The 72,089-nt window shown below is 34.7% G+C and overlaps 1 protein-coding gene across 1 annotated transcript; it reads right to left on the minus strand.

Annotated features, from left to right (window-relative positions):
- Positions 1 to 1,507: 1,507 nt before the first annotated feature.
- Positions 1,508 to 42,950, minus strand: LOC132549049 (extended synaptotagmin-1-like). Its single transcript, XM_060212948.1, has 28 exons — positions 42,664 to 42,950; positions 41,415 to 41,500; positions 40,440 to 40,680; positions 37,537 to 37,665; positions 37,257 to 37,363; positions 35,842 to 35,931; positions 35,490 to 35,555; positions 35,148 to 35,275; positions 34,512 to 34,609; positions 34,134 to 34,258; positions 33,158 to 33,264; positions 32,657 to 32,740; positions 31,907 to 31,996; positions 31,251 to 31,386; positions 28,864 to 28,940; positions 17,468 to 17,531; positions 16,187 to 16,249; positions 13,137 to 13,276; positions 11,117 to 11,203; positions 10,683 to 10,766; positions 10,358 to 10,465; positions 9,644 to 9,936; positions 9,228 to 9,274; positions 7,545 to 7,595; positions 3,901 to 4,015; positions 3,150 to 3,246; positions 1,957 to 2,068; positions 1,508 to 1,696 (listed from the first exon to the last, which is right to left on the minus strand). Exons 1-28 carry the CDS (start codon positions 42,948 to 42,950, stop codon positions 1,539 to 1,541), a joined length of 3,270 nt encoding a protein of 1,089 aa, XP_060068931.1. The 3' UTR covers positions 1,508 to 1,538.
- Between the last annotated feature and the right edge of the window lie 29,139 nt (positions 42,951 to 72,089).

Consider the following 72,089-nt stretch of genomic DNA (forward strand, 5'->3'; position numbering starts at 1 on the left):
TTGCTCTCCTTTAATTTAAATGATTCTACAAACCGTCACTTGGTAAAACCAATAACAGGAAAATTTATGTGACTTTTGATAAAAATGCAGAAATTTTCTCAGCCAGAACAAGGCTACAGCCAATATTTTTTATTGGTCCGAAAAACAACTCTAGGTTTGTAATGATCATTTGCGTCAAACGTTATCAAGCCAAATTAGGTCCAAATTCTTTTACCCATATTTAAATTCAGCTTGGTCTCCAAGGAAGTCAAATCAGTTATATCCAACCAAGTTGCTAATTGATACAACACAACTCAGTCCTGATTTGGCAAAATTGTTTTGCCCCTATTTAGTCTTATATCCTTACCTTTAAGGTCTCAACCTTTCAGAACATCAACGTTCTTCTGTGAGCCAATTTTCTGGTTACAGAAGGGGCATGTTCTTCATTTATCAAACATTGATTATTTCCTTTTGTCAGGAAAAGTTCATGTAAGATGTAAGCTGTTCAGAGTTAGTCTACAATATCAGATATCAATAAAATTTTTCTCAATGATAGCCCCTTTACTAACCCCACTTAGCCAAGATCTACAATAATCCTAGACCTCTTGGAGAACCTGGAATGTTGAAAGGATGTAAAACAAATAAATAAAACTGAAGTATCAAGAAAAACATAAAAGTACAGAAATAAAATACTCTAAAACTCAACGCTAACTTTTTTCTGTGAAATATTTCCATACAAAAAAAAAAAAAAAGGAAAAAAAAAGAACTTGAGAAAATTGTGGCAAGAAAGATTATAGAAATTTTATAAATATAATGAATTTTGAAGAAATTCCAACTATGAAATAATTGTCTTTTGCAAATTTACTGTTATAGGTAATACATGTAATATATCAGTACAATATCTTTGATAGGACAATGAAATCAACTTAAAATAATATAAAGATCTTCTCAGATGCTTACTTACCCAGTAAATACCTAACTAATCTATGATAATTGTAGGCAAAATCTTAAATAAGTTTGAAATGACATTTTCATTAATTCACATACATATAAAAAATAATTCCTAGCATATTGAGCAATATCAAACATAACCATCACACAGGACAAAAATTACACATATTAAATGTAATAACAATAGTACACTGGTTTAAGCATTAACTTTACAAATACTGTAAAAAATCAAACAGATAATGTATTAGTGTCATTGAAATATAAAAAGTTTATGAGTAAACATAATATAGACTATAAATGATCACACAGGTAGAAAAATTATGATGCTTTACTAAGTAATATATTACAATATTAATATATTAAGTAACTATATGATATACTCTTTTCTATATAACAGTATCTAGGGTATCAGTTTATGACAGACAAAGTTTCCGTTGCCAGCACCTAATAGTACAAAATTAGCATATCTTTCAACATAATTCAAGCAGTCTTAACCTGTAGATTCTTACTAATCCTTCAGTTTCATACATCAAGTGACTATAGATAACAAAAATAATTGTAAACATGTTTTCTCCCATATCCATCCTGGCTCTGAATCAAAAACAAAACTAATGCATTTTTTCTTTCCTAAATGACCATGATTTGTTAAACCGAGCAGCCTTCCTGTTGACTAGACGAGGGTTAGGTTTGCCCTTGGTCAAAAATACTTCCACAGACACACCTTTGGACAGGGGCAGCCATTTCTGGACCCCTCCCTCCTCATAATCTGTAACATTATGCAAATCAAGTAACATTAACAAGAAGTTGACATTAGTCTACATGTACAAAATCTATTAATTGTTTAATGATATTGAAATGAACAAACTAGACAACCCTTCATCCCAGAATGCTTTCAGCAATCAAGCAAAAACATTCATTTTGAAATAATATCAAGTTATAATATTGATACAACTGAAATATATTACTATATGAGGAAACACTGAATTTGAGAAAGTGTTCCAGTTTATAGGCACATTAAACTCTTACCTCTGAAAAGGTATTCCAATGTAAATGATTGCTGAGCTACATGTTCCTTGTGGTCCAGTTTGATATCCAATATGACAACAGTGTCTACATTCACACCTGCTCCACGGTCAATCTGTCACAAATACAGCATCAAGTATTACAGTGTTACAGCCTGCCCCAAGGTCAATCTGTCATAAATACAGCATCAAGTATTACAGTGTTATAAACTGCCCCACAGTCAATCTGTCACAAATACAGCATCAAGTATTACCACAACAGTCAATCTGTCACAAATACAGCATCAAGTATAACAGTGTTATAGACTGCCCAACAGTCAATCTGTCACAAATACAGCATCAAGTATTACAGTGTTATCGACTGCCCAACAGTCAATCTGTCACAAATACAGCATCAAGTATAACAGTGTTATAGACTGCCCAACAGTCAATCTGTCACAAATACAGCATCAACAGTCAATCTGTCACAAATACAGCATCAAGTATTACAGTGTTATCGACTGCCCAACAGTCAATCTGTCACAAATACAGCATCAAGTATAGACTGCCCAACAGTGTCACAAATACAGCATCAAGACTGCCCAACAGTCAATCTGTCACAAATACAGCATCAAGTATTACAGTGTTATCGACTGCCCAACAGTCAATCTGTCACAAATACAGCATCAAGTATTACAGTGTTATCGACTGCCCAACAGTCAATCTGTCACAAATACAGCATCAAGTATAACAGTGTTATAGACTGCCCAACAGTCAATCTGTCACAAATACAGCATCAAGTATTACAGTGTTATCGACTGCCCAACAGTCAATCTGTCACAAATACAGCATCAAGTATTACAGTGTTATCGACTGCCCAACAGTCAATCTGTCACAAATACAGCATCAAGTATTACAGTGTTATCGACTGCCCAACAGTCAATCTGTCACAAATACAGCATCAAGTATAACAGTGTTATAGACTGCCCAACAGTCAATCTGTCACAAATACAGCATCAAGTATTACAGTGTTATCGACTGCCCAACAGTCAATCTGTCACAAATACAGCATCAAGTATTACAGTGTTATCGACTGCCCAACAGTCAATCTGTCACAAATACAGCATCAAGTATTACAGTGTTATCGACTGCCCAACAGTCAATCTGTCACAAATACAGCATCAAGTATAACAGTGCACTGTTGTTTTATTCGCTTACCTCAAATGTGATGTTTAGAAGGGGATCTGTGACCTTGACCATTGATGACTTGGCAATGACCCTGCTACCGGACAGCAATCGAAGACGTTGACTAGGACTGGAAAAAAAGGACTTCACACCTCAGAGCACCTCAATACACGTCAAGTAAGATTGAGACTTTAGGTGATTTTACAGTATTGGAAACTATTACAGGAAATCACCTCTTCATCTGTACAAGAGTAAAGTTGGGTCTCGGAGATTTTTCAATGTATCAGTGATTGTAATTATAATACTTTCAACAGTTGTATATTGCCTCATCAGTCAACCATAAAACTTTCTCCAAGGTGTTGGACCAACGGATTGTTGCTCTTCATTAGTTTCCCCACATATCAATAAAAACAATAATCATGCTATACAACATAAAAATAACAATAAATTATCAACATTAACAAATACAATTCTCAAATTTTCTTAATTTTCATTAAGCTACAGTAGTACAGTATTATTCAGTTCCTGTTATTTACCAAATGTGTTCACTGTACACATTTGCTGTTCAGCCAACTCTGTACTGGTTGCAAAAATGTAAAAAGTATTAATGACCAGACAGCAAATTTGTCTGGTGCTCAATCAAGTGCTCAATCAAGTCATCATCATTTTTTTTCTTGTGAAAAAAGCCAAAATCATCATATCTACAGAGAGACAATAAATATAGACATGAGAAAGTGTGACTGTGTACCTCAGTACAGTAACCTACATAAACTAATTTTCTTACTTGTGAACTCGCACTTTACAGTAGATACTGGCAGTGTCAGGGAGTGACAGTCCTCTGACACGGAGGAGACGTCCAGACACGCTGTAAATACGTTCCACACCAGCGACACTGCTGTCTGTAACAAACAGGCCAAAACAGTTGTAAGATTTGTGATTTTTCTTGTCAATTCATTATCAATTGTTAATCTCAGAATTGGGAACTACTGCCTAGAATAACTCTATTTACCTTTTGGTGTTCCCACAAAGAGAAGTTTATAAAGCATGATTAGAAACCAATTACACTTACATCAAAACTTCAAAAATGATATCTTTTCAAGACATTGCCTGTTGTTTGAAAGAATTATCTCAAAACTTTCATATCATTATATGCTACTGGCCAAAGATTCAATTAATGGTTAAATAGTGGCTCCTGCAAGTTTGAACACACATGACAGTGATAGAACCCAGCATGCTCCTGGCCATTAGCATCTACTCATATCAAAGTTTTAAGAAAAGTATTTCAAAAACATGATAAGTTTTGACGTAAATATCATATTAGGCCTAATGGATATGCATGACATTAAATCTCATTTTCCTTTCACTCAGGTGACCTTAAACTCTTACCATAAGTCACATACAATATATAATCTGTATCTCAATGGCTTATCTATAATAAGCACCTGGACAAAGTTACAATACTGGAGACATACCACAGATACGGCCCTGCTGCTGAAATCAATTACTATGGTCAATGTACAGCTTTGTTACTTTATATAACGACAATCTTTCTGATTATCATTGATCTGTCCAAAGACATATCTACTAGAATTTTATTGGTGATTTGTACATAGAAAAAGATTGAAAAATGTAATGGAGTGCATGCAAACCATGATCATTCTGAATGATACAAAATTAAAAAAAAAAATGCACAATTTCCTCTCTAAAGGACAATAAAATAAAAAAGTGAAATATAAGTATTTACATATCAATTGTACTGGCTTTCAATGAAACCAAACCCTAAACTATCCCCCCTTTTTTTGGAGTGGGGGGGGGGGCTGGGTGTGGGTGTGGGTGTTGGGGGTATATGTTGAACATAAGGATCAATATTATGATATTGCTCATCAAGGCGTACAAATAAATCCATATAAATGTTCTATCACTATGACCTGCATTACATATGGATTTCAAATCAATTGTCTTTATAGACAAGTATTTGACATTCAGAGGTGACCTTTACAGAGAGGTATTTGATATGCAGATGTATTTGTTAAATAGAGGTGACCTTTACAGACAGGTCACACATAGTTCACTTTCATTTACAATATGGGGGAGTCTTTTTGAAGAAAACTGCAAACAAATTGTTGGGAAATGCTACATGCATGCTTATGTCTGTTATCTTCCCTTAATGATATATTGTTACCCTGTAAACAAACATACTCTGTATTATAAAAGTTCAACTGATAGCTGTACAGAAAGTTATCAAACAAATGATATTAGATATGAGATTCTGACTGTAATTTATCAATGAGGCCATGCAACACTAGAAATAAACTACTGAACATTAAATAAAACTATTTTGTACATTTAATTATAGAATATTCACAAAATTAACATGTTTCTCAATGGCTGATCCACCAGCTACTGGTACTTAAAATATAAACATCTTGTTATTTTGAAATGAACAACATTTTCTATTGAATGATATCCTTCCAGACATGTTGAACATTTCATCGTAATATATGGTCTCTACAGTGTAAAGGTTGTTGAATAACATGACAAAAAATACACCAATATAATACCAATGTAATGTGAATAATGCCTACTCCTACACAACACTGTTCAGTAACATTACAATGTTATTTTATTGTCCTCTAATAAGCCCAACCCCTGACTTTGAGAGTCAAAAGACACATGCCGGTCACAGCCCACCCCCTGACTTTGAGTCAAAAGACACATGCCGGTCACAGCTCACCCCCTGACTTTGAGTCAAAAGACACATGCCGGTCACAGCCCACCCCCTGACTTTGAGTCAAAAGACACATGCTGGTCACCTCAGCTTACAACAGGGTAAATAGTAAAGCAACTTTCACTGAAACAACTTTATTGACATCATGTAAACATTATTTTCTGTTGATATATTCCTGACATATCAATACATGTGACCTTAACATGGTACGATAATGAACAGCGAGAGAAAGAGCTATTTATACCGTTGGCATCACCTGCGTGATAGGGTATCTATAGTGGGATTTTCTTAAAAAGCAAGGAATGACTTGTAAACTCCATTTTCAAAAGGAATAACTACACACTGTATTTAAAACAAAATTAATATTCATGCAGATCTGCATTACCTAAATCTTCCTGCAGTTAAATGCTTGTGAAATCCTGTAACATTGAATTAATCTGACATGCAACCTTAATCAATTTACTTGTAACACTGTACTTTACAGATGGAATTTTCATATACATAACATATAACATATTATCTTGTATACAGTAAAGGAAGATATATCAACATATCACAGAATTCATTTACTGCATCATAATGTCCTTCTTATCTACTGATGGTTTACTGTTTTGTACCTTAATGTCCTCGTTGTCTACTGGTTTAACAACTGAGATTTTCCTGTGAAGGTTGATCTCAATATAATGGCATGCACTTATAACTGATATTAGACTATGAAATAAGCAGTCATGAAGGCACACCTTTTATTTTGAAGAATTCTCCACTTAAAAACTTTCAAGTGACCAATGACGTATAGGTTTCTCATATGAATCTGTTTAAATACAATTGCAGTCCATATTGTTGACTGTCTATGCAGGATGCAGAGTGACAAATTCTTTCTTTTGATACTTACGGATCATTCACAGTGGCGCAAATTTTAAATGTCAAAACAATATCATATTTAGCACTATTATACTCTGGTTTTAATATAAGTCCACGTAAGTGGTAAATTGTACATACAAAAATTCTGCATGCAAAAATGTTTCTAGCAAAAAGTACAGTAAAATATCTGGTATCAATATTTTCCCGACATTTAAGAAACATATAGACCTTAAAACTGCTTGCCTGGTTTTATTTTCAGCTATTGATTTGTTGGAGTCCCCACCCCAGCAAGACATACAGAATTTTTGATAAATTTGTAAAACAAATGAGACAGTTATATACCTCTGGAAGCAATTAAGGTTAAATTATGACATGGCTGTATGCTTTAGATCTGAAGAAAAAAAATCACATTTACCAGGTATTCTGTGATCATGAAATTTGGTCTATGCCATTCATTTGAAAGCTAAAGTTTCTTACTTCTTTGACCTTAACAAACAGCCCTTCATCTTTGTAAGCTAGAGGACAAAAAGATTTAGGGAAAACACAGCTGACAGACGGATGATGCACCAATAGACAAGTTGACAGCCATTTCGTAACCAGGTGATTTGAAAAATTAAAATGACATGCGTCTACAAATAATTGAGAACCACAACAGATTTATATATCAGATTCGCAAGTCATGTAACATGAACCTGTCTGTATATACCCTAAAGACCTCAACCAATAAAGATTGGTGCGACAAAACAGAAGACAACTCCATGCTTTATGTGATCTCTAGCAGTTTACATCGCCATGATCATATGAAAATACTACATTGAATGCCGAGCATCATGATTTACCTGTCGTACATTTCTCCTTTTTGTCACGGTTTGTGATTTTGCAGCTGTTACCTAGTAAGTAATCATGTTTAAAGTCAATAATACTAATATACAACATTGTGAGACAACATGATTGCTCATTTGATTGACATTTTAGGCAAACAAGTAAATAAACTGTAAACTTGTTCACTAACTTTTTATTGTAAAAACTGTCAAATGTGACTCTTTAACCTATACTAATAACATCTGATCTAATCAAATTTAAAACTTGGTTTTATGATACTACTTGAAAATCAGGAACTACATCTGTTAAGGATTTAAAAACATATCTTGTTAACAAGAATTTTCCTGCAGAAGATGTTTAGTGTTTTAGTATTTGTTAATCCAGATTGATGTAAAAGGTGTAGAACTTGATGAAATTGATGTTATGATACTATGGAGTAAATATGAACCAAATTAGATTGTTAAACTAAAACATTGCTTTGGAATGAAACAGGACAGATGGACAACACTATATGACAATCTATAAAATGGTCAGGATATTTGTAAAACCATAGCCTTCATTGACTTAAATCAAAATCTTCCCTTACATCAAAAGCAATTCAGTAACAAAGTGTTTTCAAATAAGTGCAGGAGGGGAATCAAAATTATGTCCCATATGCTTTAACCTTTGACTTACAGAATACTCATATACTACCAACTAGAGTCTCCCAATCAAGCAACAATGTTTATTCAGATAGTGTTCAACAAAGGATAATTACATTGAAATTGTAGTACTAATGATTGAGATGTACACATCACTCTCCACCAGACATAAGAAACAGTACCTGACAGGAAATGTGACAGCATATTTGGAGGATATCCATGTACACTGTATTGTCATTCAATAATAATCTCATTGGTTAAGGAATGGAAAGAGAAGGCAATCTTATAACTAAAATTAGTAAATGCCTGGCAATGATATATTGGCACATGCAATTTGAAGTGTGACATGACAATACTGTTTATATACCACATAACAACAGATGATCTGTAGAATCACCACCACCAACAGGCCAGTACAGGTTTGTACACAATAGCAGAACATTACATTGACAATACATTGGTATATAGATAGGAGCTGACTGACGAGTGCAATGAAGTAGGAAGTACTTGCCAAGAATCAAGGATTCTTCAGTTTCGGCAGCTGTAGAGGCTGTGTTAGGTATACACAATTTAGTATCAAAATAATGTTTACAGTCCTGATTCTATAATCAACTATAAATTTTCTCTATCATATCTGATATATTGAGAATCATATCTGATTTCAGTAGCACATTTCTATTCAAATAAATTCTTTAAAATGTAAACGAGGAGCTGGTCATGGCAATTCTGAAGATTAATTATTTTTTTGAGAATGAACATGAATTAGCAATAGAAATGCCAGTGAGTTCACAGGAAACACTAAAGCATCACAAGCCATGAAAGCAACAACCACTTTTGTCTTAGTTTTTGTTTCTAGCCCCGACAAAGGTTAGTAAATATCTTAACATGTTACTGTAAAGTACCAACATCAACAATGAAGCATTATGTTAATTAAGACACATTTTGAACAGATTATAGCGCATCACATTTTGTATACCAATAGTGTTTAACACATCTGCTTAGTCAAACTTCTCAAGGCACATCAAATTCTTGTAGTAATACGTCTAACTTTGTACTTACCCATAGATATATTATCCCCATGGTGCAGGGCGGCAAAAGAATTTGTCCTGTAATATGAAAACAGAGTAAACAGGGGCTCACAAACATGATGGATATGACCATCACAAATGCAATATTATAGTCGTACAATAAGTAAGACCTGCATGACGAGGTGAAGTCTTTGCTTTATTGGATAGATATAATATCAGATGTGTATAGCATTTAATTTTTAATGAGACAAATATGACAGGGTATGTAGGAAATAATTAATGGTAAAATAACTGACTTTAATGTACTGAAAATTTAAAGTTTACAGTAATTTAATGACTAGAGTGATATTTCGTTGAACATATATCAGATGTTTCACATTGTTACATTATGCTATCTTGTAATAAAGGATTGAATTAAATAACCAACAAAATTTACAAAATACTTACGAGTCTGAGTGCCTCAATCCTGAGCCAGCTGAAAGAGTATGACCATGGGATGACCTTCGTTTATTCATGTTGACATCAGAAACAGATCTGTGTAGTCCACCATTCCCAGAGTTCTGTTCCGATGCCTTTCGTCCTGTCCGTGGAAGTGTAGCAATGCTGGAGTTCTGAGTGGGTTGTGATGGCCTGGCTGCCTGGAGCTTCTCCATCTTCCCTGGGATAACTTGTTCTGATACAGCTGTCATGTCAGGGGTACCATTGGGAGGGGTTACTGTCACAACAGCTGGAGGGTTAGACTATACAGACAAAAAAAGCACAATATCATCTCTATCCTTCTGCCTTTAGATAGATCTTCCTATGAATTATCCTAGTTGACACTCCATAGAGTGTTATACATTTGATACAACATATTTTTATGTGATTCAATCTATAGAAATTAATTAGAAAACCATAATTTATTTATTTATTCATTTGAGACCTGACCCAGAGGTCACAGTGTTCCTTAACCAATCACATATAATGTCTCTTTTCAAGACATTATTTGTTATTGGCTTAGTCAACACTAGACATTTATATTATAAACTTAAATTGTTTAATTTTTTTGAACAAATAATGATGTAAATCTATTGGAAATATTTGAAAACTATCATAAATCATAATATCAGTACCTAAACATGTGACTGCAACTATAATATCAAATATTTCTTTCATACAAACCATGGTAGGTAAATCTGGCTTCTCAAAGACCTCATCGTCAGTAGGGGGCGTGGTAGGTACACTTGATTTCTTTGGGTTTTCTCCCTTCTCACTCTTCTTCTGTGCTTCCTTCTTAATCAAAAGATTGACATTAAGTGGCAAATTGCAGCATCAGTTATCTTGTTTACAAATATAATGGTTTCAAACAATTTAATAGAGTCGCAAAATCTGTATTGCCCCATTCAAAAACATCAAGAGGAATACTAGACCTATAAGGTCACATGATATTTTAATCAATACACCTTTCTCGTTGTACTAGAATATATCGAAAACTTTCTAAACTTACGATTGTCTCTTTGCTAGTCACAGTACACTTGATCTGGATACGGCCATGTTTAGCTCTCCCCAAAGTCAGCCATTCTGGTTTAGCCTAAGACATCAACATGATCATGTTTCACATATATATGATATACAAATCATTTTAATCAGATTTATATTAACTGAAATAAACAATTGTTAATTAAAAATGTAAGTTATACAAACTACAGGCCTCAATGTTACCCATTTGACCTCCAAAGTTTAATTCACTACATTTTCTCCAGAAGGTACATTCTAACCGTCAAGGATTTTCATCTTTAAAAAATGCACAGTACTTGGAATAAAGTGTAATAAATCGCTGTAAACAAAGTATGGAGAGAAAAGCATTTTTCAATACAAAATTTGAATTCAAACAAAATGAGAAACAGAATTTCCGATTCCTGGTATTTGTCAGATTATTACCTTGTAGGAGATTTCTTTGAGTTTATCCATAGTCAACATCACTTTCCCCAGGAAGTCTCTGGAAAACACATCCTTGTCATACAAATTCTGGAAATCAGAAACAAATCACAGAAAAATATATCAATTTGTACTTATTACAATGTTATACTATCATGATGTTCTGTGTGGAAGCTGCACTTAATTATTATTACAATGTTATACTATCATGATGTTCTGTGTGGAAGCTGCACTTAATTATTATTACAATGTTATACTATCATGATGTTCTGTGTGGAAGCTGCACATAGCTATTATTACAATGTTATACTATCATTATATTCTGTGTGGAAGCTGCACATAGCTATTATTACAATGTTATACTATCATTATATTCTGTGTGGAAGCTGCACTTAATTATTATTACAATGTTATACTATCATGATGTTCTGTGTGGAAGCTGCACTTAATTATTATTACAATGTTATACTATCATGATGTTCTGTGTGGAAGCTGCACTTAATTATTATTACAATGTTATACTATCATGATGTTCTGTGTGGAAGCTGCACTTAATTATTATTACAATGTTATACTATCATGATGTTCTGTGTGGAAGCTGCATATAGCTATTATTACAATGTTATACTATCATGATGTTCTGTGTGGAAGCTGCACATAGCTATTATTACAATGTTATACTATCATTATATTCTGTGTGGAAGCTGCACTTAATTATTATTACAATGTTATACTATCATGATGTTCTGTGTGGAAGCTGCATATAGCTATTATTACAATGTTATACTATCATGATGTTCTGTGTGGAAGCTGCACATAGCTATTATTACAATGTTATACTATCATGATGTTCTGTGTGGAAGCTGCACATAACTATTATTACAATGTTATACTATCATGATGTTCTGTGTGGAAGCTGCACATAGCTATTATTACAATGTTATACTATCATTATATTCTGTGTGGAAGCTGCACTTACTTATTATTACAATGTTATACTATCATGATGTTCTGTGTGGAAGCTGCACATAGCTATTATTACAATGTTATACTATCATTATATTCTGTGTGGAAGCTGCACTTACTTATTATTACAATGTTATACTATCATGATGTTCTGTGTGGAAGCTGCACTTACTTATTATTACAATGTTATACTATCATGATGTTCTGTGTGGAAGCTGCACATAGCTATTATTACAATGTTATACTATCATGATGTTCTGTGTGGAAGCTGCACATAACTATTATTACAATGTTATACTATCATGATGTTCTGTGTGGAAGCTGCACATAGCTATTATTACAATGTTATACTATCATTATATTCTGTGTGGAAGCTGCACTTACTTATTATTACAATGTTATACTATCATGATGTTCTGTGTGGAAGCTGCACATAGCTATTATTACAATGTTATACTATCATTATATTCTGTGTGGAAGCTGCACTTACTTATTATTACAATGTTATACTATCATGATGTTCTGTGTGGAAGCTGCACATAGCTATTATTACAATGTTATACTATCATTATATTCTGTGTGGAAGCTGCACTTACTTATTATTACAATGTTATACTATCATGATGTTCTGTGTGGAAGCTGCACATAACTATTATTACAATGTTATACTATCATGATGTTCTGTGTGGAAGCTGCACATAGCTATTATTACAATGTTATACTATCATTATATTCTGTGTGGAAGCTGCACTTACTTATTATTACAATGTTATACTATCATGATGTTCTGTGTGGAAGCTGCACTAAATTGTAAATTTGTTATTAAATGAAATTGTTTTTTGCTGATAATTTAAGTGAGTTCACTCACATTTTCAACTATATCAAAAATTGTTATGTATATATACTACCATAGAAATTTGTGAAATACTTCAAAGAGATTTTTTTGATGTAGTGAAATTTTGTTCAGAAAATATGAATTTCCAGGAAAATTTCTACCAATGCAATCTTAGTAATAATGAAAACCACATAGATGAGATAAAAATGTTTGTACACTTACAATTTCAATGTTCTGAGTATCATCTGCCACCTCAAAGGTTGTGCTCTCATTCCATTTAGGAAACAAAATGTTCTTTTTGACTGAGGTCCTAAATATTTTCTTGTTGGCAAGCAACACTTCACAGAATGGATCACTCGAACCTATAAAATAAGTCTAGGTTATAAAACCTATAACAATAAGTCTAGGTTATAAAACCTATAACAATAAACCTATGTTATAAAACTTATAACAATAAGTCTAGGTTATAAAACCTATAACAATAAGTCTAGGTTATAAAACCTATAACAATAAGTATAGGTTATAAAACCTATAACAATAAGTCTAGGTTATAAAACCTATAACAATAAGTATAGGTTATAAAACCTATAACAATAAGTCTAGGTTATAAAACCTATAACAATAAGTCTAGGTTATAAAACCTATAACAATAAGTCTAGGTTATAAAACCTATAAAATAAGTCTAGGTTATAAAACCTATAACAATAAACCTATGTTATAAAACTTATAACAATAAGTCTAGGTTATAAAACCTATAACAATAAGTATAGGTTATAAAACCTATAACAATAAGTCTAGGTTATAAAACCTATAACAATAAGTCTAGGTTATAAAACCTATAACAATAAGTCTACGTTATAAAACCTATAACAATAAGTCTAGGTTATAAAACCTATAACAATAAGTCTACGTTATAAAACCTATAACAATAAGTCTACGTTATAAAACCTATAACAATAAGTCTAGGTTATAAAACCTATAACAATAAGTCTAGGTTATAACACCTATAACAATAAGTCTAGGTTATAACACCTATAACAATAAGTCTACGTTATAAAACCTATAACAATAAGTCTACGTTATAAAACCTATAACAATAAGTCTAGGTTATAAAACCTATAACAATAAGTCTAGGTTATAAAACCTATAACAATAAGTCTAGGTTATAACACCTATAACAATAAGTCTAGGTTATAACACCTATAACAATAAGTCTAGGTTATAACACCTATAACAATAAGTCTACGTTATAAAACCTATAACAATAAGTCTAGGTTATAAAACCTATAACAATAAGTCTACGTTATAAAACCTATAACAATAAGTCTAGGTTATAAAACCTATAACAATAAGTCTAGGTTATAACACCTATAACAATAAGTCTAGGTTATAAAACCTATAACAATAAGTCTAGGTTATAACACCTATAACAATAAGTCTAGGTTATAACACCTATAACAATAAGTCTATGTTATAAAACCTATAACAATAAGTCTGGGTTATAAAACTTATAACAATAAGTCTAGGTTATAAAACCTATAACAATAAGTCTAGGTTATAACACCTATAACAATAAGTCTAGGTTATAACACCTATAACAATAAGTCTATGTTATAAAACCTATAACAATAAGTCTGGGTTATAAAAACCTTTAATTTACATGTTTGGATATGTTCTGATGGCCCATAAAACTATCAGAATATTTAACATTTGATAATTGCTTTTGTGATTTAGTATTAGTTCATATGAGGTACATTTACAAAGTCCAGATTCAGTTGGAATACTCACACTTAACAAGAATACTGTATTATGGTATGACAGTACATACACAACATAACAAGAATACTGTATGACAGTACATACACAACATAACAAGAATACTCTATGATGGTATTACAGTATATACACAACATAACAAGAATACTGTATGACAGTACATACACAACATAACAAGAATACTGTATGACAGTACACACACAACATAACAAGAATACTGTATGATGGTATGACAGTATATACATAACATAACAAGAATACTGTATGATGGTATGACAGTACATACACAACATAACAAGAATACTGTATGATGGTATGACAGTACATACACAACATAACAAGAATACTGTATGATGGTATGACAGTACATACACAACATAACAAGAATACTGTATGATGGTATGACAGTACATACACAACATAACAAGAATACTGTATGATGGTATGACAGTACATACACAACATAACAAGAATACTGTATGATGGTATGACAGTATATAGACAACATAACAAGAATACTGTATGATAGTATGATAGTATATACATAACATAACAAGAATACTGTATGACAGTACATTCACAACATAACAAGAATACTGTATGATGGTATGACAGTATATACACAACATAACAAGAATACTGTATGATGGTATGACAGTACATACACAACATAACAAGAATACTGTATGACAGTACATTCACAACATAACAAGAATACTGTATGATGGTATGACAGTACATACACAACATAACAAGAATACTGTATGATGGTATGACAGTACATACACAACATAACAAGAATACTGTATGATGGTATGGTAGTATATACATAACATAACAAGAATACTGTATGACAGTACATACATAACATAACAAGAACACTGTATGATAGTACATACACAACATAACAAGAATACTGTATGACAGTACATACACAACATAACACAGAAATACATTACTATATAAACAGTACAAATGATGTCAGATATGGAACAGAAACAACAATTAGAATACTGCTGATAAAGCACAACTTTGTACAATTGTAATAAAAAAACTTAGTAACTTTTCATGAAATTGGTTCAAACTGAGAGAAGATATCTTTGGAAGAAATTGATATAAAAGAAAAAAAAACAAAGGGCATTTACTCTACCGTAAATTGTTATGCTGTTCAGAAAATTTGATGTCATTGTAATAAAGCCTACATGCATTAAAGTGTTGTTTGAAAACTAGGAAGGGAGACATCTAACCTTGATATAAGATCATGACAGCTGGGTGGACAAAATAACTCTATAATCTATTGACAGGTGTAAAAAAAATAATGTGGATCGTTTGAGCAAGGTGCTATGTTAGACAATAGCAGTGAGAAACAGCAAGGACTGTAATAGGTTCTGGTCAGACTTTTCAAATGGAATTCATCTCTTTTTTTATCTGTGATGTAACACATCTCACCAACCATAGCATAACAAACAATACTGGCTTTGTTAATCAAGTGTTACCGTTTCTGTCCATAGCCATGAGGTTCTCTGCCTGTAATATGGTCAAGTCTACCAGGATCTTATCTACAATCAAACCAAATACATATTTGAACATTTTATGCTGATATTTTCTTACATAAAAAAAATCAAGAAAATGCCAACATGGCAACATAATCATAATTCAAACTCCAACTCCACAAAACTAGGGCAAAATATGAACAAACAAAAAAAAATTGCACAGAGATTCCTGAAAAAGTACAAGGAGAATAAGACCAGGTGTTCCAGAAGAGTATGCATTGTTTTAATGATATAATCTGATATTTATCATAATTTAAATAGTTTATCAAATTTTGTCCTTTTGATAAATTAACTGTTTAATTATTTCAATATTTTTGAAAATTTGTCTCTCTTTTGTTCAGTTTGTCAAAAAGGAAACAGAGGATATTTGTTGCTCCATCATGAATAATTAGGTAAAACTTTATCAAAAGTGTGCAAGAAGTGAAAAACATAGAAAGTTCCCTCCCCAAGTGAAACACATAAAATGTTCCCTACCCAAATGAAAAACATAAAATATTCCTTTCCCAAGTTAAAAACATACAAAGTTCCCTCCCAAAGTTAAAAACATACAAAGTCCCTCCCAAAGTTAAAAACATAAAAATTTCCCTCCCCAAGAGATGAAATATAACTGTTATTCATCAAGAAAGAAGTAATTTTTCATTCATTTTTTCTAATCTTTCATTAATGTCAGTTGGAATTAAATGCTCTGTTGATTCACATTCTCTATTATCATTACTTCATCCATATACAATCATTTCAAATCTCAGACAAAGTCCTTTAAATTATATAAGTAAGTAAATACAACACATGTAATGTAATTATTTCCTCCCAATCATAGATATATACACTGTATGATATTTTCCAATTTCCACTAGAGTTGTCATTCTTTAAAGATAGCACAATGTATTTTGAGGAAAATTCATATTTTCACTGCAAATGCTGTGATCTGATTGGTAAAAAATAAATGAAAATCACTTGTTATTTTCACTCAGTGAAAATTCATTGTAAAATTCTATTTCTAAATTAAATAAATTCTTTCAAAAATTTCCAAATGATATCAGACTTGTATGTGAATGTATACATACACCAATATTGTAGTTCAAAGCTAAGGCTATTTGGCTGATGTATATCATCATTTTCAAACAAAATGTAATTCTTTTCACTTCATAATTTCTTATCTGATCTATGTAACTGTTAAAACCACCATTACTTTGTGTATATTAAAATGTCACTACTGTTACTAACCATCAGGGAAGTCTTGTGAACCAGCAACTGACTTTGATCTCTGTGGGTCCCCTGGGCCGCCTCCCTGATGAGGAATGAAATGCATGATAACATCAAGTACTCTCTTGTTTATCAAATATAAAGCGGCAGATTTATACAATCATTCTTTAAAGGGTTAAAGACTTATAACCAAAGATATACTTATATCCCTTAGTCAATAGACAGTCTTATATCCCTTAGTCAATAGACAGACTTATCTCCCTTAGTCAATGGACAGACTTATCTCCCTTAGTCAATAGACAGACTTATATCCCTTAGTCAATAGACAGTCTTATTTCCCTTAGTCAATGGACAGACTTATCTCCCTTAGTCAATAGACAGACTTATATCCCTTAGTCATAGACAGACTTATCTCCCTTAGTCAATAGACAGACTTATCTCCCTTAGTCAATGGACAGACTTATCTCCCTTAGTCAATAGACAGACTTATATCCCTTAGTCAATAGACAGTCTTATTTCCCTTAGTCAATGGACAGACTTATCTCCCTTAGTCAATAGACAGACTTATATCCCTTAGTCATAGACAGACTTATCTCCCTTAGTCAATAGACAGACTTATCTCCCTTAGTCAATAGACAGACTTATATCCCTTATTCAATAAACAGACTTATATCCCTTAGTCAATAGACAGACTCATATCCCTTAGTCAATAGACAGACTAATATCCCTTAATCAATAGGCAGACTTATCCCCCTTAGTCAATAGACAGACTTATATCCCTTAGTCAATAGAAAGACCTATATCCCTTAGTCAATAGACAGACTTATCTCCCTTAGTCAATAGACAGACTTATATCCCTTAGTCAATAGACATAAATCATATCCCTTAATCAATGGACGGACTTATATCCCTTAATCAATAGACGGACTAATATCCCTTCGTCAATAGACAGACATATCTCCCTTAGTCAATAGACAGACCTATATCCCTTTGTCAATAGACAACATATATCCCTTAGTCAATAGACAGACTTATCTCCCTTAGTCAATAGACAGACATATATCCCTCAGTCAATAGACAAGAATCATATCCCTTAGTCAGTAGACAAACCTATATCCCTTAGTCAATAGACAGACTAGTATCCCTTAGTCAATAGACAGACTAATATCCCTTAGTCAATAGACAGACATATCTCCCTTAGTCAATAGACAGACCTATATCCCTTAGTCAATAGACAACCTATATCCCTTAGTCAATAGACAGACTTATCTCCCTTTGGCAATAGACAGACGTATATCCCTCAGTCAATAGACAAGAATCATATCCCTTAGTCAGTAGACAAACCTATATCCCTTAGTCAATAGACAACCTATATCCCTTAGTCAATAGACAACCTATATCCCTTAGTCAATAGACAGACTTGTATCCCTTAGTCAATAGACAGACTTATATCCCTTAGTCAATAGACAGACTTCTCTCCCTTAGTCAATAGACAGACCTATATCCCTCAGTCAATAGACAAGAAACATATCCCTTAGTCAGTAGACAAACCTATATCCCTTAGTCAATAGACAGACTAGTATCCCTTAGTCAATAAACAGACTAGTATCCCTTAGTCAAGACAGACTTATAACCATAGATAGACTTATCTCCCTTAGTCAATAGACAGACTAATATCCCTTAGTCAATAGACAAACTAGTATCCCTTAGGCAATAAACAGACTAGTATCCCTTAGTCAAGACAGACTTATAACCATAGATAGACTTATCTCCCTTAGTCAACAGATAGACTTAAAACCATAGCCAATAAAAAGATTATATAGCCAAGACATAGAAATACAAGGTCTACAGGATAATAGATCCACAAGGCTATTATAATATGAATGATATTAATCCATGTGCATTTGTAATGTGATATGATATTAATCATAATCAATTTCAATTTAACAATGAGCAGTTTACTTCTACTCAATGAGACTTAAGTATATGGCTGTGTATATCCAAACCCACATGCAAGAAAACCTTCTATCTAGAATGTGTTTCATTTACTCTCTATATAACATTACCAGTATTCAAAGAAACCTAGCAATATATACAGGCTATATTTTAACAACTCCCAGTGTTATCAATAAATATTAAATATTTAAACAACATGCTTGCATATTTATTCTGTTAATGTATTTTGAAAATAAAAACATAAAATACAAATCAATAACATATGTATAACCGGCTATGCTCTCTACTTATGGTGTTTTTCTGAGAGAGACCTAGACAGGCAGTATTCATGCTTGTATCACAGTATAGTTGTGATGCTTTCAGTTTTAACACTTAGTTTCTGAGCCGTGTTTCTTTGTGATATCACTACACCTGTTTGGTATTGGTGTGTACATCTCAGTCCTGTTGTGATGTAGTTAAACCATTCTGTAGCAAGGAATGTAAGTACAAGGTGATTACTTATATACAGTCTCTAATGATCTACATGTGTCCCCTATAATTAGATTTGCTGAACTATCACCTCCACTGCTCTGCCAGCTGTGTAGCACATTGTTTCCATGTAACTACCTTATCACATACCAGTATAACATCCCCATGGATAGTCAAAGACCTTAACTATTGACTACAATAAAAGAAAAACAAAGTGAGCATGGACTATACTAGGATATACTCCCTATAAACCCCATTTTTCCTTGTGATCTAAATCTTTTGAGTGGTTAATCTATCTATCTTATTATTATTTTATTTTAAAAGTGGTTGACAGTGACCTTTGACCTTGACCGATGACCATCAAAATTTGAAAAGTTAATAAGTGATTACTATATATATATACCCCCATTACATAATTAGATGTGGAGGGGTATGTGTGATTTCTACATAAACTCCTTACATATACAGTGGATATAATGATGTTGAATACCTGTATGTACAGTGTATAGAAAGGGCCTCTATCAAGTTATAACCTTCATATGACCTTAGACGATATAAAGATATAAAATTTCAAATGTTTAGGTAATTACACATCATAACCATCAAGTATAATCAATAATAGTTTTCATCTTCTTCATTGTTCTTCATTCAGCTATTCACAATGACTTATCCTTCATATTTAAGAAGTTTATCTTATAAGGGGGTCTACAAAAATGTAGATTTCATTGAAAAGAAAGAATTTGTTTCCCATCTTCTGAAAAAAAGTTGTTCAAGCACATATCAGCATAATTTTAGGTACTACTAGTCACGAATCTTTGAATCCATGACAATGTATTACTACAAATACTAAAGGAAAGTATATAAAAGACATGCAAACAAGTACCACATCATGCAAATAATATACTCTTATTTCAAAATTATCTCCTTTTTCAGCAAACTTTGCATGTTAGAACAAATTAGTCAGTAGAAAAGTTGATCAAAAGGTCCAGAAATAAACGGATTCATGTTCTTCACAGGCATAGTGACCACACCTGAAATCTCTACTTTTTTATGTCCATCTTTTTATTTATATTTCATATTATTAGTTTTTTCCAAATTAAGAAATACTCGTGCCAAGCCATGAAAATAAAAGGAAAAAGAATTTTTTTTTCTTTAATAGTGCAAGAATTCTCTTTGGAATTACCAGTATAATTTCAGAAAAAAATATAAAACATAATTTTTTTTTACCACACATTTTTCTCTTCAATCTTTTCATTTTTGCAGAATCAAAACTTGCATAATGCATTTCATGCCAGCAATATCTATGTATGATTACACATATTTACCTGCAGCAGAATCCAGTAGATATTTATATTGGCACTGTATCAATAACATTATCAGTATCAATACCTGATCATTTCCATGCCTGCAGTATTTTATCATTACCAACCAGAATGTTTTCATACTAGCAGTACCGTTAACTTGACAAAATCTCTTATCTGCCAGAAGTACAATTGTATCATTTATTAAAATAGTGTGAAATTCATGAGTAAAAAAAAGAAAACTGAATAGGCAAAAGCACCACTTTACAGCAAAATGGATTGGCAAATATTTCTGGCATATTCAAGAACAAATTTCACTTGAATTTTGATTTGATCAACTTTTCACAAAGTTTTGTTATATTTGCTCTTCATCAACAATGTTTTGTCCAAGAAGATAACATCTGCAGCAGAGAAACTTTTAATACCCTTAACAACAATACCTCTGGAGCTATAAGGCCTGACATCTCATCAGCCTGTTTAAAGTACAACACAAACAATTACCTAAAAGAGGAATGGAAAGAAAATGAAACTGAATATAAACTGATTAATGGATGAATTCAACAAGATGTTTTTTTATCTTCACTCAGAAAAAAACAATTACCAGAGGTAATGAAAAAGATTTAATTTGTAAATAAATAAATGTAGTAACCTGAAGACTACACCTGGTAATTACCTGAAGACTACACCTGGTAATTACCTGAACACTACACCTGGTAATTACCTGAACACTACACCTGGTAATTACATAAACACTACACTTGGTAATTACCTGAACACTACACCTGGTAATTACATAAAACACTACACATGGTAATTACCTGAACACTACACCTGGTAATTACCTGAACACTACACCTGGTAATTACATAAACACTACACCTGGTAATTACATAAACACTACACATGGTAATTACATGAACACTACACCTGGTAATTACCTGAACACTACACCTGGTAATTACCTGAACACTACACCTGGTAATTACATAAACACTACACCTGGTAATTACCTGAACACTACACCTGGTAATTACCTGAACACTACACCTGGTAATTACATGAACACTACACCTGGTAATTACATAAACACTACACATGGTAATTACCTGAACACTACACCTGGTAATTACCTGAACACTACACCTGGTAATTACATGAACACTACACCTGGTAATTACCTGAACACTACACTTGGTAATTACATGAACACTACACGTGGTAATTACATGAACACTACACATGGTGATTACCTGAACACTACACCTGGTAATTACATGAACACTACACATGGTAATTTCATGAACACTACACCTGGTAATTACCTGAACACTACACCTGGTAATTACCTGAAACTTACACCTGGTAATTACCTGAACACTACACATGGTGATTACCTGAACACTACACCTGGAGATTACCTGAACACTACACCGTGTAATTACATAAACACTACACCTGGTAATTACATGAACACTACACCTGGTAATAAATTACATGAACACTACACCTGGTAATTACATGAACACTACACCGTGTAATTACATGAACACTACACCTGGTAATTACATGAACACTACACCGTGTAATTACATGAACACTACACCTGGTAATTACCTGAACACTACACATGGTGATTACATAAACACTACACCTGGTAATTACCTGAACACTACACCTGGTAATAACCTGAAGACTACACATGGAGATAACCTGAACACAACACCAGGTAATAACCTGAAGACTTTAACCTTGGTCTAGGTTTGATAGAAAAAAATCACAGCACCATATATAGAATTACTGATAAATGGTTCCCTACACAGCAGTAAGGTCACAGCACTATATATAAAATTACTGATGAATGGTTAACATTCTAAAACAAAACCTGGGGGAAAAGAAACATAACAGATGTTGTAAAGATAATGAAGATGTACAAAATTCAAATTAAACTTAACAAATCTTTTTTTCTAATTCATTAAAAAAGAAATCAAATGTGCAATTGTATAAATATTTACATCATTTTTTTTCTAATCAAATAATAAAGAAATTAAAGTGTGCATTTGTTTAAATTTTTGTGATGAATTTTTCTAATTTAGTTAAAAAAAGAAATCAATTGTGCATTTGTATAAATCATGTACTGACACATCAGAAATAAACATATATGAAAGCGTGCAGTCGAATTTGCTGAAATGAAAATCTATAATACAGGTACAGGTATCTAAAATGAAGCAATCCTAAACCAAGGCAGAAATAGCATACAAATATTTCTAGAGATTTCTTAATCCATCATACAATTTTAACATTTATATGTGTTCATTTAAGATCATAAATGTACTGCTGTTCTTGTTCACAAATTTATCTATTATACTAAACACAGGTATATCTAAACAGTACCCATTAAGTTTATTCACTTCAGTAAAAAGTCAAACAGAAAAGGAAATGCTGTAATTTATTACATCACCAAACACAATGTTTGCCATCTGGTCTAAAAATGAAAAAATATATCATTTTAGCCATCTCATTATTTTGTCATTAATGAGCAGGGACAAAAATGACATATTGTAACTTATCTTAGCTGACATTTACCTGTGTAATGCTTGTAATGCAATATTAATGCAAAATTACCAAACAGACAAAAAATACCAAACTGTCCTTTATACAGTCTGTTTTACAGATACTTTACATGATACATTGGAATATATTGGACTAATACAGCTATGTAATGAGAACACACTTTGAACCTTTAATTTCTGAAGGAAAACTGCACACATTACACAGGTTTTACTGTACTATGTATGATGGGAAACCTCAGGTAACCAGACTCTATATTATTGTAGGCTGATATAGACTTTATTTATTTTACAACAATTGCGAAACAAGTTATGTTTACTTATATAAGTTAACATAACTTGTTTCTTAATTGTTGTAAAATAAATAAAGTTTATATTATATTATTGTAGGTTGATAAATTATGTTGGTCAGAGTACAAAGTGGAACACAATATACAAGTTTACAATATTACACCATTTACCACATGCTGATTATACAAATTGATAGGCTGTAGATCCAGGCTCAATCTCAGGGTAGTAAAAGGTACCAGCTAGGACTATACAGGACCAGGGTGGGGGATCAAGATTAATATTAAGGGACAACAAAACTAGACAGGAATATAATACAGGTTTAAAACCAGGGATGTAGAATTCATAACTATCTATAAGAGTTGACTGTTCATAACATTTTCTTACATTTAATATAAAAATATTTAATTGGATGTCTATTTATGAGGGTTCCTACTGAAATTCTGGAGTCAGTATCTGAGTAAATTAGGGCTCCTACTGAAATTCTGGAGTCAGTATCCGAGTAAATTAGGGCTCCTACTGAAATTCTGGAGTCAGTATCTGAGTAAATTAGGGCTCCTACTGAAATTCTGGAGTCAGTTTCCGAGTAAATTAGGGCTCCTTAAATTCTGGAGTCAGTGAAATTCTGGATGTCAGTAGCTGAGTAAATTAGATAACTTACTACAACACTACTGAAATTCACAAGCTATAGTAGATGGGGATGCATTGATGAAATTAGGTAGTGTCCTCACTGAAATTCTGGAGTCAGTTTCCAAAATAAATTATGGGCTCCTACTCTAAATTCTGGAGTCAGTTCACAGGTCAACACAGTAACTGTCTGAGATTCTGTCAAGACTGTTAGAGGGAGTGACAGGTGTTTTGGACATCTAGATAACTTACTACAACACTGGATCTACAACCACAAGCTATAGTATGATGGGGATGCATTGATGAAGGATGAAGTTTACCCGAGTAGTGTCCTCAGTGGTGATGGAATGATGGGAAGGTCTCAAGGAAAGAGGCTGTTCACAACAAAATACAAGTTAAATGTGACAATCTTACTCTAAAGTGTGTGGCACAATGGAAAAACATACATGGTATCACAGGTGCAACACACTAACGATGTAATACTCTCACAAGGAGACAATACCCACTCTCAATGAGACAACAAACACCCGCTCACACCCTCACAAGGTGACAGCTCACAATCCCACACCAACAAGACAGCTCACACTCCCACACCAACAAGACAGCTCACACTCCCACACCAACAAGACAGCTCACAATCCCACACTAACAAGACAGCTGCTCACATTCCCACACCAACAAGATGGCTGCTCACAATCCCACACCAGCAAGACAGCTCACATTCCCACACCAACAAGACAGCTGCTCTCACACCCACAACAAGACAGCTGCTCACACTCCCACACCAACAAGACAGCTGCTCACACTCCCACACCAACAAGACAGCTCACAATCCCACACCAACAAGACAGCTCACACTCCCACACCAACAAGACAGCTCACACTCCCACACCAACAAGACAGCTCACATTCCCACACCGGCAAGACAGCTCACACTCCCACACCAACAAGACAGCTCACAATTCCACACCAACAAGACAGCTACTCACACTCCCACACCAACAAGACAGCTCACACTCCCACACCAACAAGACAGCTCACAATCCCACACCAACAAGACAGCTCACACTCCCATACCAAAAAGACGGCTCACATTCCCACACCAAAAAGATGACAAGACATTTCACTCTAGCTAACACCAATGAAAATGCAAACACTGACATGCCAGTGCATTCTAGCGAAGACCAATGGGATTGCTCACTCTCTTTCACACTGACAAGCCAGTATACTCTAGCGAAGACCAATGAGATTGCTCACTCTCTGTCACACTGACAAGCCAGTACACTCTAGCGAAGACCAATGAGATTGCTCACTCTCTGTCACACTGACAAGCCAGTACACTCTAGCGAAGACCAATGAGATTGCTCACTCTCTGTCACACTGACAAGCCAGTACATTCTAGCGAAGACAAATGAGATTGCTCACTCTCTGTCACACTGACAAGTCAGTACACTCTAGCTAAGACCAATGAGATATCTCACTCTATGTCACATTGACAAGACTGTATACTCTAGCTAAGACCAATGAGAAAGCTCACTTTAGCTAACACTGAAAAGCCAGTGCACTCAAGCTCACACCAATGAGACAGCTCTGACACTGACAAGATAGCTCACTCTAGCTCACACCGACAAAACAACTCACTCTATCTCACACTGACAAGACAGCTCACTCTAGCTAACACTGACAAGATAGATCACACAAGCTCATACAACACAGCTCAGTTATTTTTCATACATGACCAAAATGAAAATGTATGATGAAGACATAAGAATGAATTATGAAAGAATGATAATCAATTCATTAACAATGTGGCTATTCCATTTCACCAGAAAGTCAGGAATACCTGCACACATAAAATATATGTAAAAATGTAAGAGAGAATTCCCAGGAGGATATTTCTAAGTTATTAAACTCTGGACAGTTCATCCTTCTGGACACTGAAGAGTATTCCAGAATTCAAACATCCTTCTATACTTCTAATGAAATATACATTATAACAAGCTTTCAACATTGATTTACGTTCCACATGTAACTTATAACATGTGTTTGGTTTAAGAATGTATTGAAATATATGAACATTATTTATCTTTAATCAGTGAAGGTTTGTAGATAACACTGATGTAAACACATGATTCCACTTAGTGATGTTTTACACTATTTTCCTGACAATGTACCATTGATCGCTTTGTGATATATTGTATGTTATTGTAATACGACTTGCTTTGATAACAGAAACTTACAGATCATTTGATCAAGCAAGAAAGTTCAATAAAACATATCAACTCGGTGACACCCAATAAATCTCACAAGGAAACCAGAAAATTCTTATTTTATATTAAGTCACACCATTTTCATCAAAATTCAAACATTTTGAATTTAACTATTACAAAATTAGTGCCTTAATTTATTTTATTAATATTTGGATATATAACTAGCTAACCTTTGGATTGTTACTTTAATAACATAAAGAATTCTATATGCTCTAAGACCGACGTAAATAGCTCTAGGATAAAGTAAATACTGGAGTATATATATAGAATTTGAATGAGAGATCAAACACTGATGAATGTGGTATATCTACATTTATAAAAATGATAGCTTACATGTACATTTTCTACAGAAGTAATAAATCAGAATGATCCGTCAATATTTATAATAAAAAAACCGCTGTCGAAACTCTGACATGACAAATTTATTTTCTTGTGTCAAATCACAATTTTGTGTAATCTTAGTTGTAATGGATATTTTTTCTGTGACATGAACGTTTTTTGGTTATTGTTACATCATGTCCTATATAACACCAAGGTCAGTTAAGGACATATCAGATTTAGAGGGTGGAGCCAGGTGTGGTAGACGAAGGAAAGCAGGAGGTCCCGGAGAAACACTACCAACGACTCAGAGACTTGAGATAAAGTTGGTCAGACACCTTAACTATTCAGCCACTGTGGCCCTCAATAACTTTAATGGGTTTATGAAATACAGAGAAGTAAACTGTATTCGAGGAAATGTCTATAATGTTACCATGCTTCTCTATTGTATTTCTTGTATGCTATTGATAATGTATGGTGTTGGTATAGGTATGTTACAATATAATGCTAAGTTTCTCCAATATGTAATAGCGTACACTAAGTATGATCTGTTGTAATACGTTTCTACTTTACAAGATGATGTCTTACCGGTTCACCTATTCTCCAACAACACTGGAAATACATATTTAAACTCATACATATTTTAACTGATACATATTTAACTGTTTTCCTGCACCAATAAAAATACTTCTCACCAGATAAAAAAATGAAGATTTTGGGTACTGAAGAATGTAAAATTAGCTATGCATAGAGAACGATAAAGAACTACCCAGTATGTGCAACCTGTGACCTTTACCAATACAGTGTATGTAAATCACAGAATCAGAAACAAGATTTCAAATCGAAATGTATATGAACGCAACAGGAGAAAAAGAAGGTTAAGAAAAGAAATATCATACTTAAGCTAAAACAATTAATATAAATATAAATAGATTTTAAGTATTTGTAAAGATTTTCTTTTATATCATTATTATCTTATAATCTTATAAATCATTGTTAACCTATGAAACTCGGAAACTCTTTTATCAATATTCTGTTAACACTTTAAAGATGAGATGAATCTGTAGGACAGTTGGACACTCAGCACACCACATGACATGACTTGTCTGAGCTTTTTACATAGTCAGTTAATCAATCATATATTTAGTGGGTAAGATATACTAGCAATATGGGGCACCTGTCTTTAAATCTTCTTACAGTGACCATCAACATAACTGCCTTGATAAGTTTCTCACCAGGAGAAAATACTAATGAAACATGAACACATCCACATGTATCCTAAATAAGCATTACGTATCCTACCTGACATTACAGATTGAAATATGACAAATCTATTGTAAAAGAATTCATTATGGCACACTGTACTCACTCATCTCAACAAACATATGTCAGAGATTATACATATATACAAGTTAATCATTGTATGCATTATGACTACAACATTTACACATCTTGACTGAAAGTTTACATTTGCAGTTCACATACTAGAAACTAACTCTGTTCAAACACTGGGAAGGTGTGTGCAGAACACTTCAAACAATGAGTGATTAACACTTCAGACGTGGAAATTGGATGAGGACATTAGGTTGAATAGACTGGACAACAGCCTGACCAATACTTACAACAGAAGAAGGTGACACCAGGTCCTCTGTGTACAGGTAGTCCTGGGGAGCACCACTACTGACCAGGCGGTACCTCTCTACAACAACAATGTACACCTGACACACAACATCAATACAACAGGGCACAACAAACTAATCAAACAGGCCCTCTCCACTTCATTTCTTTATCTATTCTTCACCGGAAATCTACTAAATAGTTTTTCAACTTCATTAGTTCACAGGCATTTTTCCACTCAATTTTTATTTTTCTCTTTTTCTGTAGATTTTACATGCTTGCCAACATTAATTACCGGTATATTTACTAAGTCACACAAGGACTTAAATGCTGTGTATCTGGTTTAAATGAATTCGGATTTAGAGCAATCAGATAACAATTATAATCACATCCAAACCAGTGAGTAACCTACTGGACTTTCTCATCAATACATGTGTAAGTGTATTAAACTGTGTTCAACATGCATTATATAACAGTGTGAGGTCAGAGTAATAGTTTGTACCTACAGTTCATTATGTGGTAGAAATTAAAGTATTAGACTGTCAGGTCAGAGTAATAGTTTGTACCTACAGTTCATTATGTAGTAGAAATTAAAGTATTAGACTGTCAGGGGAAGGAAATGGGCAAAAAAAAAAAAAAAAAACAAGGACAATTGTAATATAGGTCATTGTCATGGTGTTTATAAAGCTTATTTGTACAAAGAGGATTAGATTCCGTCTTACAATGATCTATATTACGATTGTCCCTGTAAAATGTATAATGTAGATAACAAATCAGTCAAAATAAAAACAAAAATTGTAGTTATTTGCCTGACTTTGCTTCTATGTTTGTCAGTAAATATTTGTCTCATTATCCATAGATCTCTAACAAGACAAGTTAGGGGAAGGATTCCATTAATGCAGTATGATTACCTGCTAATCAATCATGTACCTGTGTTTGCTGTAATGACCGTTAGCTACCTTGACACTAAATGATGATATCTATTTAATCATACATAGTTATGATATATGTAACTACTGTAAATGGTCCTGCCCTCATGCCAATACAACATAAACAAAATACAATATTTTGCATAGATTACAAATATCACATGACAATCAAGACACTAGTTCTAAAAACCGTTCCCATGGTTACCTCTAGAGTTACAATAGTTCCATGCAAATATTTCAGTTTTATTCCAATCAGTCTTAAAAATTATTTTCATGAGTGATACAATTCTTCTGAATGAAAAAATCTTTTCATGCGTCTGTTCTTCAGAAAAATATAATTTTTAAAGTCAGTAATTATATAAAAGAATGCTGAATGTGTTTTATACAAAGGTTTTATGACTTGTGATATTATTGTGAACTGTTTCAGTTTTATTCTTTAAATGGCTATGTAGTAAATTAATTACTAACCTTATGAAACTGTGAATAAAAAAAAAATCATACACATCATGAAATATATAGTAATACATCAGGACAGCTGTGTATTATTGATGATAGAAAAATGTGTGAGACAAGAATGCTGTTGATGACAAGAGGCCCAAAGAATACGCATTGTTCACCTGGCTTTGTTTTACTCAAATTGCTTTATCCAAATAACAGGAAACATATTTCTAAAAGTTTATATAACTAGCCTCCAGCCGTCTGCCTCCAGGAGGTGAAAAAACATACCAAAGTCTCCTTCACCTAAGAATGTTTCAGATCACACTGGGACAAAAACCTAGCATTCCTACTGATGGATTTTAAAGAATTTCCATTATTCCTCCTATTGGCCCCCTTCCCTTCCTGACTGTTTATTCCCCTTCACCCCAGGATGCTGTGGACCAAATAGGGAAAGAATCCTGACATTCCTTCAGAAGAAAAAGGCCCAGCCTCTCAAACCTGCTCAAACCTGAGGTGGCAAAGACCAACCATTTATAAAAAACTGATTTTCTTTTACCCTAAAATGCCTCAGACAAAACTGAAACAGAATCCTGACATTCCTAGAGAAGAAGAAGAAGAATTTTAAAGAATTATAGACTTATTTCATTTGGGTTTGGGGATAGGGTAAGTCAAAATCCACTCTGTCTTTTATGACTGGTAGTTCTTTGAAGAAATTATTGGCGGAAGATGGAAGGAGCACAGAAGCCACAGTATGGCATAAAAGCTGAAAATCAATGATGAAATAAGCAAATTCTGTAGAGTGTTAACAGAGTAATGAGATGTGACAAGTCAGTCATGGGTAACAATATATTCCCATTCCTTACCTCCTCCATCGTAGATGACAAAGGGTCAGTAGCCAAATCTCTTTGGCTAATACAGAGCTTAATTACTATAAAGAGTATTTGATAAACATTTGAAATGAAGCAATGAAATGAAGCAACTTATAAATGAAGTTTTAAACTTGTATGAGCCACCTTTTTACCAACCTGACTTAGCAACAGAAGATATTGGTCGAAAGACAACAGATATGGTGATTTGTCCGAAGGCGGAGTCGGTAATATAACCTTCTGACCGCTTGTTGTAGCCAAGGGTAACGCCTTTCTTCAGGAATCCACTCTCACCCTGTAAGTTAAAATAAACTTCTACACACCTGCTGGCAATAAGAATACTAAGCAATGAAAATTTCTCATTTTTCTTTAAAACCTAATCAGTTCTTTGGTTATATAAACATTAGTCTAACATTTTTTCCTTGCCAATAAGTTACCATAAATGACTGTTACCCAAATATGGTTGTCAGTTAATCACAGTCAACCAATGACCTTTTGACCTTTACAAATCTTAAAGACTTCAAAGTTTCTATTTAAAACTCAAAAAACACTACATAAAACATGGCCCTGATTTAATGGATACTTTTGTATCTAAGAACATTGATCCACGAAGAGGTCACTAAAACGTGACCCCTGCAGGTATGATGTTCCCTATTACTGGTCTGTATTTTGGTAATACATTGAAGTATGTTGAACAATGGTAATTATATTTTCTGTCACTGAAACACTCTTCTTAAACAAAAGACAAAGTTGAATTAAAATTGAAAATGCATTAAAAAATCATTTTAAATTTCTGCACAAAAAAAGGATTATACCTCTTTAAGTGACAGGTGAGCAGATCCCAGAAAGTCATCATCAATGGTATTACTGCCATCCCAGTCAAACACATAAAATGACAGATTCATCTGTAAATAAATGTAATCACTAATGAGTGACATCACTCTTCTCAATAGCCAATAAAAATATTGGAAATCAATTTTAACTTCAAGAGGCCCAAGAATCTAAACGGCTCACCAAGCTTATCATTTCACTTATATTTAATATGACATAAGTATTTTAAAGAGCGATATTGATTCAAGCTGATGGAAGGCAAGAACTGAGAACTTTTTAATCATATTTTCCGCCTCAATTCTTATGTTTCACAATGAGTGCACTTAGTCTCAGGATCAATTCCACTAAATATCAATACTATACACTAAACTCCCTTATCTGTATTTAAGGGACAGTCTTTCTAACATTTACCAATAATTTTCCTGTTTGGGAAGTATAATGCCCCTGTCCCAGGAGTAGCTATATCTTTGATTCCCCGTTCTCAGAAAAGGCACCAGCTTCATTTAATGAATATAGAATACACATGGTTTACAGGTGCTTCATGGTAAATACAGATTTTCAATAGTTAAGAGAGGACTTTTCAAAAGTTACTTCATATTTCCTTTATCTGTTGCCACCCTCTACCCAAATGAATTCATTTGATCCACGGATGCTCCAGGTCTAATAAAGTTAAAATCCTTTTGGCCTAGAAGCCAATGGTTAAGGATAGAACATTTAAGAGTAATCAACCTTACCTTTGTGTAATCTCCAGTAAAGAATTCCACAGATTTCTCCCAGTAAGGGTTTCGTGTACGAGGAATATAGGGAGTTGTCATAACCTGTTTCATTCAAAATACAAACAATCTTGTCACATTTCTGTATACTAATAATAAATGTTGTCACATTTCTATAAACTGATAATACAGAATTTATGTTACATGTGTTATGTTCACACATCTATTTAATATGGTTAAATTATTTTATAAACTCCAATAATTTATATAGAAATTAAAGTGTTGATAGAGTTTCAATAAAGAACAAAAATACACTTTCTGATAGATAGGTACAAGTACTAGTTTAACTAAGCTGTGATGATAATGCTTCCTTATTATTCAACTGGTCACATATTCACAACAGCCCTTGAAGTAGAACACTTTGTTTCATTAAAATCTTTCTCATACTAAAAAGAATTTATAAGCCCTGCTCTCTCAGATTTAACTTACAATCATACAATAATTATACAATACAGATCTTACCCGGCGTCTATCACAAAACACCACACAATATGGGTCTGATGTACCACTTTTGTCTGCGGCGATCACTCCTGCTGCACTGTGGACACATACAAACATCACACCTGCCACTGCCAATAGAGAAATTGGGGTAAAAATCACTACAGGAGAAGGAAGTTACAATTCTAGTGATTACTGGCTTATGTCTTTGTGAGGACTCAGGATTGGTACTGACGGAGTTATTTTCAAAATATCTTTTAACATAATCACATATAACTACAACATTATAATGTCGTGATATTACTCCCAGATCTCTAGTGATTTGGGTTGGTTGGTTACAGGTTTTCCGTCTCCATAACTCCCCCTATCTCTAAGCATTGTCTCACTAATGAATGTCAGTGTTCTGATGATGTGTTTTCTAGTGAAATAAATAGGAGGGGTGTAGGATGCAAACTTATATACCCTTAAAAGTTTTGAACCAGCTGAGACCAGAAGACACACTAATCAATGAACTAACATACCAATGAAGAGGACATTGATGAACACAAACTAAGATGGATCCAGGACCTAACTCTGGGGAGCTCTCCATAAACATGCCAGAGTTTAGTGTTTGTCCAGTACACTTCTTGCTTGAGTTTACACTTAGGTGAGATGAGGTATAAGGTGATTAGGGGAGGAGGGTGAAGAGGAGGGTGAAGAGGTGGGTGAAGAGGAGGGTGAAGAGGAGGGTGAAGAGGGGGAGGAGGGTGAAGAGGTGGCAACTGAAGGCGTTTTCTAGCTCATTACACTGTTATCCTTGCAAAAAAAAAAAAAAACACAAATGAGGATTTTTCTTGAATCTCCAGTGAAATAGAGTTATCTCTTACAACAATTTAATTTAGGACAATCACAATATCTTTTGACACAATCATAAGTGTTAGGATAAGGAGGTCAACAAAGGTCATGAACTTATTCTATTGGAAGTCTAGTTGAGGAGGGTTCAAAGAGGTCATGTGCTTACTCTCATGGGAGTCTAGTTGAGGAGGATCAGCGTTGGTTACATCCATATCTATATAAGTGAGGGGGGTGTACTGTAACTTCAGTTCATGTTTGCTGCCATCTTTGTTTGTTAGGGATGTAGAAACACTGTAGAAAGTACAAAACAGAATAAATAATGAGTTCTTCAAATTCCTATCCTTTATATTGCTTTGAATATATAGATTCACCAACGAAAATATGATAAAAGTGAAAATAATGAAATAGTTTTTAAGATGCTGCTTTATCATTCATTAAGATAGTGTAATCACAATGCTCAGAAAGGTAGACATGACAGGCAATGTCTGAGATCCACAATACGGTTTAATCATCATAACAATCTAAATAACTCAACATTTCTTACTTTTTCTCCATTTCTAAAGGTAAAGAATTCAGCAGAATTTCATGGTAATCCATGGTGATGTTAGTCAACAAACGACGGCACTTATTCTTCACTACAATCTGAAACATCAGTTAATTACAGCATTCACACATTGTGACCTATAGATTTGTATCTATGACCAGCGTTTGACAGAACACAGCTTCAAATTACATCTAATGATGACATTATTAAGATATTCTTGTTATCATACACCATCCTGAAATGACCACAGGTGTTGATACCGTGTTAAACAATATAAGACCAAATCAATCTTTCTTCTCACACAAATTATTTCCTTTTTGAACATTAATTCATTACTGCATTTGATATCAATTAAAAGCAAAATAGAGATATACTATTGGTTCAAATCATATGTAAATTTACTTGCCTCTTGATAATAGAGTGAATACTGACTTGTGCTGAACTGTACAAAGACTATACATTACAAAGGAAACACAGAACAGTTACAGTTCAATCATCTTTAGGGGTAGACTAACGACAAGTAACTACAGGTTCTACACAAACAGCCAGTACTTAGCTGTTTGTTTTAGAGAAAAACAGCGACTCAAAGTACATATATTATAAAAAAGATAACAAGATTAAATTGAGCAATTGTACCTTGTCTTTGTTTAGAGAGTAGACCAACATGGAACAGATATCTTCCCATTCCTCTGTTGCCATGACATCGTAAGTCTGACGTTTCTTTGTTCCTACTTTTATCATTGTATACCGCACTTCCTCTGTGTCTGTTTTAACAAAATTTGAAGTAAAATCAAAATATAATTGCAATCTTTTTACTGTGAAACACCAGACACATTCCACAACTTAATACCCGGGTAATTAAATTGAAATCGAATACAACTTATACAATCATTTCTGAATATGAACAAAAAAAAGTTAATGGGTAAATCTGTCAGATATCATATTACTTATAGCATAAACAAGAAATAAATATTGTACCTGGTACAGCTTTTTTAGATGTTGGTTTGGGAATACCTTTGATCAAAACAGTAAGCACTCCTTGAGCTGTAAAATACAAAATTAACCCCAATATTAAAGAACACTCTCCTGCTTTTTTCCTTTAAAATCATAATGTAAATATTTCTATTGAAAGAAAAGCATTTGGAATTTTTTATGTGTATTTTTTATAGGAAAATTACAGAGTATAAAGACCCCACCCATCCATAATTATAAAAAACTTAACGATTACAGTATCTGTAAACACAGCAAGCAGAAATAAAGATTCACAAATTACTTCTAAAACACAATAAAACACCACAAGTTTAAATAAATCTGTAGAAAACATCCTTACCTAATCTGTCTGGTGCATCAGATTTCTTCATGATTTGTATGGGACCGACCTTGGCTACGGGAATGTCAATTAACCCCGGGTCAACAAGGGCTGAAATAAAAATATCCAAAAGAGTTATCATGGAAACAATCCATCCAGTATTTCTCTAGAAATTGTGATAATAAGAATTACATGAGGACAGACAGACAACAGATCATTGATGAAGGGTGTTTTGAACAGAACACTATCTACACATGTACATTGATCTTATACTGTAACAGTTGAATTAAGTTTGACAGTATGATATCATTTACTCAAGTTTAACATTTACCACTGTATAAAATCTATAATTTACAAAGAAAACAAGACCAAACGTCTGGTATTGTAGATTCAGTAATATTGGCAGTCTTCCTAGGATGAATTCCTAGTGGAATACAAGACTCCTGTTCAAAGATTTGTAAACAGCAAATATAGAGGACCAGACAACAGCCCAAGGAAGAATGAAAACAGTTAATAGTTGACATGTTTCGGCATACTAGGTATGCCGTCCTCAGAACAGATTAACTTTTCAAAATACTGCACTTATATACTATCTCTACCTAGCAACTACACATGTTATTTACAGTTGACATCAAAGATGATACACAGGTTACAATGATGTAGTCAATTAGTGACGTCATAGGTGATACACAGGTTACAATGACGTAGTCTATTAGTGACGTCATAGGTGATACACAGGTTACAATGACATAGTCTATTAGTGACGTCATAGATGATACACAGATTACAATGACATAGTCTATTAGTGACGTCATAATGTACAAACCTTGATCGAATTACATTAGATACTGTAATGGTACGTATGTTAACAATATTAATAAAGATAAAATGGAAATAACTATGAGTTCATATAAGTGAGGTAACTCTACGGTATGTATGTCCATGTAGAAGTATGAACGTAAAATATAGAACAGGTAAGTAAAATGAATGCTATGTCAGCTTTAAGAGAGCTTCCGCAGGCAGTGGGCTGGGTACAGAACATCTACAGGTATGTACACTACAATTGAATATGTGAATTAGAACTATTTTCTAGATTAATTTAAATGAAATAAAATAAAATTACAGACTAGAGTCTGTCACATGGAAAAGGTGCAAAATAAATTAGAATTTCAGTTTATGTTAAACCATCTGTAACAAGCAGCCATGAAAAAAGTAACAAAGTTATTTGATTATCTGTGTCTGATATCAAATCTTTCCTGTTCAGTGGTGTTTTTTTTCGAAAGGAGATAAGGGCCTCTTCTGTATGTAAGCATTTTAATTCTTCCTACAGATGCTGTCTGGTCCTCTATACTTGCTGTAAAATCTATAATTTGTTATGAATAAGGCTATTAGTCAATCAAACAGGGTATATAAACAGAACACCACAAAACACTAACCCTTTGTGAGGCCCTCCATCACATTAGCTTGTAACCAGGATTTGATGAGTGGAACTTGCATGATATCTAATTGTTTTAAAACATTTACACTGAATGAAACCTCTGGTCTGCAATGCAAGCAAAGTTTAGATAAGATAAAAACAGAATATCATCAGAATTACAAGTCCTGCTATGTTTATAAAAGATTTTCTTGTTAACATCTGTTTGTGAGAGATATCTATTTCTAATCATTATCGTTACAGAAAACAAGTGGTGAACTAACTTTAGTGAGTTAACTTACAGCTCTGTGAACATGATAGTTGCCTTGGTGACATGTGGGAATGGAACATCCATTGACATGTGTAGAATGATCTGGAGGTTGCCCTTGACAAACAGGTTCTCGACAGACATGTCAAAGCTAAGACCCATTCTGGAAAATAACATGTATGTCAAATCTAAGGCCCTTTATGGAAAATAACAGTCAGGTCCAATCTAAACCCCATTCTGGAAACTAACAATATAGTTGTATATATAACTTACAATATGATAATAAGAATTCAAACACCTGCTGAGATATGTTTTTGATCTCTTTCTTAAACATTGACACAGTATCAATGAGTAATACAGGTATTACCATCAAACTGCTTTGTGTGGAAGATATTTTGATACATGAACTGGTAAAGAAAGAATTGTGTGTTGGATAAAGACAACAAGGTTTGTTTCATTTTAACTTTCTGTCTTCAGGTTTTAGCTATTTACTTTTGGCAGTGTATTTAAAATCACCTAATTTCAATTCAGCTAAATCTGTTGCATATAGAATATGAGCATAGGTCAGGAACTCTCATATAGTGCACCATAGCACAAGTCAACTGTGAAATAGATTCTCATAATTGTAACTATAAAGATTGAATTTCACCAGCACAACTGTGTCGTTTCATAAAGAGATCAGAATATCTAGATATCATTATGACCTGTATCATTGAAATCGTTAAAATGAATAAAAATCCAACAAAAAACATGTCTTGGTATACCAATAACAATACTTGTATGGAGATTAAGCTTAAGAAGCTAACCAAACTTTATAGGTATGCTAAAGACTGGGTACATTAACACACTGGACTACACACACCAGGTATCACTTCCTACAGCGTAGGTTATTACAGGAACAGGGCAAGTTATTTAGGTCCTATACAATGTAACAGGTAGGAAAGGGGTCATATCGCAATCCTTAACACTACAATCCACCTGATCAAGTTTCACCTACATAATTTTACAATCACTTCCCTCCTTTGATACCATACTAGTACATATCTTTTCTGAAAACCAATCCAAGATAGCTGGGCAATATCTAGTCTAAATTTTCCTGTTTAAAAATCCTTATATAGTCTGTAAAATAACTGGTAAACACAAAACGAAGCTTATCAAATGAAAACAGACAATGTACACATGATGCATAATTACGTTGCAATCCACGCAAAAATTGTTTCTGATGTAATGTATGATTTTCACTGGAAATTACATACTGGTCCCACAGACTGAGTACTAGACACCCTAGGATACAATGATCACTGTACCTGATGCCTTACTGGGGTCAATGTTACATTAACTGATTGACTCATTTTACTTGACCTCGACATTAGTCACACTAATGGAATGGTAATGAACACAGTCATTGTTTCACTCTGTACCTGATTTTGACAAAAGTTGCACTGTTTGATCAACACCACAATTCACTGAAACATTGGTTGCACTAAACATCCTATACTGTACATTGACATTAAAAACTAGTAACACTGTATATTTAACAAACTTCTTGACCTTGACATTGGTAAAACTGTATATCTAACATACTACCTGACCTTGACATTGGTAAAACTGTATATCTAACACACTACCTGACATAGACATTGGTAAAACTGTATATCTAACACACTACCTGACATAGACATTGGTAAAACTGTACATCTAACACACTACCTGACATAGACATTGGTAAAACTGTATATCTAACACACTACCTGACATAGACATTGGTAAAACTGTACATCTAACACACTACCTGACATAGACATTGGTAAAACTGTATATCTAACACACTATCTGACATAGACATTGGTAAAACTATATCTAACACACTACCTGACATAGACATTGGTAAAACTGTATATCTAACACACTTCCTGACCTTGACATTGGTAAAACTGTACATCTAACACACTACCTGACATAGACATTGGTAAAACTGTACATCTAACACACTACCTGACATAGACATTGGTAAAACTGTATATCTAACACACTACCTGACATAGACATTTGTAAAACTGTACATCTAACACACTACCTGACATAGACATTGGTAAAACTGTATATCTAACACACTTCCTGACCTTGACATTGGTAAAACTGTATATCTAACACACTACCTGACATAGACATTGGTAAAACTGTATATCTAACACACTACCTGACAAAGACATTGGTAAAACTGTATATCTAACACACTACCTGACATAGACATTGGTAAAACTGTACATCTAACACACTACCTGACATAGACATTGGTAAAACTGTATATCTAACACACTACCTGACATAGACATTGGTAAAACTGTATATCTAACACACTACCTGACATAGACATTGGTAAAACTGTACATCTAACACACTACCTGACATAGACATTGGTAAAACTGTACATCTAACACACTACCTGACATAGACATTGGTAAAACTGTATATCTAACACACTACCTGACATAGACATTGGTAAAACTGTACATCTAACACACTACCTGACATAGACATTGGTAAAACTGTATATCTAACATACTATCTGACCTTGACATTGGTAAAACTGTATATCTAACACACTACCTGACATAGACATTGGTTAGAAATGATAATTTGATTCTAGCTGTTCTTGTTCTAAGCATTGACAAAGGTTACTGATTTTACACTAATTGACCTTGACTTCATCAATTCATCAATTTTTCATCTTTATTTTTTCATTTTGATTTCAGCAAGTTTTCTCAACATCTTTGACATTGTATCTGATCTGGATATCCAGTTATTGTGACAATTCTATATAAGATATTGGTTAGAACAATCACTTGATAAAACCACTCCTAATTTTGACATTAGTATGATAGTCAGCTGCCTCAGTTGACTTTGCTAACATATAATAATTAGTTGATGTCATACCTTGCTTTACCAATGGTTGATCTGAACACCATCCTGAAATCCTCACATGCTGTATCGACTTCCGCCTGAAGCACTACTTGGTAATTTGACATCTTTTCGAGGCCACAAGGTGGGGAGTGCACACTCACCCAGCTCACTGGTTTGTGGCCCCCTGGGACTCCTTCAGAGTACTCAAATGCTCTCACATACTTAAATGCAGGTGTCTTATCACCAAACGTAAATGATAGCAATTCCATTTTATCTGCAACAGATACAAATAACTGAAATATCTAGGACAGACTTAGCCAAGTCAGTGACATCCCATATGCAAAGTGATGGAGTATTCTACTTTTAACTTTGAAAAAATAATAGCAGATTCTCAAGACCTGATATCCAATGACCTAACAAATCCGCTCTCACATCTCAAACATAACGACAAATATTTCAATAACATAGTTTCTTAAATCAATCATAGTTCAGATGACTAAAAATGAAAAAAATAAAATTGTACATAATGAGTTAATTTGTGTAATTATTTAGGCATACATGTAACTCAGTTCCAGTGTGATGTAACATGGTCTTGTATACATGTTTTTATTTTATGTCGTTTCTCTGTAATAAACGGCCAGTATCATTTCACACTTCTGTTTTACTGGTTATCTTTCACAATGTTTGATGTTCTCTAAATGTACATGAGAACTGCTCATCATAAAAAACAAAATTGTTGTGATATATCTGAAATCCCAGATCTGCAGATTTTGTAATTGATGGTTGGTAAGTCTGGTTGTCATCAATTTCCATAATTTTCTTTTACATTAAAGATGTTTTTGTAGTGAGGCAAAAGAAAGCAAAGCGAGAAAAGATTGAATATGCTGGACATTTTAACATTGTTTTTCACCATTACAGTTTTTTTTACTGGAGTATACATGTATCCTGTATATTATCTATAAACATGTATCTATTTGTCCATGTAGATCATCGATTTCAAGCCTTTACCCAAACATCCTGGTTTCACTGTCTGTAATCTTTCATCAATTCTTTTCTTGATCAGTTCCTCCAGATTATTGGAGCTGAACACCCACCTACAGGTAAATGCAGTAAGTATTGATTAGCCTACAAACACGTTGTATGGATTAAATTTTAGCACAAACATATTGATTTTTATTTTACCAACACATTTTCATTTATCATTGTACAGGGTATTTCATTCACAAAGCTGAAATATCATGCAACTGAAGCAACACTCACATTATGGTATTGTTTCCTGAACAGAAAACAGTGATTAATTTATTTCCATTCTGCATGACTCCCCGTTTCCTTCTGCACGTGAGGTACAAGTATTTTTATATTCATTGTCAATGTTTTCATTTTTTTCAACATGAGGATAAAGTTACTTTTAGAAATCACTTGACTTGTCACTCTGCTGACAGACATAGAATACCAACTTGTTCTTTGGACTAAAATCTCAACATACATACACATAATGAACAATTCCTAAGGGTAGTTAAGTCAACTTGCCCAATTAAAAAAAAATTTGATCAGGCATACAAAACCTTGGCTATATAACGCTTTCATATTGTCAGGAGTTAAGCCCCCAATCTCTATGTTATATCTCCCTGTTATGTTGTCTGTGGTGTAGTCCCCAACATCTATATATCTCCCTGTGATGTTGTCTGTGGTGTAGTCCCCAACATCTATATATCTCCCTGTGATGTTGGTATTTACCTTGTCCCCAATCTCTATATATTTTTCTGTGATATTATCAGTTGCCTTGTGCCCAAACTCTGTATACTCTCTTTATATATGTGATGTTGTCCTTTCATTTATATCTACATTGTGTATACGTACTGTACATTTTTGTTAGTGATAATTGGGTCCCCGACCACTATAATAACTATATAGGCTATAGATAAGACATTGGTCAAATGTCACTGATAGACCATATCAATTTCAACAGCCCTATCTGATCTCCAAACATAATATCAAATACTGATGTACAACCAAACACCTGCACATCTTACTTAAAACAGTTCGCTCTCACACTGGTTATTGAGTGAAAGTTAATTCTATGGCCTAGAGTATTTCGAAATATAGAACAAACTCTTAGTGCAAGTAATGTGTATATACATAAACCAACTAAACGAAAACTTGATACCCGGTGTGGTATGCACAACAAATGATTTATAAGCAATACATTTACTGTAAGCTATATGACACGCTTGAGTGATTGCGCTCTCACTCTTACCATCTGTTAAAAACGAAGTTGAGCCACTCAAGCGATTCACTCTGTCTCAGCGCTTTTTTCCTGTGTATCCGTTGCTCTTCCTTTGCTAGGTGCCTCTTCACAATGTTAGTGAGCTTCGTCTTCCAGACGACAAACAATGCTGCAATGACAATGAAAACCCAGAGGAACGAGCATCCCCATACCCCTAAACCCCAGGCAAGAGACAGTGATGCCGACACCAGCAGGTAAACCCATAGCAGCTGGTTTACAGTCTTTTCTCCAGATTCATCTGTTTTATCGGATCGCATTTTTATGGATGGAAAGCTGACTTAAAAGTGTTAATCCTGCCACTCCATTTTAATGAATTGCAGCATACGTTCCTCAGACAAAACTGGCATGTTATGCCACACACAAATCCCTGACAGCTCAGGTAAATAAATATTCGAGTCACTCTGACTTTATCATAACAATGAGAAAATACCAGAAATGTCCGAATGTATTTCCTGTTGACAGTGCTTTCCCGCGGTTTTTGAAACTTGCCAGTACATGTTTGTGATAAAAGCTTGTGGACGGAAACCATGTTGACTTTTGGTAGGCACACCACTTATTGATTAATACGGGCTATACACATGTCCATATAACAAAACTGGACAAGCTATTGCTTGCGGTCAGAACAAGGTTAATAGTTAAATCTATATGATTTATTGAAGCTGGTCAGTCTAGAATTTATACACGATCACACGATCTGGTATTCCCTTCTCTGCCCAACCCAGCTACTCTTGCTTGGGTTTCATTGGTAACTGTTTTAAAGAATGAAAGAAAAAGAGAAAAAGACAACCCAGTCACTGTTGCTTGGTTTTCATTGGCAAATATCTTAAAGAATGGAAGAAAAAGACAACCTTTTTCATTTCTAGAAGATAACAAAAATATCCCCATTACAATTTAAGTAGCCGGTTGCGACGTTCATGGTTTCGATTATTTTATTAATACGCTATGTTTGTAAATTATGCTTTTAGGGGATACAATACAAAGAACTGCTCCATAGTCTCGTTTGCTGTAATATGTTTCACATGGAAGTTCTCGTGAATTAAATATGTCCAATAATGTTGGTAAGACTGGAAAATTTAGGTTTAACTGATAATACCGCTTTGTTCAGTCTGCAACATATCTTTATAACTTTTAGGGACTCATTATATCTGATCTCTGACTAATAGTCGACCTTTCCGACACCTTTTAGGGACTCGTTATTACTGATCTCTGATTAATAGTAGAACTTTCCGACAGCTCCGATCTTCGTTATGACTTAGCTTTGTAAGAGTTGTTTCCCCTCGTCCTGTGGTCTCGTTGGAAGCTTTACGTCAGTTAGGTGATATAAACCCAACAGACTTTAAACAATTTAATTGTGTACATATTTTAATTCGACAATTGAGCTTCAAAGGATATTCTCAAGAATGCTTCTTGTACCAACAGTCCGTTTTTTACACATTATTAAAAGCATATCAGACATTTCTGAGCCCTAACTCGTGCTTAATTTCATGTATTACTTATAAATTAATCTAGAAATATGTGCTACTTCATTTTATAGATCAAATTACTTGAGTGATTTCTACTACTACTACTACTACTACTACTACTACTACTATCATTATTATTATTGTGACATTCTTAACGGCCCGTCAACACATAGAAGGTCATTAAGGCCATTAACTGGTAAAACACACAGCGATCCAATAGGAAATAACATTAAACAAACAAAAGATAAATCACAAATGCTAAGAATCGTAAATGGGCATGTTAACACAAAAGATTAAATGGTACTTGAGTTAAGAAGACCATAAGTATTTTACATGACTTTTTTTCTAGTTAGGACGTTTTATATATGTTGCTACCAGGTAAACATCTTTGTTCTCGTTACTGATCAGAGATAGGGATTTCTACCACTGTAGATGGGTAAGTCAATGATCTCTTTACGAGTCGCCTTTGAGCAGAAATCTTCAGATATGTCAATTTTAAATAAGAACTTCATTATGCATTAATTTAAATTGAGAATAATTTTTATGTCTCTCTATCACCATGTAATCCCCACTGAGACACACACTTCCACTCGTTGACATATAAAATTCAGATATTTAATCAAATAAAGAAGAGACCTTTGTATAATCATACATACACACACATTACTGAATACATAAAGCAAAATACTTTGCACCGAATATCCAAAGATGTTTGAAAAAAATGCAATGGCCACACATTTCAGGACTTCAAAAAAGATAATGCATTGTTGACAAAGATACCAGGCTCCCCCTCCGTCCTTTCAATATTTGTGAATGGAGGACATTGAAATGAGTTAAATATTCACAATTATACATCTGTTTGTCAGACCGGAAATGTATGTCTACTGGCGGATGGGTATTCTCCTCACAGTTATAACAAATGGACCAACACCACTGTTCGTACTCATTAAGGATCGTTAACAGGTCACTTCGATCGATTAATCACGTCTATGCTGATGAGGATTCCATGCTTTTCCGTCGTATTGTGTACACAACTGAGGTCGGTTCCCTAGTGTTTCACATCCAAGTATATTTACACTGCCGGACCAGTTTCCTCTACATCTGACAAATTTCTTTCTTCATCCGAAATTGATAGTTTGACAACGTAATTAAGTGTCAAAAGCCCCCTTAATTTTTGTTACAAACATTCGACAATTTGGTGTAAACATTTTCTGTTTTAATCATAGTTTGTTCGTCCTTGTTATTTCATTGTTTATTATAGACGTCGGGACGGAGGGCTTGGTTTCCAAACTTCTCCCTCTCCAGTACTTGTGGTGTTTCCCCACACGGCGCACAGCTGCTCAGGCCCTCCACAGACTCACACCAGACACGGCTATTCTTAGTTACAGCCCAAATACAAGTTAATATGTCTGCTAATGAAGACTTCCACATTTCTTTTTTGAAAAAAAGTTCTGAAAGAAAAAATTGTCTTCCCATCTAAAAGAAGAGTTATTTCCCTTTAAACGAATCGTACTTTTCTAGTTTCAATGGTCGCATTTTAAGAATGGACAAAGTCGAGGAGAGGAGGTCAAGATGGAGATGTATTTATATATAAAAGTGATCATACTATACACTAGTATACATTTCGAATGGTCACTGAATATACATCATACCAAACAAAATATACTATCTTAATTTCATTCATAAATAAGTCAAATAATAAAGTTTAAAAGTCCGTATTATATAAATAAGTTTAATGATCCATGTATGGATGTATGATACCACAAGTACAATAATTGGGGGAAAACATGAGATAATTTGGTGATTCAAAACCTTGTGCTTTGATGGGAGAGAGAGGCCAAGGGAAAAGAAAATCGCATGTTCCACTGAAACAGTACTGTACTGGTAATGATGATACCGGCATGGTGAATGAGGACATACAATTAATACAGTTAAATCTCTTTAAGATGCGGATAAAGTTTTTAACAAACGAAAAACATGATAAAAAAATTGAAGGACAGCGTATGTTCATCGTTTGCCAGTTCATTTCAATTCTCCAAACAAAGGTATTTATAATCAATTTAATTTGCATACCTTACAGCACATTCGGACAAAAGAGTATTAAATGGTTTTGTCTGTTTTGTTGCGTTGAAGAAATTTTCTTCGATGTAAGTAACGTTTTACCTCCTTTCAAAGCAAGGTTGACGTGTTCAACTTATTTTCTAATCGGGAGGTCACTCTTTAACAAGGCTTAGTGATGTTTGCTATTTTCGCTCGAAAGGATACAACCTGATCAAAGATACAGTTTAATAATAACACTCTTCAATTTATGAATATTTCAGAAGACCATTTTATCAATAACTACAAAAAAATCCCACATGCTTCGTAGTTATCAAAATAAAACAAAAACAAAAACAAAAAACAAATAATGAGGAAAGAAAACAAAAAAACATTTGTCTTTTTCTTCGTATATGTTTACTACAAACTGTCGAAGAAGTGGATGGGTAGGTGATGTCGACATATCTGAATTCTAGATGGAAGAAGGACAGGGCGGAAAATTACTTTTTTTTTTTCATGTCCATGTTCCATTACGGCAGATTTTCAGTAACACATGTGTTCACAAGTGTACTACAGATCTTGTGGTTTTCATGTCTCGACTGAGAGACCACGTTTCTCTTCTAAGACGGGTGTTCATCAAGTGCAGGGTAGTAGGTTTTTAGATGGGCTGTGTCTTACCACTCTTGTGTCACTCCTTGATGTATTCTCCGTTCTGTACATGTTACAGAGTAATTCTAACGGGTTCCACGAAGCTCATGCTGTTACATTCTGAAGTATCATAATTGAACTGAAAACTATACAATTTGTTTTTTGATAGGAATAAGTTAGTTTTATCTATAAATATATGCCCGTAATTGTGGACTCCAGAGCTGGTGAATTGCACAAGTGTATCAAAAATCATTCTTGATCGGCAAGACACAGATAAAGATGATACAAAACCGTGCACACCACGAGAATTCAAGCAGAAGAAGGGGTGAAACAGTAGAAAGACAGGATATGAGATTTAAGGTTTGTTACGGAACTTCCGGAAGCTATAGGGAGGAAAGCTAGATTGAATGATGAATGAAGAATTTTGAAGCAGAATGTATTGGACTTTGTTAAGGACGATTACGTGATAATGTTTAATACGTCACGTGACTGGTTAGATTCCTTCATAAAACAACCCAGCCTGCTGATTTGAACGCAAGTTATCGACGCATGGGTGTCGAAATAATTATACATATCCATGTACTGTACTCTAGGTATGTAATATGTGCTTATTAGCCGTAACGTCTAGAAATGAATAAATGCATTGAATTAGAGAATACAAGGATCTGTTACATCACATGACATTTTTAACTTAATTGGTCAGTGATATTTTACAAGGCAAGAATGGGCAAAAGTGATTGTGTCACGGGAGATGATTGTAACTGAGGAAGAAACAAATGACACGTCGGACAGTATCGTTATGTGCCAGGATAACCAGAGAAAAGAAACCAGTTGTTGTCATTCAGGAACATAAAAAAAATCCAGTTAAGTATTACGCAAATCGAAAATAAGATGACTGGAAAGGATGTTTTAAGTTTAGATCAAGCCAATTTGACCAAAAAGACGACATGAACACATTTCTTGATTAATGTACCCTCGTATCGTATCGACGTCGAGATCTTCCTCCAAATACAATACTTAATACCTAACCAGTGAACTGAAGTTGCGAAATAGACAAAACAGCATGGTCAGCATCATGGTCAGATTTGCTAACAGGACTTGTTCAGAAATGTCATCAACCATTCTGGGACTGACAAGGATAGGTAGACGTTTGTTAGGTAATCTAGAAAAGATGGATCACGGGAAATCTGCTAGCCCACACACATTCAAATTAACATATTGATGAAATATAAGGAAAAGAAAAAAATATTTAATTGAACTTAGCGTTATGGTTTAACTGAATAATAAGTAACACCTTAATTATCTAACTATTTTAATAAAATTACACAACATGTATGATGAAGCTTGATCACATGAACGCTTAACTTTATACACATTTTGTTGCTTAAATAACAAAAAAATGATGTATACTTGTTTTTGGCGAAGTTGTTTAACTTTACTTTATATAAAGACCACCTGTCTATTACGACATTTTAGCGTCTTTGAATGATCTTTACAGACAGATCTTACCGCATGCCTTGACTGATTACCCCCTTTCTCTTATGTACGAGTGGTTCAATCAAGTTCATGGCGTGGGTTGTTGGATTGGCGGAATCTGGATGCTTTCCCAGGTTTTCTTCTGTGCTTCTTGACAGAAATCTAAGTAAAAAAACTATAGAAACTTTCTGTTTGAAACGACATTTGATCAGCAAATCATACAGCGAGAAAATGCGAAGTCCAACTTCTTGCATCTTCTGTGGTAAGGTCCATTGTATCTTTGGTGGTGTAGACACAAAGTTCCCACGATGGGGTTAAAGACATGCGCAGTACTTTTTATTCTGAGAAACCCGTCATTCCTCCACCGTAGATTAGTAAATGTTCGTATATACTTTTTCTGGTTTAGATTTCTTATACTAAAGAAGCTGAAATAGGTCGTGGTTTAAATTGAGCTTATTACTTATTAAATATTGTTCAGTAAATTAATAACTAATGGGAAATGCAATTGTTTTATCTTAATTTCCTGTGAGTACGTCATCAATTTATGTGTACACGGTTTTAATATAATACAATATGTAGAGATTAGCTCTGAGCAGTTAGACACTAGTAAAGTGTGTCATGAGTCTGAATATGAGTGGTCATTGTTTGACCACTGGTCGAGACGTCTGACTCAAATGACCAGCGGCCGGGCGTCTGTTTATGTTGCTTTGCCGGTACAAGAACTGACATTCTAATGTGACTTTCATTGGAAAGTTGATATGGTCATCACGCGAGCTGTCTCCGACCACCGTCCGTCAAATGGTCATTTTCATTGGTCTGGAACAATTACGAAAAGTAATTCTATTTAATTTAACATTTCCTTCAAAGGATGTCTAATCATTGACGCTTCCGAGGATATAGATTTATAATTAAGATCTGTCAACAAGTCAGATAGTAGGGATTAGCTGTGTCGGGGTCGACCCCTCGACACTGGCAGGACTTACGATACCTTTTGTTCTCAAACATAAACATTGATGTAAAACAAAACGTAAGCTTTTTAAGGTTTCAGCATGTGACTAAACGAAACTGAAAACATTAAAAGTAACCATGATTATACAGTCTACATGCAGTTGTTGTCTTTATTTAGCAAATAAAACCGCAATCTCGATACTTTCCAAGCGTTGCACTACGGTAGATCTTTCTAATTTAAAATGGGCAGTAGAGGTCCAATGTTACGATGGAGTCGATATTCTTGGGTAAAACTGGTAATTATTACCTTGCAAAGGAATACAAGTTTTGTTTTGTTTCTAACAGTCGTTCTAGTAGTTAGAATTTTCATTTTTTTTGTGCTTCATGTTGATATCGCAAAGTGAAAAATGGCATTTAGTTAAACAGACAGCATTCTGTGTTATATAGCTTCATCAAATTAGAAATATTCTGATTTAGATGTAGTTCTATAACACGAATATCGTGCGTGTATCTTAGATTCGAGATATAAATATATTCAATTTATTTCTTCCAAACTTTTTTTATAAAATGTCTACATTATCAGTTTATAAACCACGAGAAAGGAAGCAATATAAACTTAACTATTGTTTATACAACATTGTTGATTTGTTGAATAAGTAATATTTTGGAATAGGGAAACGATCTAGTCCCTTAAAGACATACTCCACGTGGAAGCGTTATTTTATCACAAGTGTCCCTGACTGACTGAATCACACTCCCGGCACTAGAGCAACATCAGACACGCACAGATGGAATTAGAAAGGGATAGTGTAGTTGGGGAGGGGGTGTTGCTATATAAGGTAATCGCCATTATATGACATATAGCCTTAGTTCGTGAAGGACAGAGGTTTTTTACGACCTTGACGACGCGAAATGACATCTCCGGAAAGGTCAGGCCCTGATGGTCGTATTTCCTTTCGTTGTAATTTCCGAGACGGAGGGACATGAACCAGTCCCTGGTTTATATCTCGTGTCACCGGTCAACATATATTTTATTACCGAAGAGTGTTAGCAATGTGCAAAAGCCTGGTTTTCCAAATCATTATCCTAACACATGTTTTAGACCAATAAATTGTCATTTCAAATTCTTTATTTATAATTTTTTCCTCCAAAATTATTGTTTTGTCTGTCTGCCGACAAAGTGTTTGGGTAAATCACGGCCAAAGTCCATGACATCGACAATAGGAATGTTACTTACATTACATCGAATAACGTGCCGAGATTGCCGGGTACATATGACATGCAGACTCACATCACATAACCTCTGTAATAGGGTACACATCAATCTGACCAGGAAAAACGACGAACACAGAAATAATGGCTGACAGACCATGCTATCAAACTTCAACACAACTCCATATTGAACATTTGTACTAAACAACTCATCATTATTTATCTACCACGGGTGTACAGGACTAACGAATTAACCTACTAGTTAAAACATTAACGAGTTTACGCTATAAAATGTGTAGAGGATTAATGAATTAACGGACTATATGTAACTAGTGAAACATCAACGAGTTTACACAATAACGTGTGTACAGGATTAACAAATAAATGCGCTACATGTAACGAGTTAAACATTAATAAGTTTACATTAGAGCGGGTGTACAGGATTAACGAATCCACGTGCTACATGTGACGAGTTAAAACATAAAGGAGTTTACATTATAACGGGTGTACAGGATTAACAAATAAATGTGCTACATGTAACGAGTTGAAACATTAAGGAGTTGACATTATAACTGGTGTACAGAAGTATTAATGGGTTTATACGTGTACCGAGTTACACATTCTTAGTTTTCTGTTCACACATTAACGAGATTACACTTTACATAGTTTACACATAAACCAGTTTACACACATTAACGAGATTACACTTTACACAGTTTACACATTAACCAGTTTACACACATTTACATGTTACTTTTATATGTGACAGGTACATATATATTCATTATCAGTGTGTAACGGGAAAACACCTTTTCCATTTTTTTAGTATATTCACGTGTTTTCCCTGTGCCACGATAGTCCTGTGTGCACGTCCTGTGTATGTCCCGTATACGTCCTGTCTTGTCCATATTTGGTGTTGTTATTGAGTTGTATGCTAAATAAGGTGTAAGTTGTGAGGAAAGCATGTGAGTGTAAAAGTTAAGGAAATAAAACCATTTTACAACCGCGTATTTATCGCAGTCGGCCGTAGACCAGGGTGTGGACGTATCCTCTGGAGTCCGCTTGGTTCCAATTTGACAAGACAACTGGACTTTTGATACATTTTACCAGACCTTGTACAGGTCTTGGAAGGTAATTAAACGTTATATTACACATTTGATTAATCATTAATTAGTAATTATTAATTTGGAATCAATAATGTTTAATTATTTCATATCGGTCCATTGTCATATTCTCATACAGAATAATAGGTATTCCTATAAGGCCGTTTGTTTGTTTTTTAGGGTTTTCCTCACGTGCGTCCGCCGGTTATGTATAAATAAATAAATACAAGGAGGGGGGCGACTGTTGTGTTTTCTTTGCCCTGTGACATATAACTATACATATAAAGTTATGACTGACCAATGGAAAAGCCAACGAGTTTACAAAACAACGGGTAACTTTTTAGCTAAAGCATGTATAACGAATCTATCACAAGACTGCACTGTAGCAAGCCATCTATTTATAGAAGATATCATGATTGATATTTCAAAAAGATTTTGATTACAACAGACAGAGACATAGATATCTACTAACATGTATACGTGTTCACGGAAACCAAGTATTAGATATCAATATATATGTTTGAAATATGCGTCATTATGTGGCATCAATTACCATGAAAACGGTAGCCATTACGAGACTGACCAGGAGCATGGGGTACATGTAGGAGGAATAAAAACATTGTATATTGTGTAACAAAAAATGAAAAAAAAAGTTATTGTCTATGTTATAATAAAATACAAATATAAAATTTAATCCATGCATGCATTTTCATTTCTAGTGAAAGTAATGCTTAATAAGGCTGAGGAACTCTGTGTACTCGCTGTGAATGTCCCTCGAACTGTTGTATAATCTCGCAGATGGCTGCCAAGCTTCTGATACAATAACACTTACAGCTGAATGACATTGAGGTTTAATGTGTACAAGGTCAAATGTGGGTGTTCAAGTGATTGACAGCTACGCGCGTGTGTAAAATAAAATTTCCATGTTCCATGTTATAGCTTCAAAACAAAGTTACGACTTAGGTAGCAAAAGCACAGCAACAATGGACTCATTGAATACAAAACACTGTCTCTGATACACGTCTTACAATTCAGGTAATCACTTCTGTAAAAATGATAATACATTCAAACCGCTTCATGGAAATTATCTCTTCATTTGTTATACCGTATGTTTCAAAACAAATATGAAAAACGATTTTCCTTAAACTGGCTCTCTTTGAAGCGTAACAAAGGCCATATGACGATTTTTCGGTTAGAATATCTTTTGTAAGGACCATTTCAACACTAGTAACGTGATACGATTGGGGGGCGTCAAATGGTAGCTGAGTAACACAAACAATATGAAAAGGAACAAAGACATTTCCATTGAGAAAAATAATCTCACTCCGACAGACGTGACGCAAACGTGCACACACTCCTCACCCCAGAGCGTCCTAGACACTCCATACTCACCGTCACAGAATGTAGAAACCTGTGTCCAACGGGGCTGGAATCGATTACCTCCAATTGCAATACGTTCTCCGGGCCGACACAAGGAAATCACAGACTGCCATAAAATAGCACTAGAAAACGGAGCAAACCAACTACATATAATAATACTGATAGGCACACTAACTAACTAAATTAACTGGACTGTGTGTCCGTTTATGATCGGCACATTCCGGCAATTTTCGTGGGGAGTTGACCATAAAAATGTCACGGAACATCCGCTTTTCGAAACGTCTTGCATGCGCTTTTCAAATATATGTGTATATGACGTAAACAAATCCAGAGTGAAAACGGGTAATACAGCGAAATGACTCTCTACGTGTATAATCTAAAACCGATAAAATGTCGAATACAGAATGGAGAGATGCCGGGTTGTTTTCCGACACAGACCAAGTAGTCTATCACCTGCTTGAGAAGTCTGAGGACACTGATCTCGCTGAAACACTACCCATACAATGACGCCATAAGGCATGGGTAACAACTACTGCTAATAAGGCATTCTATATTGGTTTAACCGGGCTTGTTGACAATAAGTCTGCATGGTATGTATATCTCTCTGTCGAACATTTATAGATTGAAGTATGAAGATAGCTTACGTTAATCAAATTACTTTCTACACAATACATGTATTTGTTAGAACATACTTTTAATTACATTTTCATCCCCGTTGTCTCAGTGTATATAAATGAATCATTCATAGTCAGTCGCTCATGATAAGTTTCCCAAACCTTACCAGAAGAAATAATATTCTTGAGGTTATCAGAGATATTAGATCTGCCATTTAGACTCTGCGCCCACTCACCTTTACAACACAGACTTGATGAAACCGTCATATGTAATAAATAAATGACGTTGAAACTGGCGTTACTGAATTTGACACTTTTTAGCGTGGTATTTCTGTAGTTCATGCTGCAAGGCGAAGACAAGAGCAACAGCAAAAAAATCATTTTTGTAATGATCGGAATTAAAAAGGAAAAGTAAGAAAACTTATACTTGAAATGCTGTTTCTATCTTTTTTAGGAATGGATGTTGTTGTGTAGTTTCTTCACATACAAATTATCAGAAAGGCAACAGATTGAATACAAGAAAGATACCTGACTTGAAAGTCCTAGTTTCTCCGTCTGTTTTTAAGCTGTCTTTAAGCATAGCAAATGACAAAAGTTGTCAAGAATGCCACAATTTCAATTGCGTTTCATAAAACGTACATATAAAACAAACCCAGTAAACATTTCATCTAGACATGTGCCATATTGCTAAGTTTGTTTCAAAGCACACAGGACCAGACCCGGTTATCGTACTGGCAATGGCTGTCATTGTTTAGGCTTTAAGTAAACGTTGCCAGCCTCTCTCTCGACAAGGTCATACCGATCTCCTAGTACGTGGTGGACGTAATGTGGCGCAGTGGAAGTCCATGGTGGCAAAGCATTGTTTAACGATTTTATGACTATGTTATGTCGCCAGTTATTGCTACAGTAGCGGTACTAGAGAAACCATTCTCGTGTAAACATGGCCGCCACGGCAGTGATGTGGCCCTGTAAACGAGCGTATGTGTAGATGTCTGAAGGCAATCTGGATACGGACAATGTAAACATGTTGGGCTAGCTTCGAACTTTTATTCCATCAACATTTACTTTTCAGATTTCTTTTATTTGGCTTGTTTTAGAAAGAACGAAGAAAAAAACGACTGAGAGGAAGTGGCGAAGACAATACAATATGTGGAACCTCGCTTTCATAAAACGAAAACCTACAGGTATAAAATAGATAATGGAATATCCGTCCCTTCTACGATTTAAACAATTCAAAGTTACAAGACAAGTAATAAAACCCGTTAAAAATAGCAATTAATCCAGTAGAAACCCACGAGAACTGTCTTCAATTTCACGTAAACATCATGTGTACATGTTAAGGTGGTGACTGACGGGTACATGCAAATGTGCTGATTGGCAGGAACAGGTTTAGCTGGTGTTTGATGGGTAAATATTGAAGTGGTAACTGACGGATACACGTTTGCGTGTTTTCGTGGTTACTGACGGGTATATGTTTTCGTGGTGACTGACGGGTACATGTTTTCGTAGTGACTGACGGGTACACGTTTTCGTGACTGACGGGTACATGTTTTCGTGGTGACTGACGGGTACATGTTTTCGTGGTGACTGACGGGTACATGTTTTCGTGGTGACTGACGGGTACACGTTTTCGTGACTGACGGGTACATATTTTCGTGGTTACTGACGGGTACATGTTTTCGTGGTGACTGACGGGTACATGTTTTCGTGGTGACTGACGGGTACATGTTTTCGTGGTGACTGACGGATACACGTTTTCGTGGTTACTGACGGGTACATGTTTTCGTGTTGACTGACGGATATACGTTTTCGTGGTGACTGACGGGTACATGTTTTCGTGGTTACTGACGGGTACATGTTTACGTGGTGACTGACGGATACATGTTTTCGTGGTGACTGAAGCATCCGTAGTTGATAACGCCAGAGTTGCAATTTCCTGATACACCAGAATTGAAGTTTTAATTAATTATATTATTTACAAGTTGATATCATGAAACCAATGATAACGTCTGCTTTCTGAAGGACATGTAAAAGATGTGTACATTTCTATTTCAAATCAAGTCAGATCAAATAAAGAAATAGGAACACTGAAATGAAAACAAAAATTGCCAAGTTTTTGTTAGCTGTTTTGTCAACAATATCTTATCTATGGCATTGGTTGGGATATGTCAATCTATACCAACGTTTTATCATCGTTCATTTTGTTTTTATGTACCGAGTATGCGTCAGATTCCGCCATTTTGAACCGTTATTGTGACATTATCAGCGCGGGATCTCCATGGGAGATCTGATAGGGGTGTTTAGGGAGGATGGAGAAGATATGGTGCTTCAAGAGGAGGGAAGAGGGGGCGTAAGAAAATATCACTGTACTGACGAGGGGTCAAGTAAATATATTATTTCATTGTCGACTCTGTCCGACAGAATCAAACGACGTGCTGTCAATTTTAGGAAATATGTTGCATCTTTTTTAGATGTTAGAACAGAATAATATTCTGCTCACAGACAGTAAACTACTTCCAGACAGAAGTTTTCTATGTAAGCGAGAACAATCCACTGTGTTAGAAATACACTCGTACCCAAATCTGTAAAGTAATTGTAAATTGTTTACACTTTACTAGTACCTTAATCAATTAACCTCAACGCATCATCTTATTGCGAACAAATATCACGGCCACAATCATCCCAAAGCAACATTAAACACAAACATCCCAATTCAATTTATTTTAATACTTGACAGGAAGCCTTTTTTTTCAATCAAGATGGACATTGTATATTTTCTTCATCAGATGACCAAAATTATTTACCAAATTTGTACATTTGCGACACAATATCGCTCTTGGCAACCATACAAAAACTAACTACATAAATTGGCGTGGATGGTGAGTGTTCCCTTAAAACTACCAAATTATCAGTGACTAGTGTGTGTATTGTTGTGGCGCCGTTGTTTTGGTACATATTTGTAAATTGTTATTATGGTATTTTGTGAATTATTTATCCTTTACAAACCAATTCCCTGTCAAAATACTGGTACAACAAAGTCGACCTTTCCCCCAACTCGTGTCTCTTACATCTCTATTACCGGATTTATTTCCTATTAGTCAGATGTTATTTTCACGCACCATGGCGAGTTCATGGGAAACAACATTTCGGTCGGTCAGTACGTTCCTCATTAAAAGTATATATATATTATAAATATGTAAGGCCATTGCTACCACGACAGTTTTTTAACGAGCACATTGACCAAATATTAAATTTTCAATGTGATATGCTGAATACACGGTGGCATAATATGTTCCTAATTGAAGTTTACCAAAGATCATATGAAGATCTTTTCCACGGATGACGGGGCCACTCAGGGGCGGTTTTATAGCGTTATCACACCGAAATATCATCACATGGTACGGTCACATGTGGTCACATCTTATCTATGGTACAAAGCCTATGGTGTGTATTATGTGGCCTTTCGTCTTTTCGCTTTGTTATGCACGAAGAAACGATAAAAAAGTTTATGAAGACACAAATGTTGTTTCGGAATCTATAAAAATGAACCAGCAATCAGAAATGAAAACAGTGACCTTGTTTAGGAAGAGAGATAAAGAAAATGTAAATTACTTTATAAAAAAACTATTTAAGTCGACTAGAAAACCATAAATAATACTTATACACAAATATGCAACGAAATTTACTTTCATTATTATGTAAAATAATTATGATAAAAATCTGTATTTCTGATGCCAATTAATGGTGACGTACCGTTTTTGACGGAAAGGGCGCACCTCATGAGTCTACAGGTCATTTTTAGTGATTAAACAGGGGTGAATATTGTCATCATATTAATATTCAATATTGTCATCATACTAATATTCAATACTGTCATCATACTAATATTCGTTATTGTCATCATACTTATATTCAATATTGTCATCATACTAATATTCAATATTGTCATCATACTAATATTCAATATTGTCATCATACTGATATTCGTTATTGTCATCATACTAATATTCTTTATTGTCATCATACTTTTATTGACATGTAAGCTGAAATAGCACAATAACTGGCAATCCTTTATCGAAACACATAAAATGCAACACGAAATTAAATGTTAAAAATAAACGAATTAATAAAATTTTCAGGAGCGCAAGGTACCATCCTCGAGTATTTGGGAAACCAAAGAACTAGTGCTGCACTGTTAATAACTTAACTATGACATACAGAATTTTAACGTGATAACGATATTACCGTACAGTACATTTCACCACAGCAAAGCCGCCCATCATTTTATATCAATGCCCTCAAAAAAATACATTAATATGTAGGTTGTGTGTGTTTCGTCCCTTATTCTGTATAGACCTGTTATAATACACTGGATTAGTGTCAGTTATACAGATTTTTGGTTTATAATTGGATTTTATTGATAATGAGATCTTAGCACGTCCTGTAACCTATAATCACAATTGATTACACACGAAAACGTGTTCAGATTCCGGAAACAAAGCTATGTATTTATGACATTGTTTGTCGCTTTCTATATGTTAGTATTTGCCTTGGGTTCGGGTGGTATTTGTAGACAAAAGTACAGATGTCGACATCTAGGAGACATCTGTGATCATCAGTACGTTTATTACATAAATATTAAGAAATGACCATGCTCTGTTGGATACACATGGAAAAATAAGTTTATATGTAATCGGTGTTTGTTAGCGAAGCCGCCACGTGTCGCTTCGCCAATCGTATATATGTAGGAGATAATTGATGCGAAAATCACGTGACAATTTTAGCTATTGTTTCCGACTCACTGCATTTCAAATTACATTTTATCTGGCAGTTTAGTACAACAAACATGCTATATAATTGAAGTGTACCCGTTTGACACAGGCCTCCCAGACAACACACGCTGTTTAAATATATTGTCAGTATTTTGTCCGATATTTATTTGTACACTTATGTAAATGAGGGATTCTGATTACATAACTCATGCACAGTGTGATATATCGACAGGGTGTATCTGTTAAATGAAATTGAAACACGTGTTGTGTAAATAATAGGATTTTCAGCTCGATATGCTCTTTGAAACCGTTTAATTTCGACACTTTATCTGGACGAGAAAGAGAGAGAGAGAGAGAGAGAGAGAGAGAGAGAGAGAGAGAGAGAGAGAGAGACAGACAGACAGACAGACAGACAGACAGACTGACAAAGAGGAAGATAACAGGTTTTCTGAATGGATTTCGTGTGTTACATCCCTTACTGTAATTAAACCGACTTAAACGAGGCTGTGTCACAGGAACCATATATTTTATCACAATCAAAATATATATGGACATCATCAATATGTATCCTGGATTCTACAGATAATTGTTGGAAGCAGTAGAATGACATTTTACCCATCGTTGTTCAAGTTCCTTAAACATTAAACATGTTAGGGTTCTGATCAAAATTATATAAAAACAAAAGACACGCACTATAAGGAAATCATTGTCTCCTACAAATACGCGTCTTTTCAGTGTTATTTCCAAATTTCTGAGCCATGAAGCCATTTTTTAATATCGCGGAAAGCTTTAGGCTCAATCGCTGATCGGTTAGTTTGATCAAACTGATAAAAGAAAGTTTTAGGACTTACGAGCAGCGTACCACTTGTGAAATTGAAAGTGAGATTATCTCTCAGTAACGTTTTCTGTTTGTTGCTGCCTTGTTGGCTCTTTGTGTGGACTGTATACAGAATTGGTGCGTGTTCAATAAAGTAATCATTCTAACCAATCTACAAATCGGCTTGTTACAGAATGTTATACTTAAGGTGTCAGTGCTCTCCGAGCGGGAAAAAAGAAACAATAATGACGATATAGCTTTGTCTTGTATTGTGAGATTTGTAATATCGCAGGTGAACGGATTTGTATAAAAATAAAATGTAACGTTAAGAGTAGTTTTTCCTTTATGATTTAAAGAGAAATGTATGAAATTAAGACGTCAATTTAGCCTCTACATAGCTATTTATTTCATGTTCTTGTCAATGAGATTGCAATTTGAAGCTTTGTGGAGTGAATATCTGACAATATTTCCTTCTAGAGTAAGATCGTAACTGTGGACGACTGTTGGTGTTTATTACATGAAGAGGATACACGTTTGATACATTGTTGTTCCATTCTCTTCTGTTGCGGCGATGAGAGTTATTTAAGCCAAAACGAACAAAAATTAATTTATTTGAACTAATATTTGTGCACTGTACAATATACAAATACGTCTTTTAAAATTTATTTTGAAAAGAAACAATGATCTACAGACCATCGGACCTGGTATGTCAACAGTTCGGATTGCGCATGCTCACCCCGCCACTGGAACGTGTTCTATTGGTGAACATACCCCCTACTGCCGGAACGTGTTCTATGGCGGGGCAAAGGAAGTGCAGTCCTTACCTAGCGGCCATATTTCACTGAAATTAACGTGAATCAATTTACAAAAATTGGGGGTTGTATCTTCTGCTAGATTACATCGCCTAAAGAACATCTGGATCTCTTAATGGATGTCCAGCAAAGAAAATAATGTGGGTCAATCGGTGTAGGTTACCAGGGCCGATAATTCCGACCATAATTCCAACCTGTCATAAATGAGGTTTTATTGTCTATCAGCATGTGATCAAAATGTTTTTTAAAAGAAATCTCCTAAATTAAATAAACTCATCCATGTAGATAAAATGTTTTAAATGACGGCTCAAGGTAATGCCATATGCTGTGTGTTTGTCCTTTCACCTCGCCATTACCTTCTAAATTTGTGACATGTTGAAAAAGAGTATAACCTCCGAACATGGACCACTGGGATACGTAGTCACAGATTAATTAATTCCGAAGATGGGAAATGTATTTGCTATTAGTTTTCGTATATTGGCATTGTTTACCCATCAATATCTCAAAAACAAACAAAAATATTAACGTTCATATTGACTTTTTGTCATGGAAGGTAAGATTTTCTCAACCCATGTTTTGGTGTAAATATATTTTACCAATGTATGGAAGAGATGAAAAGAAATAGAGCACCTGGCAAATTGCATTTACCTGCTGTACATAACGATCAGGAGAAGACACTGACGGAATCAGACCTTCATTTCATAACTTCGAAATGGGCCTGGTTCTGAATTCCTGATTGGAGTATTACCGACTGTTACGCATGCACCCCATCTGGAAGGCGTGTCTATCTTTTGTAGGGTCCCTTTAGGACCGATAACCCCTTTGTCAGCGATGGGTGGGTCGACATCTCTGTTCTCTATTATAGACCTAGTTTGGCGATTTAATTCCGTTCTGATTGATGATATCGGTCAACACATATGTATGACTTTGATGTAGAGTTGGTATTCCTCGGGCTCTGCTATATAGTTTGTGTGTGTACTCCTAATGATGAATATTACTTTCATGATTTACTTCAATGATCTCCTATCGACAGTCCTAATCTCCACAAACACCTCTAAGCTCGCTGGAACACCTTCTCTGTCCTTTTTAAAGTCATCCTTTGTACAGATACAGCTTTATGTGTGTAAACTGGTAAACAGAAGATATGTAAAACATTCTTTAACATGAAAGCTCTCTTCAGACATGCCTTCTGTATAAATGAGATCATTCCTCACTCTAAAGTTACTTTGATATCATGGAATGTATTTTTTTACCAACTAAAAGAAAGTATTTGCACTTTGTAATTTTTTAAGCCCGCGTTAGTATTCATATAAAAGGAAAACTAAAATTCGAATACCAAGCGGACCTTGTAATCTTAATTAACAGGAGAAAGTGTCCAAAACTATTAATTGTCAAAAAAAACGGGAAGGGAAAACCATTCAAATTCTATTGGAAAAGTTAGGTTTTTCTCAGTTTATCATACTAGTAGAGGGCCTCGGCATAAGTTCATACAGCTGAAAGATCTAAGCGGTAACATTTGATTCTAAATCATAAGAATAGACGATATCAACATTAACAGAATCAAAGGAGGGACCGCCAACTTTATCGTCTACTAAGAACTATGTAGAATTCCTCTTAGTATTTGTTACAAAACAAATCAGAATATTTCAGAACTAGTTCAGATTATAATATTCTTACCATTGTACTAGCTTGTTGTGAAGGTATGTCTGAAAACGAAAGCAAATGGCGCGAGAGATGAACTTTTCAGAAAGAGTGAAGGGTACAATATAGCAATATGAAGACACCATTGATTATATAATAACCATTTGAAAAAGAATCTAATGAACATTTAAATACGTCTTCAAAATGACATTTTATACTAAAGTATGAACACTATTCTGGGTGACATTTATAAACGCTATTCAGGGTGATATTTTATACTAAAGTATGAACACTATTCTGGGTAACATTATATACTAAAGTATGAACGCTATTCAGGGCGACATTTTATACTAAAGCATGAACGCTATTCAGGGCGACATTATATACTAAAGTAATAACGCTATACAGGGTGACATTTTATACTAAAGTATGAACGCTATTCAGGGTGATATTTTATAGTATGAACGCTATACAGGGTGACATTTTATACTAAAGTATGAACACTATACAGGGTGACATTTTATAGTATGAACGCTATTCAGGGTGACATTTTATACTAAATAATAACGCTATACAGGGTGACATTTTATACTAAAGCATGAACGCTATACAGGGCGACATTATATACTAAAGTATGAACACTATACAGGGTGACATTTTATACTAAAGTATGAACACTATACAGGGTGACATTTTATACTAAAGTATGAACACTATACAGGGTGACATTTTATACTAAAGTATAAACACTATACAGGGTGACATTTTATACTAAAGTATGAACACTATACAGGGCGACATTTTATACTAAAGTATGAACACTATACAGGGTGACATTTTATACTAAAGTAATAACACTATTCAGGGTGACATTTTATACTAAAGTAATAACGCTATACAGGGTGACATTTTATACTAAAGTATGAACGCTTTACAGGGTGACATTTTATACTAAAGTAATAACACTATACTGGGTGACATTTTATACTAAAGTATGAACGCTTTACATGGTGACATTTTATACTAAAGCATGAACACTATACAGGGTGACATTTTATACTAAAGCATGAACGCTATACGGGTGACATTTTATACTAAAGCATGAACGCTATACGGGTGACATTTTATACTAAAGCATGAACGCTATACAGGGTGACATTTTATACTAAAGTATGAACGCTATACAGGGTGACATTTTATACTAAAGTAATAACGCTATACAGGGTGACATTTTATACTAAAGTAATAACGCTATACAGGGTGACATTTTATACGAAAGTATGAACGCTTTACAGGATGACATTTTATACTAAAGTAATAACGCTGTACAGGGTGACATTTTATACTAAAGTATGAACGCTTTACAGGGTGACATTTTATACTAAAGAAATAACGCTATACAGGGTGACATTTTATACTAAAGCATGAACGCTATACAGGGTGACATTTTATACTAAAGTATGAACACTATACAGGTTGACATTTTATACTAAAGTAATAACGCTATACAGGGTGACATTTTATACTAAAGTATGAACACTATACAGGGTGACATTTTATACTAAAGTATGAACGTTATACAGGGTGACATTTTATACTAAAGGGTGACATTTTATACTAAAGCATGAACGCTATACAGGGTGACATTTTATACTAAAGCATGAACGCTATACAGGGTGACATTTTATACTAAAGTATGAACACTATACAGGGTGACATTTTATACTAAAGTATGAACACTATACAGGGCGACATTTTATAGTATGAACGCTATTCAGGGTGACATTTTATACTAAAGCATGAACGCTATACAGGGTGACATTTTATACTAAAGCATGAACGCTATACAGGGTGACATTTTATACTAAAGCATGAACGCTATACAGGGTAACATTTTATACTAAAGCATGAACGCTATACAGGGTGACATTTTATACTAAAGCATGAACGCTATACAGGGTGACATTTTATACTAAAGTAATAACGCTATACAGGGTGACATTTTATATTAAAGTATGAACGCTATACAGAGTGACATTTTATACTAAAGCATGAACGCTATTCAGGGTGACATTTTATACTAAAGCATGAACGCTATACAGGGCGACATTTTATACTAAAGTATGAACGCTATACAGGGTGACATTTTATAGTATGAACGCTATACAGGGTGACATTTTATACTAAAGTATGAACACTATTCTGGGTGACATTTTATACTAAAGTATGAACGCTATACAGGGTGACATTTTATACTAAGGTATGAACACTATACAGGGTGACATTTTATAGTATGAACACTATACAGGGTGACATTTTATACTAAAGTATGAACACTATACAGGGTGACATTTTATAGTATGAACGCTATACAGGGTGACATTTTATACTAAAGTATGAACGCTATACAGAGTGACATTTTATACTAAAGCATGAACGCTATACAGGGTGACATTTTATACTAAAGTATGAACGCTATACAGGGTGACATTTTATACTAAAGTATGAACACTATACAGGGTGACATTTTATACGAAAGTATGAACGCTATACAGGGTGACATTTTATACTAAAGTATGAACGCTATACAGGGTGATATTTTATACTAAAGTAATAACGCTATACAGGGTGACATTTTATACTAAAGCATGAACGCTATACAGGGTGATATTTTATAGTATGAACGCTATACAGGGTGACATTTTATACTAAAGTATGAACACTATACAGGGTGACATTTTATACTAAAGTATGAACACTATACAGGGTGACATTTTATACTAAAGTATGAACACTATACAGAGTGACATTTTATACTAAAGCATGAACGCTATACAGGGTGACATTTTATAGTATGAACGCTATACAGGGTGACATTTTACACTAAAGTATGAACACTATACTGGTGACATTTTATACTAAAGAATGACACTATTCAGGGTGACATTTTATACTAAAGTATGAACACTATACTGGTGACATTTTATACTAAAGTATGAACACTATACTGGTGACATTTTATACTAAAGTATGAACGCTATACATTTTATGCTTTAAGATGTAATGAAACGCTTCACACGAAATATCATTATCATACTCCTAACAAGTATAAATTAATTCTACCGATGAAATGTTTAAACAATGATTTCTCAAGCGTCTCAAAATAAATCAAAATAACTTAAAAGACAATTAATGATACAGAAATAGTGATATATTAGAATTCCTCTACACTATGATAATGGGAGAGAGTGTGTGAGAATGTTTGTTTTGTATTGTTTGTTTACATTCACATTATCAGGACTCAAGGTTGTGCAAAAGACAAAGGTGAGAAGAAAACTTTTAATACAAAGTTAGAGTTAGAAACAGTAGAGCCAAACAATTAATAAAACTACATCGTACGACTGTTTCGTCCTTCTAGGACCCGTCAGTGATGCTACACTGTACAGCTGTTTCGTCCTTCTAGGACTCGTCAGTGATGCTACATCGTACAGCTGTTTCGTCCTTCTAGGACTCGTCAGTGATGCTACATCATACAGCGGTTCCGTTCTTCTAGGACTCGTCAGTGATGCTACACTGTACAGCTGTTCCGTCCTTCTAGGACTCGTCAGTGATGCTACACTGTACAGCTGTTCCGTCCTTCTAGGACCCGTCAGTGATGCTACATCGTACAGCTGTTTCGTCCTTCTAGGACCCGTCAGTGATGCTACACTGTACAGCTGTTTCGTCCTTCTAGGACCCGTCAGTGATGCTACATCGTACAGCTGTTTCGTCCTTCTAGGACCCGTCAGTGATGCTACACTGTACAGCTGTTTCGTCCTTCTAGGACCCGTCAGTGATGCTACACTGTACAGCTGTTTCGTCCTTCTAGGACCCGTCAGTGATGCTACACTGTACAGCTGTTTCGTCCCTCTAGGACTCGTCAGTGATGCTACACTGTACAGCTGTTTCGTCCTTCTAGGACCCGTCAGTGATGCTACATCGTACAGCTGTTTCGTCCTTCTAGGACCCGTCAGTGATGCTACATCGTACAGCTGTTTCGTCCTTCTAGGACTCGTCAGTGATATTACATCGTACAGCTGCTTCGTCCTTCTAGGACTTGTCAGTGATGCTGCACCATAAAGCTGTTATGTCTTTCTAGGACCCGTCAGTGATGCTACATCGTACAGCCGTTTCGTCCTTCTAGGATCCGTCAGTGATGTTACATTGTACAGCTGTGTTCTTCCTTCTAGGACTCGTCAGTGATGCTACACTGTACAGCTGTTTCGTCCTTCTAGGACTCGTCAGTGAATGCCACATGATACAGCTGTTTTCTTCCTTCTAGGACTCGTTATTGATGCTACACTGTATAGCTGTTTCGTCCTTCTAGGACTCGTCAGTGAATGCCTCATGATACAGCTGTTTTCTTCGTTCTAGGACTCGTCAGTGATACTACATCGTACGACTGTTTCGTCCTTCTAGGACTCGTCAGTGAATGCCTCATGATACAGCTGTTTTCTTCCTTCTAGGACTCGTCAGTGATACTACATCGTACGACTGTTTCGTCCTTCTAGGACTCGTCAGTGATGCTACACTGTACAGCTGTTTCGTCCCTCTAGGACTCGTCAGTGATGCTACACTGTACAGCTGTTTCGTCCCTCTAGGACTCGTCAGTGATGCTACACTGTACAGCTGTTTCGTCCTTCTAGGACTCGTCAGTGATGCTACACTGTACAGCTGTTTCGTCCTTCTAGGACTCGTCAGTGATGCTACATGACACAGCGATCGAAAGAAATGTCAAAATGTAAACGGGGAGGTGCACTAGCCCCAAAGTAATATCAAGCTAAACTAAAATTTAAAAAAAGATACGGATACTAGGACAGAAATCAGAAAAATGCATGTTCATTTTACAAAACCATTCCATACATTTATTGCAGAGGAGAGGGCGACATTGCATTGCAAATGTTGCATTCCCCCTTCCCTTCCCCTAAATGTTGCATCCCCCTCCACTTCCCACAAATGTTGCATCCCCCTCCCCTTCCCCTAAATGTTGTATCCCCTCCCCTTCCCACAAATGTTGCATCCCCCTCCCCTACATAATTTAAATACAAGAAGAGCAACAACAACAAAACAAATTAATCGATTTCTTTCATACAGATCTATCTTTTCTAAGATAAAGCATTAAACAAACCATATTTTTTAAGTGTCCAAAGAAAAATACAAAGTCCTGATGAGATTTAACAGCCAGCGATACCTGTTAGCGTTTGGCTATCGTTGTTTTAAGGGTTAATTTATCATGTTTTCTGAAGAGAAGAATTATCATTAAAGGGTAGTAAATAAACAGTAGAAAATTGTCTTCATCACCATAAAAAGATTTATCATCCTACACGGCATTAGCTAAATTTTGTCACTAGAGAATTAGACATTTATTAAAAATATTTTACCTTATACAACATTTGTAGATATTACCTTAATTGATCAAGCTAATAGTAGTGATAGATACTTTTCCTGGAGCGTGCCTCATCCTACACGCCTTCAAAAATTTAATATATACTGATATAGCGTTAGTCTGCAGCAGTTGCCTAACGATTCCAGGTAATATATTTTTATCTTAATATTGGTGTATCATAACACATCACAGTAATATTGGTGTATATTAACACTACATCACAGTAACCTAACAGGCTGAGGTTGTGATTGTCGTAGGTTACCAACACACTATGTAATTGTCATATGTCTGTAAAATATTTCGTTTGTAGCAGTCCACGTGTAATTAGATCTGCTAATCGATCGGACATTGAACTTTTGCTTGCTATTATATTCTTAGATTTCGATTTAATATAATTAATATTTTACTAATTATAGAAGTAAAGAAGAATAATTATTTTTATAATTTTTATCTTTACATTTGAATCGTAAACTAATATCTTAATTAGCTTTTCGATTTCACGCTTTGGACATAGATCAGCTACGGGTTGATTTTGTTCCTCTCTCCCAGGTGTATACGGGCAATCTCTATGTACGTAGGTCACAGAATGCAAAGCCCCTGTACGTGTCACACGTGCTGCACCTAAATCAGCCAATAAGTTTTATCAAATGCGATCATTGTATTGACACAGGTATAACATCCAATACGAAATAAATTTGTTATAATCGCTCGGACAAGGACCATAGCGGCGGCCACTTGAGACGATAGGGGTGTTTAAAATCATTATCATTTTCACGTCCTTTGTCACAAATTGTGACAACATGAACATGACTACTCGCAAAGAACACTGTGTAAGGTTTGCTTAGTTCCGTTATGTTATTTGAGTCGAATGACCCTTCAGTTGGAGATAAACTAGCATGATGCACGTGAATATGTGTACATCTAAATTAGGTCCTGTGATTATGATATATAAAGCATGCAGCTCACTATATATATATCTTATGATTGTTACTTGTTTTGTCACTGTCTATATTAGTAGTTTACATAGACAACTTATCATTATTGTACATATATAATATTGAGCGAAGACAATGCCCAATGACAGGTCTGAAACAGAAATATATCTACACATTACAAAATTTAAATAATGACACCTTTTCAGGGGTGTCTTTATGAATCCCACTTTGGTAATCAGTCGACTTGTGTTAGTAGATTGGGATTTGCGTGCTGTCTGGATGTGTTTGATTGAGAGCGTCTGAGTTTTGACTACGCAATATGTAACAATGACACGTAGTAATGATGTATTTACTACCTGTTACGGTGTCGGTGGAAATATAAACAAATACAAGCAGGGTATCACGCACTAAATTTGTTTAAGATTAAAGAGCGGTGCCGATCTAGATCTCAATTTAGTTTGTGTCTTGCAGTGTTTTGTGGTCATCTTTAAACAGGTGTTAAACGTTAAGTCCGGTGTCATTATGACGTATTTTGACAATAAATGTGACGGTCAAACCCGAACAGTGTGACGTGATCACATCGTCAATGGCCGTTAGAGACAGCGAACAATTCACCAACCTCGCAGTTTACACCCCGTGACAAAGCTGTTATGTTCGACCTGCCATTAGCGGTAAAGGTACACGGCCGGACGGATTACCACAGCCGGCCACCCGTATCTAAATGAATCCCAATAAAATTTCTCTTCTCGTCTGTCTGACATGGTTCTTTGTGGAATACATTCATCCTGACATTTATCTTCTACTCCCTTAATACAGCACCCGCGTACTCCAAGGTAAGCGCACGTGCACTACATTAGTCGATCCATGGGATGGTGTGCTGAGCAGGTGCGCGCTATATGCTGCCGTTGTCCTTAATGGCTGCTATTAATTATACACATCACATGTTTTCGTTCCATGTCAAATCCAAAACTGCCCAACACCGAGTAGGACAAAACAAACAGATCAGTAATCACGGATATTGTCGATAAACAACTCTATCCGGGTTGCTGGAAATGAGCACGTAACAACTTCCTGATGACAACGTCACAGGCACGTGCATCTATAATTTATTTTACCAAAGAGTTTTGTGATGATTAAGATGTTTTCATTTAGTATATATTTTAACAAAAGATATGAAAGGTATCTGATAATTGATTTTCGTATATAGTTAAATGTCTTGCATTAGAACTGGAGTTTATTGATGATAACAAGAAAAACATGTTTACACGCAGCAAATAAATGAGCGCAGGTTAAGCAAGGCGTTATGATCGTTAGAAAACTGTTAAAAGCCAGCGAAAGTGTGAACTTAATCCCAAGTGTAGTAGCCATAAGGAATACTGTCAAACTCCTAATATTTTTCTCTAAATCACTTTGATGAAGTATATCCTAGTAAGTATGATAAAACAAACAACTCTATTCATTTTATGTACTTAGTCCGAAATTATATGACATAATGCTTACAAATAATGGGTACATTTAATGCACGATGTCAGTAGTATCCTGTGGGATAGATTTCATACCACAAACCATGGGACTGAACCATGTGTTTTCTGTACTTAATTGGAAAATGGAAATATGGTAGTATGAAGACGGAGTCCACATCTAGTCAGCCACTGTGTCATTTAATGACTGGAAAATGCTTTCGTGCTTAGGAATATTTAGGACCATTTCCGGACTCATTATTTTGTAACGATAAATTCCTGACAATATTCATACGCAGGTTGTTTCAGTAAGGAAATTATAGATGATAAAAACAACGTATCATTTCCTCTGCTGTTTTATAACCGGGCGCTAAATCTGCCAAGGATAATTGAAGATTGATTTTATTAACCATAAATAAACAATGAAACCGGAGAGCCGACTGCGGAGCAGGATTGATGGTTATTAAATAGAAAATGGATCAAGGAATACACAAGCTTACAGCGAACCGTTAAAGACTTTGAAATAAAGTTTCCTTGTCTTTATCAATATGCTAATCGGCTGTCCTCATACGACTCATATTTAACCATATTGCCCAATTATATTTCATCAATTACAAGTTTATTATTTCACAGCAGAAGCAAAAGAGCCGCGTGTGTGATGTTTATAATGATATTCTAATAATAAATACGGAGAATGTCCGGACCAGTCACACACACGTGGGGACAATGGCACTATTAATACAAATAATTACGGAGGCATGAAAAGAGATTTTCTGTTGTTTTAATTGATTTTGTTATTTTGTCAATCTCCTTTTTTAAACTTGTTGTGCTTATTTTGTACCGTTTTGCGTTTCGAAGAAGAAACGCAGAACCTAATCAGTTCATTTAAATCGATGTTGTTTTCAACCGGTGTTTAATACATTTCCTTGCATAAGGAAGGTGATAAGTATCAAAAGTAATAATAAATTGATACGTCAAAATATTTCAATGTTTTCTGGTCGATATTTTCTATCTATATTTTGTAATAATTTTCAGTTGTTCAATAAGAAAATCTTTCTTGCAGTGGATGGTCATAGCTGATCGCACATCTAGCTACCGGTACATACATTTCAAAATGAAATATGAATTTTTCCTCTGACAATCCAAGTTCTCTTTTCTTTCTTTAAGTTAAATTGCTCATTGTTAACTTATATCATACGTTTATCAATCAACTATTTTTCAATTTAGAGGAGGAACGGTCAGTTATCAGGAAGATTTTTTTTAATAATTTACTTCAACAATCGAGTGGATGTATTGTACAAACAAACTAAACAACACTGTCTAGATTTCAGAAATTAATAACACTGACTTAGAATCTAACATGGTACTATTGACATGCTACTTTGGAAATGAAATTGACATCGATATTCTCATACAGCACTGGTATTGTTAACGGGATAAAGAATGAAATCTTTAGTTTACACCTCTTTGGCTGGAATGCAGCGTCATTTTTCGTCCAATCCAGGGTCTACAATTAAGTTAATTAAGGTTAAATGTGTTTTAACATTTTCATCTTGTCAATCAATTAAACGTTTCTTTGGTTTTGCCTTCTGGTCATTCTTTACTGAGATCTAAATGAAACATCACTACAACAGAGAGTAAAGCAACCCAATCATTCTCTCCAATATTCTCTTATTGGCGGTACAAGATGCCTCGGGATACCTCATTATTTATCATATGTGCAATGATAGAAAGCGTCCATCGGAAGCGTGAGTTGGCCTCTATTAAAGGATCCCGTATCAGTTGCTATACATACTGCCATTCCCAGGGAACGACGGGCTCTCTGACATCGTCACAGCTCTAATGGTGGAACATTAACAAAACGCCTTTGCCCACGGTCGGAGCTTGCAATTACTTTACTTAATCATACGAAATTTGTCTCGGCCATTACTAACACAATGGGATGGAGTTTCGTGACGAAGTTTGAAATAATTTTGTTGAAATTTGGTATGATACATTTGCCCCCGGTATTTCCTTTGACATTTCCAAACAATCAATACGGTTGTAAATTTAAATAATTACCAGCGTTTATATGTATGGAAAATGGCATACGGTGGACTCGGTCACATGGGAGCTGTGGGAAATGGCGGACAATCAGATCGCGGATGAATACAAAAACTGTTTGATGTGAAATGTCAAATGATGTATTTGGCAACAGGTTCCGGAGAGTTTGGCATCTGCTGCTTGCAAATTGCAGCTAAATAGAAACAAACTAGAAAGATTGTACCCCAGACCGTCAATTGTTTGATTATACATGTTAGAATCAGTCCTATAATAGTACAATTACGAGGAAATAATATTTCCCTTTTCCCCTTTCGAGTGCTATGTCAACTAATTTTGATGTTCTCGCTTGTCATCACAGTTTCGCAGTCAAAACAGCTTAGAAGGGGAGATAAAAAATGCACGGAGAAACAGCGTGGGACAGAGGTTCCGTTGGGAAGGACCTAGGTCACCTCCAAAGACCAAAGGACAAACATGAGAAGAAACATACATGGTCGCTCGAAAATAAAAAAGGAGACATAATTCAAGATAAAACCAGAGCAGAGAACTGCCCGTCTACAGGTAGAAATAAATAAGTTGGTAAGGAACTAAAGTTACCTTTCTACAACAATTC

This window comes from Ylistrum balloti, unplaced genomic scaffold (assembly GCF_031769215.1).
Source record: "Ylistrum balloti isolate Yb309-2 unplaced genomic scaffold, AGI_CSIRO_Ybal_v1 Utg370040, whole genome shotgun sequence".
NCBI classification, from domain to species: domain Eukaryota; kingdom Metazoa; phylum Mollusca; class Bivalvia; order Pectinida; family Pectinidae; genus Ylistrum; species Ylistrum balloti.

What these genes read in the sequence shown, in the direction of transcription:
- LOC132549049 (XM_060212948.1), bottom strand. Translation starts at nt 42,950, where the DNA reads ATGCGATCCGATAAAACAGATGAATCTGGAGAAAAGACTGTAAACCAG. An exon ending in TCAACTAGACTCCCATGAGA is followed by an intron (nt 33,265 to 34,133) that starts GTAAGCACATGA and finishes CTCTATTGGCAG; the next exon opens with TGGCAGGTGTGATGTTTGTA. An exon ending in TTACTGGAGATTACACAAAG is followed by an intron (nt 31,997 to 32,656) that starts GTAAGGTTGATT and finishes ATTTATTTACAG; the next exon opens with ATGAATCTGTCATTTTATGT.